We start from the raw sequence: 72,089 nt of genomic DNA, 5'->3' as shown, positions 1-72,089 counted from the left end.
GTGATCTGTTAATTTCTAAAGTAAATGGAGACTTTGGGAGGCTTATCTTACCTGATGTCTTGGCATCATCTGATGGTCCTGTGGGCAAATCTTTCCTTCTTGAACTCTCTCCTCCCTTGGCTTCTTTGACACCATGCTCTGCTTTTGTCCTTTATTTTCCCTTCCGTTCGTGGAGTTCTCTTCTACCTATCCCATAAATGTTGGTGTACTCAATGTTTCTTTCCTCATCTAATCTTTACTCTTCCACGTAGTGAGTTTTTCCTTCTCACTCACATAGCTTCTTCTAGTACCAATGTGCGTTTGACACAAATCTGCATCTTTAGCCCAGGTTTTTCCCCTGTACCACCACGTCCACACATTCAAGTGCTTCCTGGGCATCTCTAGTTGGAAGTCTCACAAGCACCTCACATTCAAACTATTTAAATATGAACTACTCTTCTCTTTTCCCACATCTTCTTTCCTACCTCACACTCTAAGTTGGGAATTAGGAATTACTATAAATGAGCTAAAGTATAAAGTATAAAGTTTTTTATAACTAATATGAAAATTTTTGTCTTGAGCGTGCAGTTTGTACAATTAACAAACCAAAAATGTCCTTAATAAACTCATATTTCTCAGCTATGAATTTCATATGCAGATAAAATAAGACCTTCAAATTTCATTTGACATTCTGCCTGCAAGCTCCAGATTAGGATAATTGATTTATATGTTTTTCTAAGCACTAAGCATTTTGCATTTCAATGAGACTATGATAGGAAATAATTCAATAAATATGGTCTATGCATGAGCTTTGTCTATCTGTGTGTTGACAATAAACTGAAGTCATGGTTGGGTGCTGACACATAGACATTGGTAGAAATTTTAGATATAAATCAGTCCCAGGAAAAGATTTTTATGCCTGAATTTTAAGTAGCAGAGCTTTATGTTTGGGAAGTATTTTGCTGAACAGGAATAGTACCAAAGACAGCCAGGAGAAATGGTGATTGTTGACTACTGATGTGACAGTGTTGAACATTTGTCATGACTATTTTGTGTTTTGTATGTTTTTTTTCCATATATTAGGCAATGTTTTCCAGGAAGTGAACAGCATAGCAGTAGATGTTTTGACCTGTGGAAAGCATCACTTAATTCTGTAAAGTGTTAAGTGAAAGTTTTAAACCATGAGTTGACCTTTGGCCTGTGAAGCTGAATAAATTGTTCAAATCTTACCCCTAAATGTCTCATTACACAGCCTGAGCTGGCACTGGAAAGGTAAGATCAGATTTATAAACAACTCAAGACAGATCACTGGCAAATTAATGTGAAAATCTCACATCGTTATATTTTCATTTTATTTTGCATTTGTGTTTTGAAAGCTGTCTTTAGGTTCTGAACTTCTGTGGTCTGGTTATAAACAGTGGATATGTTCAGCATGGAATGTTGGAAAAATTCTCACCAAACAAGTGTAGCAGTTTTATTCAGAATTAGCTAAAGGGCATAACACTGTAAAAGAGAAAATGAACCACTATTGCTGTCATCAAAAATGAGGAAATGGCTCTAGGCAGTAGCTGAAGAGTCCTTTTGAACTTGAGAAATTCACTGATTTGGCAGTGAGGAGAATCTTGTTTGTCCTGCTGGTTCTAAAGAACTATTTATCCTCAAATAATTCCAGTAAGTAAGGCGCAAGGAAAAAATCATCGATCTCATTTTTTCTAAATCTCTCTCCTCACATTATTATATTTTACATCACATCCAAAATATGGCCTTAGTTTTTTATATGGATCTTGATACGTGCTATATCTTTCCATTTTAGAGTACTTCTTTAACAATACTGCAAATGGAACAAGTACATACTATAAAGTTAAAGTTGTTTTGAAAAATAATATATTTTCATTGTCATAAGAAATTAAGCCATGGAAATTTTATCATAGTCTCAATGCTCTTATTTTAATGTGTTCCCATCTGCAGTGTATGGGCTGTTGCACATCCTCACCAGCATGCAATATTGTCAGTAATTTTTAATTTAGCCCTGTTAACAGTGTGTAGTGATAACTCATCGTGCTTTTGATTTGCATTTCCCCAATGGCTAATGATGTTGAACATCTTTTCATGTGTTTGTTTTCTGAATGTCCTCTTTGCTAAAGGGTCTGATAGTTTTTTAATTTTTTTACCTTGTTTTAGTTGAGTTGTTGTCTTTTTGTGGTATTTTGAGAGTTCCTTTTTTATTCCAGTGCAAGTTCCTTGTCAAATATGTGATTTCCAAAACAGTTTCTTTCAGTTGGTAGCTTGTCTTTTCATTCTCTGAGAAAACTGATTTTTGCAAAAGATTCAAAGGCAATGTAGTGGAGAAAGGATAATCTTTTCAAAAAATAGTCTTGGAATAAATGGATATCCACATGCAAAAAAATGAACTTTAATTCACATTTTACCCCCCACACAAAAGTTAACTCAAAATATATCATAGACCTAAATGCTAAATTGAAAACTATAAAATGTCTTGAAGACAACATTGGACAAAGTCTGTGTCATTTTGCATTAGGCAAGGATTTCTTAGATGAAACACCAAAAGCATACTCCATAAAAGAAAAAGATTGGTAAACTGGACTTTATCAAAATTTTAAAAGCCTGCTCTTCTGAAGACAGACACTATTTAAAAAATGGAAATACAAGAAGTTGAAAAGAAGAAGACAAACCATCAAATGAGTCTATAAACAGTGGCTAATGCAATAAGAGAACCCGGGAGAGTGTGGTGTCCTGGAAGCCAAGTAAAGAAATCGAGTCAAGGGGGAAGGAGAGATCCACTGGGTCAAAGGTGCTGATGGGGAGTGATTATTTTATTTTGAATCAAGGAGTTAAGAGGGACAAATGTCCCCAGACTCTACAAGCTCTGGTCACAGTTGTCTTGCTAGTCATGACTCAGCCATTCCACCAAGGTAGGAGTTACAGTAGCAGCATTGGCTCATAATCTGGTGAGATTGTCTTAAACTGGTGCCATATGCTTCATATTTGGCATACAAGGGATTGAATTCAGGCTACGTGCACTTAAACTTCAGCCACTGTTATATCTGCATTCATTCATTCACTCCTTCAATATTTATTGAGATCCTTTTCTGTGCTCCACACTGAGCACATACTGACACTGGGTATACTAGCGATTTAAAACAGCCCTAGTATCTGATAATATGGAACTTATAGAATGGAGGAGATGACAAGCATAAATCAAATAGTCACACTGGGTGAAACTATGATGTTTCTCTCCAGTGCATAATAACAACGACAAGTTCATTATTGATCCCAGTATTATGAAGCATTATTAATCATAGTATTATGCAGACTATGTTTGGAATCACTCTGTTGCCATCAATGGCATGTTTGCTATCAATTAGCACCTCATACTGTGAATCCAACCCTGGGTGTGGATGGTCCCTGGGTGTTTTAACTCATCTTTATGTTTCTAACTGAGGTTTCTTTATCCTTCTCCAAATTGAAGTTGCCATCTATCTTAACTCCTTTCTTAGTCTCCAAATAGCTCTTCTCTTTTTATTTGATTGCTGTTTGGAATAAACAAGCCAAACGTAAATGTGAGGACTAGAAAAACATTAATGATGATTAACAAGAATGAACCTGAAACATATGTGGAATTCATGCAATACAAATGTTCGCAGGTTTTGCCACTTCTGGGAAATTGCCAATTAAAAAGACTGGCAGCAGAGGTGGAAAATAAAGAAACATTTGAACAAAAATAACATTCTATTTCTGCAAGTATATCTTCATCTAGATAGATTTTTTATTACTAGAAATGGCATATTTTTACTATGAGCAACTTTTACAGATGAAAGAGAATATAACATAGCGGTTAAGAGCACAGATTCTGGAACTAAACTACTTGGGTTCCCAGTTTGTCTACCTACCACTTGTGCTAACACGAGCAAGTTCACCTCTCTATGCCTGTTTTCTTATCTACACAGAACACATATTTGTGCGTTAAAGGTTATTATGAATATTAAGTGAATTAATACATATGGAGCATTAGAAGAGTTGCTGGCACATAGTAAGTTGATTAGAGACAGAGAAAGAAAGAGAGAAAGAGACAAAGAGAGAGCAAGGCTCTGGAGTTAGTTTGGAGTTAGACTAAGCGTGGTTTCACTGTTTAGTACTCATACTACCTTGGGTAGTTCAAGTAACCTCTCCATGCCTATTTGCAAAAGAGGAGTCTTAATAATAGTATTTATTCCTCACAGAGTTGCCAGGAAATAGCGCATGTGAAGCAGTTAGTATGTGGAATTAATATTAGCTCCTCTTTTATGACTGGTGGTGGTGTGTTTCTAAAAACATAGATGTAAACCCTTTAAATGGAACACAATCAGGAGGCCAACCCCATGGCCGAGTGGTTAAGTTTGTGTGCTCAGCTTTGGCAGCCCAGGGTTTCGCTAGTTAAGATCCAGGGTGCAGACCTAGCACTGCTTATCAAGCCATGCTGGGGCAGTGTCCCACACAGCAGAACTAGAAGGATCTACAACCAGAATATACAACTATATACTGGCGGGCTTTGGGAAGAAGCAAAAAAAAAAGATTGGCAACAGATGTTATCTCAGGGCAAATCTTTAAAAGAAAAATAAAATGGAAGACAAATTATTTACAATATACTCAAAAACTAAAATAAGAAAAAAAAAATGAGGGAAGAAAAATACAACATAAATTTGCCTGGATTCTAGCAATTCTAAGCGAGTTTGATAACTCAGAGAATTTCCCACAGATAGTACCTTAAATCCAATAAGAGCACAGAACATAAATGTTAACCAAATGATATTAATGTTACCAGAGTATGTGAATGGCTTGTCATTAACTGATGGTCTATCCCTTGATTTGCTTGCTATAAATAAGACAGATTTGTCACTGAAAGGATGCTCAAGATTTCACCACTTTTGATGGAGTGGCTATATGCACTAAATGCATACCAACAGGATATCCAGATGGTTGTTTAGTGACCCAAAGAGGAATAGCCATAAGTATGCAGGTAGAAAAAAGATACAGTCTTTTTTGATGCTCTGGGGTGAGCTTGTAAGAGAAATGTCGATAGCTGAGAAACCACTGCAAGCTACAAACCAGCTGGCGGACGTCCACAGGAAAAGAGAAAAGACTGAGGCCACTGAGCATTTACAGGACTGGGTTACAAGTAGCTACAGGCCCCATGAACAACAGCCACAACAACAATCAAAGGACAATCTACATGCATAAAGCGTTCAGAAAGGACTGTTATGACCATGTTAGTCTTTCCTGCGACATCTATGCATATAGATGAAAGCCATCATCCACAGTACCACGTTCTCAACTGACACAGCACTACCTTCATGGAGAGACCTAAACATTTTTTAACCAAAATAATTGAACTGCTTCACCTATGTAAACCCAATTTCATTACGTCAGGGGAAGGAATATAGGCTTTTTCACATTTTATTTTTTGTGGTGGGTTTTTAAAATATACTATGAAACTATCAAATTGGGGGGAAGAGTAGATAGGCCAAGATTTTATTTTAATTATAAAGTTGTTTTTTTGAAAAGAAAAACTCTATTGGTAAGTTGACAATAGAAAAATATGAGGAAGTGTTAAAATAAGGAAGTTGAGACTTTTTAATCCACACTTACAAGTTTCCTGAGATACCACAGCAACCTTTCTCCTCAAAACAAGGTTAATTTAACCATGATAAGAGGAGGTGATTGTGCCTAAGATAATTTGCTTTCACACTGAAAATTCCCCCGAAGATAGAGAAGATCATATTCTCTGACTTGGACCAAGTGAGACCAGAAACTGTACTTGGAATGTTTTGTTGTTGGTTTTTTTTGGTGAGGGAGATTGTCTCCAAGCTAACGTCTGTGCCTATTTTCCTCTATTTTGTACCTGGGATGCCGCCACAGCAGGGCTGGACGAGTGGTGTGTAGGTCCACGCCTGGGATCTGAACCCGCAAACCCCATGTCGGGCCACCAAAGCGGAGCATGTGAACTCAACCACTATGCCACTCAGCCGGCCCCTGGATTTTGATCTTCAGTCATCGTCTTGACTAAAGTTTAAGTGAGCAAAGAATAAAAATAGATATAAGTATACAATTTTTAATAACAATTCTTACAGATCTCTTTGGATTTCATTGTTAGAGCTTTATTATTTGCCAGCTGATAGCTATTACCTCTCATCCAAAATTTACTCTTACAATGAAGAGTAAATTTGTCTTTTGTTTTGTTTTTGTTTTTAATGACCATTAAAGGTTACAAATGAAACCAGATACTTGTGCATAATTCTTACAAGATAGCCCAAAACCATACAGGAAAGGGTTAAGTAGAGAGTTGAGCAATTGTCTCGTTAAAATCAGTAAATATAGTCGCAATCTACTTATTTTGGGGTCACTCAGGACCCCAAAAATTCTTTACAGGCATGGTGAATTACTTGCAAAAATATTCTCTTTCTTCATTTAGGGACAGTGTCACATCAACAATGCCTGTGTTGCATTTACTTTATAAATTTTTTAATGATGTACAATGATTAGTGAGTTCTAAGTGGGAAATAACCAGACCAATGTGGCTTTATAGCTAAGGTTAAAAAAGTGAGTATCTAATTCAAATAAAATATGAAAGTTTCTGGACTTTCACAAACTTTTGAACTCCCTGCAGCTTGCAAAGTTTAGTTAAATTTTAATTGAAGTGTAAATATTATTTATCTTAGAATGAAAAGGAGAATTAATCGAAGTCTTTTAAAGCAGGCAGAAAGAATTTTATGTAATGTTTTGTTAGATATATATCAATAGGGAACAAATACTGTTCTGCCTGATAACTTCATATATCCCAAGCTTTCTACTTCCTAATAATGGCATTATTCAGTGGTCTAACAGGTAGTTCTTAAAACTCAGTGGTGAAAAGGTCATGGTGCTAACAAGATTAGATTCATAGCTAATCATCTTCAAAAATGTGTATGAAAAGTAAGAGAAACAGAAAGTCTGTGCACTGCAAAAATAGAGTTTTAGCTCTCTAAAACCCTGGGGGCTGAAAGGTAATAATTGAAACATCAAAAAATAAACTGTCTGCAAAATTGGGTTTTGTGTGAAACACTTACCTTATACATTAGCAGAATTCTGTGTTAAGGTGGTATAAGAGAGGATATGAGTGTGCACAAATATTTTTGTTAGAAACAGCATAACCTCCCAGAGATATGAGTCCCACGGTTGAATTTCACACCATCTAACCAATTTTTCCTTTCCCAGGCACTCAGAAATAGTTCCTATCAGTCCAACAGACGTCTTTACCAATTTAGGGCTGTGTATTTGACCAGGACTACGGGAAGGAAACGTTAATCCTAAAAGAAAAAAAATCACTGAAATGATACTGGACTGTGAAATGGTACTGGACTTTGAGAATAATTAGAAACAGCCTTTTTATTAAGCCTAGACATAAAAATAATAACGACGTGAGCCTGCTTAGTGGCACACATTTGAATTCAATTCTGATCTTGAGTGACTTTTGTACTTCTCTTTCTCAAAGGAGTGTCAAGTCTTTTTGGAAGAATAGAGACCATTAAATGTATAATGCTCGCTTTAGATAGCAGGTTAAGGATCCACATTCATAGGAATGAAATATCAAGCACTATTTAATCTGTAGTCATCTCGTGTGATTGTTCTAGTCTACAAGGTTTTCTATTTCCAGGGAATAAATATTCTCTCTCCCCTGAGTATCCAGGGAATAAAAGGGTAACTAATCTGTGGCTTGTTATATAATTAAAGAAAATGAAAGTTGTAACATTAGCAAAGACTGAAAAAGTACGTTTAGAATTGATTCAAAATAAGAAGATTATATATCAAAACCTGTGCTGTGTAATGAAAGCTCTACTCAAAGGAAAATTTGTCATCTTAAATGTATCTGTTAGAAAACTAGAAAGATTTAAAATAAAAGTAAGCAATCAATCCAACCATGTAATAGGAGAACAAAAATAAATCCAAAAAAGGAATTAAGACAAATTGTTATAATTAATGAATAAAGCAAATTGAAATAGTTGATGAATTGATGATTCAAAAAATAAAAACTAATTCAGTGAAAGAGCATGAAATGGGTCAACCTCTGAAAATTATGATTTAGAAAAAATAAGGCACAGATTAAAAAATAAGGCTATATCTGCAGAAGATTAAAAAATTACTAAAATTGGCAAAAGAAGACCTGGAAAATCTAAAAAACACAAAAACTAGTAACAGACTTTGAAATGGTAATGAAATAATGACTTGCCCTCCAGCCCTCACCAAAGACTCCAAGTCCAGATGATATTCTGAGTAAGGATTAACAAACCCTTGAAACAGGAAATGTCTGTCTTAAACAGACTGATTATGGATACAAAGTAATAAATGGTAACACACTGAATCCAGTAATTTACTGTAAAAATAATACAGCGTGACCAAGTAGGGATTTATCTTGGGAATGTAAAAATGGTGCAACATTAGACATCTTTCAGTGGAATGCACTATATTCATATATTAAAGAAGGAAAAAATATTTGATCATCTCACTTGACTTTGAAAAAGTATTCTAAAAGGGTTCCAAATGTTTATAACAATTTTTAAAAAGTTTTTTGTAAAATAAAAAAATATAAAATAATTTCCTTGACTTTATAAAAGAATTTACCAAGGCATTGTCCTTAATGATGAGATATTAGAAGCAGGCCCACATCGACAAGAAGACAATTGTCCAACCTTTGCCTTAAGGTCCCAGCCATGGTCATAAAACAAGGGAAACTGCTCAAATATTAGAAAGGAAGTTACAAAACTGTTACAGTTTTCAGATAACAAAAGGATTTATCTGAAAACCACAATGGAACAAATTTTAAAACCAGTAAGGGAATTTAATCAAGATGGCCAAATATAAGCTCACCAGATAATAATCTATACCTTTTAGTCTCATCAGGAAGCTAATTAGAAAATAAAAATAGAACAAGAGGTCTATTTGTAACAGAAATAATCACATCAAATACTTAGGATTAATCCTAACAAGACTTCACTGGAGGGCCTAAAAGAAAACCTAAATAATAGGAAAAAAATACTTTGTTCATCAATGAGAAGGTTCAGTATTTTAAAGATGTCTGTTCTCTCCAAAATAGTCTGTACATGAAATTTAGTATAATACTAATAAAAAAATAAAACAATGTTTTATGGAAATTTAAAGCCTGTCCTAAAATCCATAAAGAAGAGAGAATCTGTAAAAATAACGAAGATAAATCTATAAAAGAAAACCAAGAAAGAATAGCCTTGCCTACTACATATCAAACATATTATAGATTCATAGTAGTAAAAATAGTGTAGAAGTTAGACAGGAATCGAAACTAGATCAATGGAATAGGAGTGTAAAAATAGATGAAAGCATATATACTTATTTAATATGATAAAAGTGGCATTTTAAACAAAGGGGTAAGGTGTACTTTTTTTTTTAATATCTACTTTTCTTTTAGGAAGACTGGCCCTGAGCTATCATCTGTTGCCAATCTTCCTCCTTTTTTTTCTCCCCAAAGCCCCAGTGCAGGGTTATGTACCCTAATTGTAGGTCATTCTAGTTCTTGTATGTGGGACGCCACCACAGCATGGCCTGATGAGTGGTGTGTAGGTCCATGCCCAGGATCCAAACCGACGACCCTTGGGCCACCAAAGCAGAGCACGTGAACTTAACCACTCAGTCATGGGGCCAGCTCCTGCATACATTTTTTAATACAAGTTCTTAGGAGAATCATTTACTTATTTAAAAAGATATAGTTTGTTCATATCTCATATTCATCGAGACAAATTTCAGTTGGTTATAATCTAAGCATAAATAGAATACTATAAAAGTATTACACTAAATTATAGTATAATTTCTTTTTGATAATGGGATCAAGAATGTGTTCTTAATAAAAAATTTCCCACAGCAAAGAAGTGAACTCAATGTCTATGTATACAAGGACTCATAATCTGTGGTATAGAATATAATGCAACAGTTTAAAGGAAAGAGGCATTGATAAGGAAAACATCAGGTTTTTGGTATCATGATAGTTATATTATGATATAATTTCTATAAAAGAGAAAGATGAAAACAACACTATATGTTTTCTCTGTAATTATTGATTTTTACAAATGCATAGAAAACAATCTAAAGTACCCAAATTAACCTGATATCTAATGGCAATGGTTGGCTGTGTAGAGGGGGACTAGAATTTAGGGTTATTGTCAAAGGTACATTGGCCTTGTATATAATATTTAAATTTTAAATAAGAAGAATATATAAAAATATATGGGTCTTCCTCACCAAAAAAAAGGAGAAGAAAAAAAAAGTATCAGTACCTATAGTTGTGAAAAAAAGTTTAAAAAACTGGATAAATTATAGGTAGGTAGATAGTGAGGTAAATAAACATTGTGGGGAAAACCTGATTAATGTATTTTACAATTGCCACAAAGGAAATGACAAACATGAAAAAGATAAAATGTTATTAGAAATAAAACAGCTGTGTGGTTTGACAACTATGGGAAAGAATGAGCTTGTTTTACCAATTCAATTAAATCCCACAGAATCAAGCAGTTTTAATCTATTCTATGTTTTAGTAAAATGAAATACTATCAAAATATTTCAAAGGATAAGTTATTTCATTTAGAAATAGTTAAATGAAATAAGCATAATTTATCCTTCAAATCAAAATATTTAAACCATGCTATTTCTGTGATATCGCCCAAGGCAAACTTTATCCAAATGTTCTTCTTTGAAGCTTAAATGCATAATATTAATCCATGGTTCATTTTAAGTATTTTAGTGCCTAAATAAGTTCTAGGAATTTCTCTGCTCAAAAATAGCCAGTGTTGACCATACAGGATTCAAAAGCAGTATGAACCCAAGGTCACTGAAATGGCCCTAAGAAAATAATCTTCCTGAAAATAAACACATAGACCAATCTTGTGCACATTTTTAGAACTACATGCTCTTTCTCCTTTTCTAACTGGCGGATCATTGGAAGCATATTTTAGCTCTACCAGGAAGCCTATTTTGACCTCTCCACTCCCTAAAAAGATAGAAATAAGGAAAAATAAGTGACTCTGACTCAGACCTTAAATTTTATTAAAATGAATGCCAGTAAAGACTTTTTAAAAGATAGGTAATACTTCTGGGTTTAGTGAGAAGAGTCTTCTTAAACATTGCTATTGGGAGAGCAATTTAACAATGTGGGCCAAGAACCTTGATAAATATTCAAATGATTGATCTTAGTGGATATATGTCTGGGGATTTATCCTAAAAAAATAGCAACTGGAAAAAGATGAAAATATCCTAGGATGTTCATTACAGCATCATTTATCAGAGGCAAACTAAAAGTCCAGCAATAGAGACTGCTGGTTAAATAAACTATAATACATCTGTATGACACACTATTATTCATTCAAGAAGATATTTTTGAAGGTGAATTCATTTACATGGGATGATGCTTACGTTTAGTGAAAAAGACAAGATACAGAATTGTAATTACGATAATGAATGCACACACAAGCATATATACATACATATGTATAAATATCTCTGTGTGTCTACTTACCTACTTACTATCTACCTATACTTGAAAGGGAAGAAACAATTGCCAAGGGACTCCTGAGACAAAATAATATACTTTAATTTTTGCTACGTCAATGCCTCAGCCTAATTTGGTTCTTTGACCCTAAGCACGGCAAAAGCAAAAGTCTCTTTATTGTGTAAAGTGAAAAATAAGAGAACAATTAACAATAGCCCAATTGCCTCTCCCTCTAATTTCCCATCTTCAGCTCCCAGGGGGAGATTCTTTAAATCAGTATACTCTTCTTGGAGTAGATATGGATGGGCTGCTCTTGTTCAAAGACTTGGCTGCTACTGGGCCTTTATTTTCCATGTCTTTTCTTATTCTTAGGATTGAAGTGAGGAAGATGTGCGCGCTCTGAACCCCTGAAGCATGAGCCTCACTCCGTCCAACAGAAGGTGGTGCTGAGGTCTGTGAGTTCAGTATTGCCTCAAAAGGCAGGTTGTAACCTGTAAGCTCCTCAGTCTGAGAGTTGGAGAGGGAGGAGAAGGATCAGGAAGAGGAGGAAATTACGATGCTGACAGTTAACGAAAAAGCTGAATCTCAAATGATGAGAATGAGCAAGGTATTCACTGCTGTAGCCTTGTCATCCACTGGGGCTCAGCTGGGGCCAGGGCCAGAAGCATTACCACCAACTCCATTGCCACCACTGTCACCATCCACCCCAGCTTCTGTCCATCAAAACAAGGCTAATTTCTTGATAGTCACTCTCCCTCAAGGTTATTACTTTCAAAGTGGAATAGGACTGTATCTCTTGTGGGCACAATTGATTAGGGAGATAAGATTTGGCAATATTTGAAATCAAACATTTCTCTGGCTGTATTGTTGTAACTACTACAACGTTTGCTTCTAATCAATTGTAACTTTTAATCCAAAACATGGTTATTACTGTGTAAACTCTGAATATTGGCATGACCTCTGCTTCTGCTTCTCTTTTTTCTAAGCTGGGTTGGCTACTTACTTTGTTTAACCTCATTTCATAAAGGTTAGATAACCACAAACAGAACTTTAAAAACAAAATCTGCTTTAGGCCTTGACCAACATATTAGGAACATTTACATTTAAGTTTTTGGATTGTGAGTAAATTTTATTTCATTTAAAATTTGTATTTTCCAAATTTTTTTGTAATGAGTATTACTTTTATACTGAAAAGAAAGAAAGAGACATGAATCTTGGATAATGTTTGACCTTTGTCCAAGCTATTTTAATGACATTTGAATCAAATCAACTTTACCGATAGGAACAAAAAATATATGTAAGATGAGCAAAGAAAAAAAAAAGGACTTTGGTAATTTACCTCTCTATGCTTAATGTTTCTGTATTCTGTTTTTCATAATATAGTGTCATCAAATTCTGTGTCTTCTTCTGGTCTTTCAGGTTTCTACTTAAACCTTCCCACATGATCCTATCTAATATCATTCCTCCACCTTTCCACGTATCTAGTAGGTCATATCATCCTGTACATTTCTTCCATAACTCTCACCATAAAATCTATAAAAATTTTATTTGTTTTATTGTTTATTTTCCGTCTCCTTACACCTGTAGGTAAGCTCCATGGGGAGGACATGAGCTGTGTGTCCTTTTTCTAGAATATTGCCTGGCATAGGGGAGTACTCAACTGAGATTTATAGACTCACTGATTAAATAAATAATATATCATTTTTACAGCTTTGCTAGGTTTTTTTTTTTTCACAACCAGCCATCGGAATAGCTCACTGTATGTTGCCCTGTTTTGGGGGTGATTGATTCATACTCCAGTGATATCAAATAACTATTAGCTTTGCTTTTATTCCACACGTGAACCAACAATACTTTTCCTGAAAATGAATAAAAAATAAGCTTGGATCATGTTGTTTTCACATAATTTTAAAATCCGCATGCAACAGTATTTTAGACTCCAGCTAGAATGGAACTGAAAGTACTGAAATTCCATGAGAAAAGCTATTCCTGTAAAATGTCCAATCTGATTTTACAAACTAAGTATGTTCAGAAAGGTTGTGGAGAATGTAAAAGAGATTTTAGATGCTAAGGCCATGAATATCTCAGAACTAGTCTCAAAAATTGATCCCAAAATTCACTATTTCTGCCTTTCTTACTATACAAAATGTATTGCACATTTTATTTTAAAATAAATGATCAAAGTAGTGATGAAAACAAACCATTATACATTGCGCTTACGATGCGCCAGGCACTGTTTAAATGCTTTCTGTATATTAACTCATCTAATCTTCTGCACAACCCTATGAGATAGGGATTATTATCATCTTAATTTACAGATGCAGAAACTGAGGCACCGCGTGAGCACATTAGATAGCAAAAAGCCTCCACAGCAGCTTCTCTGCTTCCTTCATTAAGTGCGCTGCTTCAGTTTACAAAGTAATTGTTTCTCCTCTCCAAAGCGATTGTTGACTGGTCCAGGGTCATGCAGCTTGGCAGAGCCAGGATCTGAGCACAATCTGTCAGCAGAGGTTTTCTTCTAACTCTGTCTGCTCTAATGCTTCTCCAAAATATCTGTAACAGATGAGAAGTCTTAGATGAGCTAAGTCTGTTATTTACACGCGGCACCTGTGGTGTAGGTGTGAAGGACATTGGAATTGGATTCAGCAGTCTTAGGATAAAAATCTTAGCTCTGTTCCTGAACCTGCTACAAACAGTAGGTTCAGTTTCCTGTAGCTTGTTTCCTTAGCTTTAAAATGGAGATACAAATCCTCCATTGTTGTGTTTTTGTGAGCATTCACTGATTAAATGGGTAACATGTGCTGCATAATTCTGGAAACCTTAAAAAATTTTGTGAGTACTTTCTCCATGCATTGTGGCTGCCTGTTTACAGACCTGTTTATTCCCTCTATAAATAATGAAGCTCATGAAATTATTTAAGGAAATAATGGACATCAAATATTCGGTATTGCTGATCTAAAGCAGGAAATCAAGATTCTTCCCAAGTCTTTTACATTCAAATATTCAATTCAACAAATTTTTCAAGTGTGGTCGGGAACCAAACACTGAACAGCTCCACAGAGAGTAATGGGAGGAAAAGCTATGGTCATTGTTCTCACAAATCTTGGACCACAAAGGAGATAGGACACCAAAACCAAAGCGGGTCATGATATGCTCTGTGAGAGGAAAAAAAAAAGCTCTGTGAATTCAGAGGAGGAGGAAGCACTTTTGGGTGGGGGAGATTAGGAAAGAAGACTTTCAATACATGGATGTTAGCAGAAAACAGGAGCAACGTATGCAAAGAAATTAGGTTCTATCTGATTCAGTTGCAGACATTCATTGAACATCTACTCTTTTCAAGTCATTGTGCTAACTGGGGAATCAAGGAGAGGAAGACAGTTCCCGAACTCAGAGCTTAGAGTTTGGGGAAGACGGTGTAAGTTAATTCTCTCTCCACAGTAGCACAATGCCAGAAGAACACACACAAACTAATAACTATACTCCACAGAGATGTAGTAAAAAAGGAAGTAGGTATAATGTCCTACATGAATATTGATGAGGAAGCATTTAATTCTATGAGAGACAGAGAAGGTCCAGGCAGTGCTACAAAATGAAAGGAATAGTTGAGCACAGCCTCAAATGAAGCTGAAATAGACAGTTTCTAAGTGGATAAGAGGAAAAGAAACAGATAGTTCAAGCAAAACACACATGACCATGGATTTTGGATGTTTCTCTTGTCACGTTTTTAGAAAATCACAAAACTGAGGACGTGGTGGGGTGGAGGGGTAACTCTTAATTCTCCCATTTTTCTTTCAGAATATAGCTCGTCTCTCCTTTTGCTTTCAAAAACATTTTGTAATTACTTGGCTTGACATCAGGATCTTCTACTTGGGCACAGATCTCAGAAAACTAAACTGTCTCAGTTTCACGTGTCAATCTCTGCTCCCTGCTAGAGAATGTCCCAGAAGGTTGTGATGGGGGTGGGTTGGGAGAATGATGTATTTGAGTGAAGTAGGAGCAGGTTTGAAGTGGTTGTAGGTGATAATAGGGGAAAATGATGAATTAAAGTTTTAAAAAGTTTATATTGTGAAAAATTTTAAACCCATAGTGCATAGAACAGCATAACTCCTTCCTTTTGTCCCGCTAAATATTATTTTAAAATAAATTTGAGACTGCATGTCATTCATCCATAAGTATTTTAACATATATCTCTAAAGGCAAAAGGACTCATTATAAAAAAAAATGCAGTTAACATACCTACAAAATTTAGCAATATTAACTAACTTTTGAACATTTTTGAGCCTGAGGAGCTTATAAAACATCAAAACATCTAGTTTTGATGCTCTGAGGAGACCTTAGGGCTAGAGATGAAGGAACTTGGTGTCATCAACACGTGGGAAATGTCAAGGATTAGGAAATAGGTGACATCACCCAGGAGTCAAAAAAGAAGGGAAAAAATAGAAGAAGGTGTTAGGAACAAAATTTGAATAAAGGCTATAGACACTATGAATTTGAAGAACTTGAAGATCTGTGAGGGCTGCAGGAATGAAGAAGTCTCTCCTTTTGTGAATAGAATGAGACTTAAGCTAAGCCTTGAAGGAGGACAGTTCTTAAGTGGATGGTGGAAATGGTGGTGGTAATTCATCTGAGGGAAACGGTGTGATTACATGAAGCTTGACTGGTACAGAGGCTCACCTCACAGGAAGGAAGGAAGCGGTAGGAAATGAGGTCGTCTAGGTAGGGGAGACTACAATAAACATGTGCAAGTCCAGAATTTGCATTTCATTCACTGTTTCAATAAGTATTTGTTGAACATGTACAATATACCAGAGACCATATTAGGAGCCAGGACTACAAAGACTTATGAGATTAGACTTCTGCTCACAAGTAGATTTAGGTGTAGTGCGGGAGGCAGATAAGCAAAAATATCACACTTATTATAAATCATCCAATAAGCATTTATTGAACATATTCTATGGGTCAGTCACCATGATGTGTGCTGCAAACACAATAAGTAAGTCATGGTCCTCAAGAAACCATTGAACCATTAATGAGTTTTGACTGGGAAGCTGACAAAAGAAAAAGCATTTTTAGGGGAGGTTATTTTTCTCTCTGCACCAACAATGGAGTAAAGGATAATCTGAGTCAAGAAGACAGAGTGGTGAATCTTAAAAGAAGGTAGCAGCAAGAAGAATGGAGATAAAGGTATTATACAAGAGATGTATTAGTGGAAAAAAATAGTAGGAGAAACTGAGTAACTGATGTCCAGAAGTCTCAGATGAGGTGGTGGAGGCAGTATATGTGTGTGTTTCAGGTGTGAGCCATATCAGTTCTCTTTTTAGTTGTCTGAAAATTTTCTCTGTGACTAACATTAAACTGTACACAGATGAGCTTTCCCTGAGGCTAAGAAAATTTTAGTTTAAATGTGGTAATGTCCTGAAACATCTTGCTGGGGACATCAAGTTCCTTAGAAGGAGAACTTCCCAGTTCTTTGCTTTGATGTGCCGATCTGGATCTGTTCCCCTCAAATGTGAGTGTTGTCTTAATAAAGAAAACACAGTGCCTTTTGGATATCAATATTAAGGTTCACTTGGAGCATTCAGAATGTTTCTTAAATGATTGACCAAAGTAAACTCTTATGCTCTCTGTGTGTTCACTTGGAGTCAGAAAACATTGCACAGATGAAAAACAATCAGTAAATTATTTCCAAGGATTGGAAACAGAAATCCTCAGATGATTCACTGATGATTCAGATTTCTGTGTATCGCTTCTACTCTACTTGTTGCCAAGGGAACTTGGGGCCTACTTCCTACCACACTATGGCTATAAAAAGTACCAGCAAAAGCCACAGGAGAGTAACTTCTGTACTCTTATTAAAAATGTCTAACAGACTAAATGTCAGTTACACTAAAGAGATTTAAATTTTATCTGTGAAGGTCATATCCATGAGACACTGAGATGCCACGTTGTTATTCTATTTATCTATCAACTGCTTTTGTTCCGCTGCTTTCCTCATACAGAGCATTTTCTACAAAGAACATAAGATGCAAACAGAAGCTGTATTTTTCTCCATAAAATCCACACCATTGGACCAATGCGCTTTTGCAGTAATAGCCATGGCCTGTGAAATCTGTGTTAACTTCAGCCAGGGTTAGAACCCACAGTCATGCTGCCAGCTTCTCTGGGTCATTAAGAAAAGGACATGAGACAAGAAGAGGGAGGTAGGTTGACCACCATGAGTGGTTCCCGCACATCTTCACTCTTGTAGCCACAGTGTGTTGATCTTTCCCTGGCAATCATCTTTATCAAACAACATAAAAATATAACAGAGTCAAATATTCATAAAAGAAAACCAGTCATGGATATATGCTTCCATTACATATATAATCTAAATTTTGTCCTTTAATATGTGCTTTGAGTTAAATTCTTATCTGGAAATAGGGAATGAAGGCTGCCTTTATGGATAGGAAGACATATATAGGACATAAGTTAACAGCACAGAAAGCACACTCTGTGCTTACAGAGGGTGGGATCTCCCATCCACTCAGAAGGCCTGGTAGGACAAGACAATTGAAAGCATTCCAGGACTAATATTTTTTTCATTTGGCTTTGATTCTTTGGGAAAATTTGTAAAGAAAGGAAGTTTCCTCTTTTAAGATGGACACATTTTCTCTTTACGTTTCCATAAGACAAGAGAGAAGCTACCAGCTATTCTTACATGAGCCCTGTCTAAGAAGTATGAGATGCCTAATAAGTTTTTATGCTTAAAGTTATATAACATTAGAGCCCTTCTGCTCTTTGAAGGGGTATCATGATCGAATGAGGTTATAAATTTAAATTTATTAAGTGAATGTTAAGTATTACTTGTAATAAACAGTGATTCCTATAATAAACAGGAATAAACAGTGAAAATGCAAACCTGATCATATCATCCCTTCCCACCTTAAAATCTATCATGTTTCCTATTCTTACAGAATAAAATCCAACCTCCTTTTCATAGGATTCAAAGTCCTTTAAGGCCTCATCTCACACCCCTTTGTACTTAGGCAATCCAGAGCTCCTTATAGCTCCCAACTCCTATTATTGCTCCACACCTCTGGGACTTGGCACATGGACCTCGCTAGGCCTGGAATGTCTTCATTCTCTTCCTATGTAGTTGATTCCTATTTATTCTCAATACTTACTTCGAATATCACCTACTCTGCTGAGCCTTTCCTGATTCAACTGCCTGTCAAAAGCAATTCTTATGCGGGACCTCTGACTTTGTTTATATTTATAATATTACATTTGCAATACGATATGTTAACTATTTGTTCATGTGTGTGTGTAATTTTTCTTCTATTATACTGCATAATTCTTGGGAGCCAGATCTATATAATTATTTTTTTAATCTTTGTCTTTCCAGCACTTTGCACAGTATCTAGTATACATTAAGCTGTTTGTAACTTTTTGTTGAAATCTTTTCCATTTTGCAAACCTTATGATTACAGTTAGAGGAAAATTTGTTTAAAATAAATGCATCACTAGAAAATGTTAGTGATACATTAAATAGACATTGCATATCTGTGCCTTAGTTCTCTTCTACAAGGCATTCTGTGTCCAAAATTCCTTCTTGGATAAATAAGGGAAGGGTCAAAATGTCACAAGTCAGATGGATGTTAATGAAAGGAGTATTTGTTCAACGAAGAAGAATGACAATAAGGTCTTCCCAATCTCTGATGTTGCTACTAGCTGGTGGAAAAATTACGACATGGTTTTTCTGATTGTCCCAAGGACTCTCAATGGGACCAACATAAAAGTCTGCTTTAATATCTGATTCAAAGCTATGGAAGCTTTGCAACAGGCCTGTCAACCAAGAAGTGTGAGAGATGAGCTCATTCCATCAAATTCACTGTTTTTTTTTTTTCTCAGGGTCCTCACATGTCATGGGCCCAAGTATATCAGAAGCCCCCATCCCTGGGAATGAAGGATGAAGGCGAACTGACAGGAGTAGATGTAGGAGAGGAGTTTTATTTTTAAACAAGATTTAACATACTCTACTTCTTCTGTAAGATCCTAGGTATCAGTAGTGCATGGCTTGCTGTAAAGGAAACTAGAACCAATGCTGGGCACTGAGACTTTTCATCAGCAACTGGGACCTTGCCCGGCAAAAGCTGTTGTAGCACTGTGTTGAGGTTAGTGGAGCTAAACCTGGAGTCACATCCACTAAAATGAGAGATGCCAGGACATGCTGAGAAAGCTACTACAGAAATAGCGTAATTGAGCCACATGTTAGAGTAGGGTTAGGAAATGAAGAGAAACCAGGCTGAGATGTAATTAAGGAGTAGAGGAGACCTTTGAACAAGCATCTGGAATATCAACTAGGCTTTGAGTCAAGTATGGACAGGTAATCTTAGTATAAAGTGCTTTTTAAACAGTGGGAAAATACTATCCATTGCCCCTATGGGGGTGAAAATATTCTTCAGAAAGAGGAAAGAGTAGAGAACTTATTTGTTCCAGGGTATCTAAAACCTCAGGGGAGTTACAATTTGGAATTACTGCCCACTTCCCTCATGGTGGCACTCCTGGTCCAACTCCATGGAGCCTGTGTTTTCCCAAGATAGAGGCTTACAGAAAGTACAAAGTGAGTGTGAGAAATGCAGGGCAGATTTCAAGAAATGTGTCAGGCAATCTGAGTACATGAAAATGTCCACTGACCTGTGCGGTGTTTCCCTTGTCTTTGATAAATGGACTTTTGTTTTTCACCAGAGTATATTTCTCTGTTGGATGTTGTCATCTGGATGTTTGTGCATTTGGCAGTCAGGACTCTCAAGAATTCTTACAAGGGATAGTCAAAGACCTTGGCTGACATCCAATTCTGGAACAAGATGGCATACACTCACTTTTCCCTGCTTCTCAGTGGTGTCTTCCTCCAGAAGAACATCCCAAGTAGGTAGCCCAAGGAAGTACCTTCCTCCAGAAGAACATACCAAGTAGGTAGCCCAAGGAAGTACCTTCCACCCCAAAGAGGGCACCAGAAGGGACTGAGCAATAACCCTACCAGAATCAGAAGAATGAAGCCAACCAGAATCACATTGCAAGGGATCAGAAAACTAAACTGTCATTGGAACTAAAGCCAACAAAAGTAGGCCAGAACCTATCAGCTCAACCTAAACATGGCAACTCTGTGAAAACAGAAAATATAAATAGGATCAGGGGTCTCTTGATAACCAAAATGCCCAGGATACAATAGAAAATCATTCATCATACCAAGAACTAGGAAAATCATAACCTGAGTGGGAAAAGACAATCAACTGATGCCAATAATAAGATAAATTAGATGTTGGTGTGTCTGACAGTGATTTTAAAGCAACTGTCATAAAGTGCTTCAAAAATCAATTACAAATCCTCTTGAAACAAATGAAAAAATAGAATACCTAGCAAAAAAGTAGAAATTATGATAAGCTATGACAAGCTATGGATTGCGAAAAAGCCATGGATTTTATGGATTTGCAAACCATCTGTCTGATAAGGTGTTAATATCCAAAATACATAAAGAACTCATGCAACTCAATAGCAAAAAAAACCCCAAATAATCAATTAAAAAATGGGCAAAGGACCTGAATAGACGTTTTTCCAAAGAAAATATATGAATGGCCAACAGTTACATGAAAAGGTGCTCAACATAACTAATCATAAGGGAAATGGAAATAAAAACCACAATGAGATATCACCTCACACCTTTTAGAATGTTTGTTATCAAACAGACAAGAGATAACAAATGCGGGCAAGGATGTGGCAAAAAGAGTACACTTGTGCACTGTTGGTGGGATTATAAATTGGTACAGCCACTGTGGAAAAGAGTATGGAGGGTCTTCAAAAAGTTAAAAATAGAACTATCATATGATCCAGTGATCCCACTCTTGTAATATATCTGAAGGAAGTGAAAACACTATGTCGAACAGATATCCACACCCCCAAATTCATAGCAGCGTTATTTACAATAGCCAAGAGGTGGAAACAACCTAAGTGTCCATGGACAGATGAACGGACAAAGAAGTTGTGGTGTATATATATATATATATACACACACACACACACACACACACGCATACATACAGTGGAATATTATTCAACCATAAAAAAGAAGAAGACCCTGCCATTTGTGACAACATGGATGGACTTTGAGGGCATCATGCTAAGTAATATGTCAGACAGAGAAAGACAAATATCATATGATCTCACTTGTATGTGGAATCTAAAAAAGAGAGAGAAAAGAAAAAAACAAACTCAAAGAAAAAGAGATTAGATTTGTGGCTCCCAGAGGTGTGGGGAGGGAGGCATGCAAATTGGATGAAGATGGTCAAAAGTTACAAACCTCGGAAAAAAAGAAAAGTTATGGAAAAGACTTGTGCAAGCTTGTGTAGCACCATTTCCAGGCCAACTTCCATGACTCTTGTGTTTCAACTCATCATAATTATTACACATGGGATTAATAGTTGTGGATTGGAATAGACCCTGGGACAAATAAGGATATGTAGTGGCTCTTAAATTTCTTTAGCTACAGTTAGTGTTTCACACCCCTCTCTATTTTCCCAATTTGCTTCAGTAAATTAAACTCTTTAGGAAAGATAAGATTGTAGTATTCTAAGAAATAAAAATAACATTTATTCATGCCCTGTTCTGCGATTATCCAACTGAATTTGACTTATTGTCAAAATTGTTTCATAAGAAGGTCCTGGTTGAAGTATCTTCGAGCCTATATCTAGTTTCAAGATAGATGGTCTTACTGAGGCCACCTATACTGAATAGAAACTGAAGTCACAGCTAGTGATCAAAATCACCTTTAGAATTCAGAAACCCTACGTTGAATAGCCCTGCCCTCAGCTCCCAATTCAGCGTGCACTAAGTGAAGTGAATTTTATTCTTAGAACATTTTAAAATTCACATCTGTTGTACAGCAAGCAGTCAAAACTGTCAGGCAGACACCCAAGAATGGTAGCAGGGTCTCCAAGCACTGGCAAAGGCATCTCGCCGGGAAAGATCCTGGGAATAAGGCATTCAACCAAATGTAGTTGTAACTGACCACGGTGAAAAGGGGAAATAATACTACCTGTATGTTGGTTTGTCAAGTCAAGAAAGCTCAACCAGAGGGCTAAAGCAGCTTGAGACCCAACGGAGTGGTGGGGGAGGGGTCCCAAACAATGGCCATAAACGTTGCTGCTCTCTGAAGCTGATTTGTGGCCTGACTTAAAGGGCCAAAGTGGGAAGACAACTAAGAGGGTAAGACAACAAACAATTATCCCAAACAGGTCTTTGAATCGTAGCCTTGGTAGTGAAGAGCTGAAACGTTCATCTATGGATAACTGAGTTGTAACGATTTTATGTCGTTTCCCATCAGTGGAAGAAATACTTCCATTGCGTTTTCAGGTTGTTGCTGAAATGATGTGTTATGACATAAGATTCAAACTCAAGTGTACCAAAGGTCAAACCTGTTCAATCTGCCCAAAGGAAACATCATAATGAAATTCCTAGAGAGGTTTAATATGTCAAATATAATTATCTCAGTCAGTCGTTCAACATTTTTGAGCACATTTCTTTGTACAAAGTTCAGCATAAGTCCTTTAAATCTGTATTTTCCATCAGACTATTTTATTGGTATAAGTTTTATCTTTGAATAAAAGCAGGAGTACAATTCTCAAAGATCACAATAGTTCTCGTACAAATCATTTTGGTTCATAGATTTCTATGTCAAGTCATAAAATGTCCCTTCATTCTAATCTTATAAACATTTTCTATCTCTTGTCAGAAATATTTTGACATATGACCAAAGATAAATAACCCTGCATCAAGGATAAATATGATTGACCATATAATCAAGGATAAACAAACATAAACTATTTTGTATTATAATTAAATGATTTTCAAATGGAAACATAAATCTAAAGATAAATGAATAAATCTCCAAATTAGTAAAGATAATATGGCATATAGCTATCAAACTTAATTCTTTTTTCACACGTTATGAGGAAAATAAAATCTCCAATGATAAACACTGTCTTATATTATTCCAAGATCAACTGCTTTAAAAATATTTAATGTCTGCAGTAGTTAGATGAGTTAACATACTGTCTAATGTTGTTATTTAGACCAAAGACTTAAGCAAATGTCCAGTATGTGAAATGAATAAGGAAATACTTGCTTTAATTTACACATGATATTTTTGAGTGAGACATTTCTTTTTCTTTGAAACAGTGTATGTTTAAAATGGCCAGAGATTGCATTTGAATTCATGTTCCTAATGAAGCTCTTTAAGCTTTTATTTCCTTCGGAATGCTCTACATTAAGCTACTTTGTTTTAAGTTCAATGTGAGGAAACCTCTTATTTGTTCTTTTACCGTAAAAGGACTTTGGTAAACAATTTTGTTTCTTATCCTGGCCTACAATCATACGTGTTCACCGGGCAAGATAAAGTCTCTGAGGTTTTCATCTAAAGATGACTTTCAAAGACTGCAAACTGTACTGTGCCTAGTGCGTCACATAACATTGGTAAATGGTAGATGAGCAATTTACTTTGATAGTTTCATTTATAAGCCTTTTTTCCGCTTTTATTCTTTCATGTTTTTACTGTCTTCATTACCCTACTATGCAGCCTATTGGTAGCTGAAGAATACCAATAGCAAATGTTATTTCATTTAGTGGATTTTCCAGTTTCAAAGGAAACTTACATTTTAGCATAATTTGAAAATGACTCAGAGGAGATTCATTTCTGATATTTGAAGACAGCTGTTTGTGAAATTTGAAAACTCAAATATTACTACTTTTTTCTTTTGGTGAGGAAGATTTGCCCTGAGCTAACATCTGTTGCCAATCTTCCTCCACTTTGTATGTGGGATGCCACCACAGCATGGCTTGATAAGCGGTGTGTAGGTCTGTGCCTGGGATCCAAACCTGTGCCGCAAACCCCAGGCTGCCAACATGGAGTGCATGAATCTAACCACTATGCCACCAGGCCAGCCCAGAAATCTTAATTTTTCAATCAGTAAATATTCTTTCAGTGATGTCTTACAAGTGGTAAACATTCAATAAAAAACGGTTTAATGAATAAATGAATGGTATAGTCCTAAATACACAAGAATACTAAAGTTCTTAAAATTATTTTTAGTCATACATGCATAATTCTTTACAAATCCATTTCTAGACAATATTATCTTCCTCTTGGATCATTAGTACTGTCTTTAGTGGAAAGAGAGTGAGCCTTGTGATCTTGCAGGACTGAGTTCATATGCCTCTACTGGCTGTGTGACATTGAGCAAGTTGCTTAGCCTCTCTGAATCTGTTTTTTTTTTTAAAGAATTGGACACAAAATATATAAATTATATATAAAATATATAAAGAACACATTCAACGTAACTGTTTAATAAACTCTAGCCATTATTGTTATTATTATTATTGTTATTATTAAATTGTTAAAGCTACTTTTTGAAGCTATTTGAAAGAGGGTTTCTTGAGCCACTTTATTTTCATGTATATTTGTATATTCTCATACAATATTATCCAAGTACCATAGAGATATGAAAATGAATGGATGGATGTGAATAACTCATATTGAATAAAAATAACTATGCTAGACAGAGGAAAGTTTATTAGTTTTAAGACCAAAGTGTTCTAATTTTTTCTACTATTTGTTATTGATTTCTAATTTTACTCCATTATAGTCAGAAAATATAGACAAGGTGATATTGTGCTTTTTGGAATGTATTAAAGCTTTCTTTGTAGCTTATTCCAGTTTTTGTGAATGTCTCATGCATGCTACTCTGTGCTACTAGAAAAATATGTCCTTCAGGAACTGTCGTTAAATTCTTTGGAAATTAAAAAATAATATTGAGAGGTGGTGACCTCTTTGGGTTGTAACCTACTAGTTCCTGGAGAAATGGCCCACAGGAAAGAAGGAGAAGTAGAGATATGTGTTAGGCTTCCTCTGTCTGCCTTTCTTGTTTCCGTCAGCTCCTGACTCTCTCTGGCCACAGTACTGATGCTATCTCTTGGACAATAGGTGGCTTTGGAGCATGCTGCTATTTTCTCTCATAGTAAGAGAATATAAAGAATTCAAAATCTCCTCTGCCAGCCCATTTCCCACAGTGGTAGCTGGCTCGCTTGTACTCCAGGCTGCCTGTCACAAAGCCACTTCTGCCCTTTATCCACCCAGAGTTTCTCAGTTTTTGTGTGAGTTCACTGGACCGTCTCTTCTTCCTCTCACTCTTACGCAGCGTCTACAGTGCTGAGTTTGGGGAGGAAACCAGCATCTTCTGTAATTCAGCTATCTTGTCAGGAATGGGAAGTCTCAAAATTCACATGGGGTAATTTTATCCCAGGGCTGTGCTCGTGCATGCAAGGGTCCTATGTGAAAATTGCTCTGGAGAGTTTTGATTTATACATCCTGTCTGATATTGGGGGGATCATTCATCTTTCTGTTAAAATAAAACAACTATTGACTCTCAGGACGCAGAACGTGAATTTTAAAGATGTTTCAAATAATCACTGAAAATTCTTGGAAAAGAAAACACCTATTCTATTGCTGGATACAAGTCTCTTCCTAGGGTGAGGAAAGATTTTTTAAAAAATCAAGAAACATTCAGTTGAATAATTTGCTGGCACAGTGTCTGTGCCGTATGTATATGGCATATATATATAGTTATTTTTTAAGTGCATGTTAAAACACTTTCTGTGTTAAAACAGGTTTCTGGGGTTAACTTTGACCTGGGAGTGGGGAAGTGGCAGGCAGGGTTAGGGTAATATGCAGAGGACTAGCTACTTGATGGTAGAACGCATGCCATTAGTTCAATGGATGTGCATCTTTGACCACTCCAACTGTTTTGATGATGCAAGAACATGGTAGCATAAAGTACCTCACCCTCATGCTGAAGAGATCTGCCAGAGGGATAAAAGAAGCACTGACCAAATCTTAATTGTTTTATCTTCTCTGTTTCTTATGTAATCACTTTCCACATTTTCTATGTTATATGTTCACATATGAGTTCAGCCTTCCTTTTTGGAGAAAGAACAGAGCTGGCTAATTGGTTAGATACAAAGGGGTAAATTTCCTTCTTGTCTTTACCAATGTGAAATAGGCATTCCTAGTAGCATAGGCAACTTCACTCAAAATAAAACCATAAAAGAGATAAAAGGCTTAGAAAATGACCATCCTCTGTCATCCAGTACATATTTTGTCTGATACATGTCCTATAAATCTACATGACATAAAAAAATTACAAGTCTGCAAAACCACAAAGCCTACAGAGGATGACAAGTTAGCAGAGTTACTAGGAAAACAGACTTGATGACATCTGGATCTCTTTCACATACACTGCAACACATCGGGAGCACAGCAGGCAGACGAAAATTTCCTCTCTGTCTACTTTATTTTAAAATCATTATATTTTATGAGGATTAAAATAAATATAATAAAAAATAATGAACACAATAATAGGTCACATTGAAAATACTCAAAAACTTTTATGTAAACACTCTGATGGCATCTACATTTTCAGAGTCCAAAGACTGAGAGGGAATTTAATACAACTCAGTAGTAATACTAATAGACCATAAAATAACTGCACTAAAGCATTCCCATTTGTCTTCACGGTTTGTGTTCTGATAGCAGTGGTTTCTGAAAAAGGCATTCAGCTGAGAAGTCCACAGATTTGCAAAGCTCATGAGTCTGGAGGAATTATTGGCATTAAATAAGTACAAAAATGATGCTTTGCAAATCAAGTACAAATGTTAAAGCTTAATGCATATATGTACATACATAGATACAGAATCATTTTTATAGTTTTGTAACCCTATCGAGCACAGTATCTTGACACACATTATTTTCACATAAGACATTATGAATAGTCATCCTTTTAAATCATGAATTTTAAAAACGCAAATCATGGATATGCTTACTTTTATTTATCCAAGCCATCATTATTGGACATTTAAATTGTTTTTTTAAATTTTATGATTATATACAGTCTTTGGTCAATTTTTGATAAACAAAGACTTGGGCATATGTCTCATGATTCCTATTGGTCACATTCCTGGCAGTGGAAATGCTGGGTCAAAGACTGAAGGCTTTTGAAGCATTTTGCCAAAATCTCCTCCAGAATGGTCATATCAACAAATGCTCTCATCAGCAGTGCATAAGTGTGCACTTATAAAGTGTCCCTGATAAATGCCTACATGTTTTGTATTATCATCTAGATAATCTCATATATATCTTTATAGAAAGAACTTCTTTGGCTGCTAATCAAAATGCTACTATAATGACATCTGCAGAGGTCAATAATCAAATTAATCATGTAACCTCAAAAACACATGTACTAACTGTGCAGAATGCTATCAAAACTCTAAGAAAGTCTGCAGTTATTATTCTCTTTCTCTCGGAGGATAAACTCTGGATAAAGATTGAAAGCTAGCTGCTTTGTAAAGTTGTTTTCACATCTGATTATCTAAAATATGCAGACGTAACAAGTCATCGTATCAGATTAACACATGCAATAAATTGAATGTCAAGCGAAAGTGAGAATTCAGAGGAAAACAAAAAGTCCCCAGGGCCAAGATATAAGTACTGTCTTGGCAAAACCATATGTCTAGATGTGACAGATGTGATACAGACCTTTTTAAAATCTTAAGTGCAGGTTCCTTCTGGCTCTATGCTGTCAAAATCATAGGAAATCAATTTTTCTCAAGTGATTTGGCTTCAGAGATATTCAGATTCTTTCCTGGTAGAATAATCTAGTACCTTTCAATCTTTGGTATAATAGAAGGAGCCCAAGAAGAGAGGTCAGATAACCTGACTTTTTTATATTTTTTATATCCCAGCTCTACTACACAGACTATATGACTTGGGGGAGTGGGGACATTTTTATAACAATAGCTAACTTTCTTTGAGCACTCTCTATTTCAGCCTTGTGCTAGCATGTGTCTGTGTGTGTGTGTGTGTGTATGTGTTCTCATTTAATCATATAATAACTGTACTGTGGATCATATTCTGTATCCCACTCTTTTAGAAGTTGATAACACTGAGGCTGAGAGTTCATAGGCTTTGCCCAGCATGACTGAGCGAGTGATAGAGACCCACTGTCTGTTTGCCTCTAGAGCCCAAGGGCTTAACTGCCACTCTGTAAGTCGCTCATGTGAAAAACATAGTATTTAGGTAATTAATTTTCTAAATTCCCCTCTAAACTAAAATTCTCTTTTCTATTACTTCCTACTTTAAATAAAATAAAATAAAATGGCATTATTCCTGTGTTCACAAAATCGATAAGGGCTGAAGGTGTCATTTGAACCCCCCCAATCACAGTCATACTACTTTTAAAAGTTAACAGCATTATTGAGATACATATTATTATATATTCATATAAAGTATACAATGAAGTAGTTTTTAGTATATTCACAGAGTTGTGCAACCAGCACCACAATAGATTTAGAACATTTTTATCACCCCAAGAAACCCATTAGTGGTAACTACCCAATTCCCCTCAAGTCCCCATTTGAAACCCAGCCCTAGGCAACCACTATTTATTTTTTGTCTCCATGGATTTGCCCATTTTGGAAATTTCATATAAGTGGAATCATGCAATGTACGGCCTTTGGTGATTGCCTTCTTTCACTTAGCATAATGTTTTCAAGTTTCATCCATGTTGTAGACTATATCAGTACTCTTTCCTTTTATGGTTGAATAATATTTCATAGTATGGATATACCACATTTTGTTTATCCATTCAGCAGTTGATGGATAATTGGCTTGTTCCTATTTTTTGGCTTTTTTGAATACTGCTAAGAGTATTTGTGTACATGTTTTTATGTGAACATATGTTTTCATTTCTCTTGGCCATATATCTAGAAGTCCTGAGTTTTGGCAGTCTTGTTGTCTTCCTTGATCTTCAATTTTTTCATGTCCACTTATTCACTTTGTTTCCCATAGCACTTATAATCTAATTGTAATTTCTTTGAGTTTAAGGACCATGTGTTATATATATATATATATATGTATATACATGCCCCATCCTCAATATCTGGCAGACTACTGAGCCTGTAGTAGGTACTTAATAAATACTTCATTGATTGGTGGTTGATCAACAGAATTGAAGGCATCAAAGGGGTAAAGGAAATAAGACAGGAGTAATTATAGAGATAAAAGTTGTAAATTTCATCTTACATTGATGTATCTTAACCAATAGTTTTGAAAATGCCTAAGCAATTAATTAATATTTGGAAAACAATTCAAATTGATATTCTATTGTCATTTCTAAATCACTATATTCAAATATATTCCTATGTTTGTAACATTTGCTGTTGTGGGAATTCCTTTATAAAACCTTTAATGTCTAAAATCCTTTCAAGATATAGAGTCAACTTCCTTCATACACACTCTTGTTTTAGCATAGTGTATACAATTAATTACAATTTTTTCCAATTCTATCCTCTCTTGTGAGTTGGTAATTACATAACCAATGGAATATATTTACTAATTATTCAATATAACAGTAGACCAAACAAACTATCTATATGCATCTGTCCAAATTAAAAGGAACTAATTGTAAAACATTGTGCCTCTTTATTCATTGCAAACACATTGCTCTTCTAGATACTATATTCATGTTCTAATTCAGAGAATTTGAGAAGTAGAAAAAAGAAAAAGCAGGCTTCCGCCTGACCTACAAACAAGAAACCTTAAAAAAAAACTTCTGGTTTTCCTCCATTAAATGAATATTAAGTTAATCTAATCTAAGACTCATTTTTTAGTTAAGGTTTGCAAGCAAGTCTCTAAAAATGCAAATTATATAATAGACTCTTGGAGTTTTCCTGTTCTTTTCCTTCATCTTATTAATCATGCAAGAAACATCATATACGTCTTTCAGAACATTGAATTTTAGTGGACATGTTCCTGAGTAAAGAAAACAAAGCTCCACATAAGCATGAACAAGATCATTATGAAAATAACTTGGAAAGGAGTGTGAGGAATTAAGTCTCCTCTTTTCTTCTTTGAACTGGATGGCTGTCAAATTGAAACATTGACTTTCATTTTTATGTAGTTTTTTAAAAATGTGAAAGTATGCAAAAGTGCAGTTCTGTAAAATTCTCTATCTAAAAGCATACTACAGAAAAATAACACATATATAAATACGTGTACCTATATAGAATGAAGACCTGAAGCCTCAGTCTACTTATTCAGTCACTTCCTTTTTGTACTTATATTTTGCTTTTTAACAGTATTCTAGATCTGCAGAAGCCAAATGAGGAAATTATGATGAAATATTTGACCTACATCGGGAAATGTCAATTAAAATAAGGTCAGTGATCTAAATATTTGTTAGGAAACTATTTTTAAGACTTGAATTTGCATGTATCTCACATTTCTTTGGCTATTAATTTAATTACCCTTTCTACTAGCTTAACTGTATCAAGTAACATTGCCATCAGTGCATGGCAAGTAGCTGATGAAGATCTTGTCCAGGGTAACTGAACCTTTAGACAGTAGACATTATAGTGGAATTTAGGGAAGATTAAACTCTTTGTACCCCACCAAAAGCAATAATTAAAATGAGTGGAATCTGCTTATATAAACAGCTATCATTTCTTCTGCAAGAAGGAATTTTGCCCTTTACCAGTATCAAAAAGGCTAAACTAAGAAAGAAGTGAGTTTTTACCACTTCTCTCATATTTTTTCCAGGAAGAACTCCTGAAAGAACAATTCAAAGGAAGTTGTTTTCTGAGAAAGTGTCTAGCAATCACAATACACTCTAGCCATTGCCAAAACCCTGGCAACTTCAGGAAGAACCAGTTCAATACTTTTTCTGGTTTTTGTCTGTTTAAGTATCTAGTCAAGGTTAGGATTCTTATTTATCATCTTCCTTTAGCATTTCTACCCCAAACTTCAGATTTCAGAAGACTAGTAAATCTACTCCAATTTATAAAGGCAAACCTCAATTTTTATCCAAAAACTAAAGAGGCATAGCATTAAAAAGTAAAAGGAACTTTTGGTTGCTGTGTTTTGAAGTAGAAGACTCCCTTACAACTTAAATGATCATCAGTAGAAACTAGTTGTCTGAAAACGTGAACATGTGAAAATCATGAACTATTTCATTCCAGATTTTATGAGGACTATAAGTTGTGGGACATCGACTCTAAATGCTATGAGAGAGAAGAGGAAAGAATATCAAATCAAATCTGAAGTATAGATTATTCAGTGATGAGAAAGAGTACACAATGGGTTATAGATCCCCTGAATTCTGTTCATCAACTGTATTTATTTCATCCTCAGAAACACTTTGGGTGGTAGAAACCAAGGCTCAGAGAAGTTTTATGGTTTCCTTGAGAACCAAGACTGGTTCATTGAAAAGTCATGGTAGTGCCTGAGTCCCCAACTTTTAGGTCAGTGTTTTTTCCTCTTATTTTTCCAAGAATGTATTAAAACATATTAACAGATAAGTCATAGAAAATTATACAAATGGCTCTCAGGCATATGAAGAGACGTTTGATTTCGAACACAGCAAAAGAAATGCGCTGAGTTATCATTTCTCAACCATCAGACTGGCAAAACCAAAAATATAACAACAGACTCTGTGGGTGAGATTGTAGGGAAATAGGTACTCTCTCTCACACATTGTTGCTAGGATTCGAATATGGCACAAATCCTGTGGAGGAGACTTGGGCAAATCTAACCAAAGTACACATCCATTTACACTTTGAACCAGCAATCCCACTTCCAGGAATCTAGCTTATAAACACACCCACACAAGTCCCAATAACATACAAACAAAGTTTTTCATTTTGGTATTATTAGTATAGAAAAATTAGAAATAACTCAAGTATTAACAACATGGAGTTGCCTGGATTAATTATGGTGCTTCATACAAGAGAGTAATATGCAGCAGTAAAAGACAGTGAGGACTATGTTTATGTACTGACGTGGAGAGATCCTTGGGATATAATCTTTAATTAAAAAAAAACCAAGATACAGAATAGTATATATAATATACTATCTTTTATTCAAGAAATGGGGAAATATTTATTTTGTAAAAAAACCATATTGGAAGCATGAACAAAAAGCTAATAGAAATGGTTAATTTGAGAGAGCAGGGATGGGGAGAGAAAAAGGTCAGGAGAGGTATCTAGGTATACATTTTTAAAATATAGTTTTGACTTTCATACCATATAAATGCATTGCCCTTATTTTTTTAAAGGAAGAAAAAAAATAAATCCTTAAAACTGGAAACATACTTAGCAAATATGTATATAACTCTATATAAACTGGTAATAATCACAAAGAAAGGTTTTTTAAAGTAAGTTTAGAACATAGATCTTTGCACATCTTTAGGGATTCATTCTATGGGGAAAAAAAGAATCACAAAGACATTTTAAACTTTCTTTAGTAATTTTATCATTAATAGTGTTTTTTAACTACTTTATTTATACAGTATTATAAAGCTTTATCATCAATGTCCAACCAAGGCAATAGAAATAATCTTTTGTAAATGAAATGTAAGTTAGGGAATAAATTACATAGGTAATGGAAGAATTGAGAAGCCAAGAGGAGGTGATAAAGCAACTCAGATTTTACAGACAGCAGGAAGCCACTCCAACTTTAGACTAGAGGGACAAAAAAGAAGAGATGAAGTTCTAGAGTCCAGAGGACCAGATCACCTGTTGGTAGCTAGAACCAAAGTGGGCCTGTCCTGGGGACCTCAAGCCACAGAGGAGAAGCAGCCACATCCAGAGACATCTCCCAAGATGAGGAGAAAAGGGTAGAAGTACTCAGGCTTGTCCCTTCCCCCCACCCCCAGTCTCCCACCAGTGACTACTACTGTCCAGCATGGGAGCCTACAAAGGTGACGGAGTAGGAGAAACGTATGGAACAGATCTGAGGGCAAACAGGCTCAGGACCAGCACAGGAGCTAATATATGTTATTAACTTCATTAGAAATCAAGATTTTCAGTGTTAGGAAAAAAGAAGTACCATTATAAAATCAAAGAAGTTATGTAAAATGGCTCCTTTATTAATATTGAATACAAAATCTGAATATAAACATGATTTTTAAAACACATTTATTTTCTTGCTCTGTCCAATGGCCTACATATAATTTCACTCCAATGTCAATGAACACACTTAGACTAACATTTTGGTTTCTAATATCCTCCCTCAGTAAAAGAAATCAGAGCGCTGAGGAGAAATGGTTGATTCTTGATCTTGGACACAAAAGGTACTGACTGAGCCTGGGATATTTTGAGCTCAAGATATGGAGAAAAAACAGAAACCCTTGTGCACCGTTGGTGGGAATGTAAACTGGTGTAGTCACTATGGGAAACAGCATAGAGAGTCCTCAAAAAATTAAAAATAGAACTATCATATGACCCGGTAAGCTCACTTACGGGTATATATCTGAAGGATATAAAGTCAGTATCTCGAAGAGTTATCTACATCTCCATGCTCATTGCAGCATTATTCACAATAGTCAAGACATGAAAACAACCTAAATGTCCATAGATGGATGAGTGGATAAAGAAAATGTGGTTATAATATAATACTATTTAGACATAAAAAGGAAGAAAATCCTGCCATTTGTGATAACATTGATGGACCTTGAGGGCATTATGACAAGTGAGATAAGTTAGACAGAGAAATATAAATACTGTATGATCTCTTTTATATGTGGAACCTGAAAATGTTGAACTCACAGAAATGGAGAGTAGACTGATGGTTACCAGAGGCTGGGGGGTGAGGAAAATGAGTAGATATTGGTCAAAGGGGACAAAATTTCAGTCATAACATGAATAAGTTCTGGGGATCTACGTACAGCATGGTGACTATAGTTAACAATACTGTATTGTATACTTGAAATTGAGTAGATCTTATGTGTTCTCACCATGTACACACAAAAGGTAACTATGTGAGGGGGTGGATGTGTTAACTAACCTTACTGTGGTAATCATCTCAAAGTATATACATATATCAAATCATCACATCGTATACCTTAAACTTACAGAATGTTATTTGTCAATTATGTCTCAATAAAATTGGAAAAAATAAAGTTAAATATTTAACAAAAAAAGATAGCTTTCAAAATTGAATGCAGTCATCTTAAAAGCAGACAACAGCTTGAAAGGTTTCCCATTAGCAACGTTTCAACATATTGAACATCAAAAAGAATAATTTTTGTAGTTGATTTAAAAGTGATTTTATAAAAATCCTCCAATGCACAACTAAACTAAAAAAAGGGGGGGGAATCCAGAAGAATGCGTTTGTTATCATTTGTGTTAGATATTAAACCAAATATTAGGAGATAGACTGTCTCCTACTGGGGTGTAATTCGACACACAGGCACAATGCACTCTAGTCCAAAATGGCTAATTTACATCTTATCAATCTTTGATTGAAATTCCAATTCATAAGAAATTTCAGGATTAGAATTAAAATGCTAAGAAGATACCATGAGATAAATCCAGAGATTTGTTCTCTTCAATGAGTGACATAAAAGCACTCTAGATTGTTCTAGACTACATGAGGTTTAAGGGGCATGACAGTCAGATGCAATGCATAGTCCTAGATTGGATTCTGGTTTTGGACAAAGCAGGGAAAAATTGGAGATATTTGATTATGGCTGGGTGTAAAATGAAATTAAGAAATTATTATTAGTTTTGTTATGTATAAAAATGGTTCTTTTGGCTATGTAGAAAAATTTTTGTTTTTAAGAGCTGAATACTGAAGTAATGAGGGGTTTATTATGGTGTCTGCATCCTTTTAAAATACATATGTGTAAAAAATATATTTTTAAAGAATGACTTAGCATGATCCTTCATGATCTGGCTCCACCTTACTTCTCTAATTTCACTCAGCCATATGGTGAAATAATAACGATCACCTATATCTTTACTATTTTAAAAATAGCTCCCTTTGACTCTTTCAGGATAAGTTAACTTATTTTAACATATGACAAAAGTATTGCTTCAGAGAAGAATTTTTTTAACCTGAAATTCTTGAACGGACCTTAGGATGTTTAAGAAGCATGTGTGTGTGTGTGTGTGTGTGCCTAGGAATATGTATTTATCTAGCATGAGTTTTATGGCTTTCATCACGTTGTCAAACGGGCATGTGACTCAAAAATATTAAGAATGTCAAGAGATTTGCCAGTTTTACTTGTATAACTCACTATACTGTAGCCTTTAAAAGAACAATGCTTAACTACTCTAAAGATCTTTAAGATAATTGAATCAAATTAAAATATCGTATGTGAAGCTCGTGGTTTCCTTATTGAACTTTTGGCCTCTGGACAGATATTTCCATTTAAATTTTTCCATTGCATGCTGAAGTAAGTAACTCCTGAGGGTGATTCTTTGATGTACATTCACATGTGTTATAAACTGTGTCAAGGTTTTAGACAATGAAGGATGACAGTTGACTAAAGGTCTTGTCTTTGAGGTTTAAGAAAAGAAGGATTATTTAATCCTAAACCATTATCTGCATCATTTATCTGGCATTAAAGCCTGACATTTACTTGGTTTGGGATTAAGGTAAACTTCCACGAACATGCTAAAGGCTGGACCAGCAGAGGTGGCTCCTGTATGGATAGGACTATGTTGAGGGGAAGAAAGAACATATGTGCAGGGCTGGCCCCATAGGCACACAACCTGAGCAGTTGCTCAGGGTTCCATACTTAAAAGGGACTGGTGCTTGGGTTAATGCTTGGCTGTCACTGCCTTGAAATTCTTAACCATTTTTGAACAAGGGGCCCCACATTTTTATTTTACGCTGGGCCCCACATATTATGTAGCCAATCTTGCACATGTGGCTTGGCCCTGGGCTTATCTGTGGAACTGGCTATAGCTCTGTTCGACTTGTTTCTTGCTCAGCTATTGCTACCCCCAGTTTCCTTCCTGCAGATAAGGCGTAGGGTAGGGCTGTTCCACTTACTGCCACAGTACTACGAAAGCCATGAGCAAACATCTATCAGGATTGGAGAATGTGAGGCAGGGTAGGGAGGAAGACCTCAATTGGGCAGAAAAAGTCCATCTAAATGCTAAATCATTATTGTCATGGTAATTTTATTCAATTTCTATAACTTCCATTGACAATGCTCCTTCTTTAAATTTTTAGCAATTCCATCCTTCTATTGACTCTGACATCTCTATGTTAGAAGGCACTTCATCTGTTGATGGAAATAATCTCAGGGCTCCTCTATACCCTAAAACTAAAAATGATGCTAAATGGTGCTGAATCCAGCAATTCTTATATTTTTTCTCTAAAAATTTAAAAGCACTGTTTTTCAAAATTCAGTTGAAGACCAATAGGGGTAACATTTTGATAAGGCAACATTTAAATGCTTGTTTGTACCAACAACGTTATGCATTTTTTGGTCACAAATTTGCAGTTTACCCAACCTGCTTTGTAGAGTCGTGCTGTGCACAGCCTGCTCAAGGGAGCTCAGAGGCACCCAAAGACTCTAGCATGTCTATGGACATTCACTAGCCTCTTATCTGATCCTAGTCTTGTGATAGATTCTAGAGTTTTTAGGAGGGGAAGTGCTCATGTAAGTGGGGTAGACTTTGTTTTTTATTTTTTTTCAAGGTGAACAAACAGTAGCAATAGCAATAATAACAATGATAACATAATTATATATGGCAATAATTATGATATTATTATGACACCCATAATGATTAACTATAATATAGGAGGTACTGTGTTAAACACTTGGTGTGCTCCATTTCATTCAACGCCTCCAGCAACCTGAGAAATAAGTAGTGAATTATCCACTATTTATAAAAGAGAAAACAGAAACTTAGCAAAGTAAAGCGAATTGCCCAAGGTTATGGACATAGTAAATGATAGAGCAGAAATTTGAACTCGGGCCAGAGGAATCCAGAGGCCATGCTCTGACGCGCTGTGGCGCCCTTATTCAACAGAGAAACTGTCATTAAGAATAGGGAAGTTCTGGCTATTTCATCTCTGTCTGCTAAGTGGATGACACAAACAAAAACAATCATTCATTGAAAGTGAGTCTACTCTTTTTATGTTCTAACTCTCATTCCTAAACTCAACTATTGCTTTTTATACACAATTTTAGCTTCGGGAATTTCATGGTCAGCAGACAGTCACTCCCCAGGTAGGAATTCAGAGGCTCATAAATTGTGGACCCTTGTTATTGGCTGTCGTGAAAGGGAGAAGAACTGAGGAAGTAGGCAGCAGATAAGGCTAGGAAATCTAGTCTCTTTCTGAGAAAATGATGTGCTGTTTCTTATTTACCTTAAAGCATCATCACGCTGTCCTCCACTGTTCGACTATGCATGGAGTTTTAAATGATATTTAAGAACAGTCCAAATACCTATCTTACTATCTTTGTGTTTAATTATCTGGTTGTTTCACTTTTTACAGCTGATTTAAGAAAGCACTAAACACGCCAGAATAGAAAACCACACAAGCACCATCTTCTGTATAAGCAATGAAAGATATTAAAGTACTACACAATGAAAAAAAGTTCAATCATTTATTCAGCTGCCATCTGAAATTCTCTAATACAGGATTCTCTTTCTAAGATTTCGGTTCATCCAGATGACAGCAGTAAGAGTAATTTTAAGGAAATTTCCTAGGAAGAAATTCTGATTTTAAAATTTTGCTGTATAATTTCCAGGTACACTTGCCTGATGCATATGGAGACTGAAGTAGCAGTAATTTTCCAGCTTCTCGTTCTACTAGTTACCAACCAGCTCTACGAGCAAAAACATCTGGGAAGCCAGATACCATTGGTAGAACAGGTTTTGTTTCTTTTTATTTCCAGAAGTGCTCTAAAATTCATGCTCCGAAAATCGCCAGAGGAAAAGAATACGGGTTTGTAGGTACGTATTAGCAGAGCGAGCAAACTTTATACCTTTTCATGCTAGCAAGACGCAGATAATTCTCAGACAGCAGAATTAGCTTCTGAAAAGCCAATGAGAAAAAGAAAAATGATGTCAGTTGAATCTCATTTCCCCATAGAAAATATTAACAAAGGCTTTTGTTACTGACAAAATTTTCAAAAATTAATAGCAAACAATATCTCTATACTAATATATTCTTAAAAATTATGTCTACCAAAGGCAGAACAATATAGTAACCAGTGAATATATCTTATTTATGTTTATGGCGTATTAGCAATGCATTGGTGATTAGAGTTTCATGACAGGCTTCTTGAGACTCCTTTTTGCACACATTTAGAAACATTTCATAATTTTTGAGAAAATTTCTGACGTTTGTCTTGCTGCTTGTTTTCAGTGAAAATCTCTCTTTCACAAGAAAAGGCATTAGAGATAAATTTCTTGATTTTCCCCTGTGTTTGATCTCCATACAACTGACATCCTTGTTTACGTGATGGCTTCAGCAAGGGTAAGTGGCTGCACATATAAGCAGAACTGCTGTAAATAAAAAACCATATGCATAATACCAGGTTGACATTACCAATTTTGATGCTGAAATACTTTTAAATTAGTTACTGCTTAAACGACATTGGATTCAAATTTAGTAACTTTAGGAGAACTTGAAATATTGGTATGATTAGATCCTATAATTGCTATATTCTTCACGCTCTAAATTTGTTAGGACCTGTGATGCACACTGATTCTGTGAGAGCCCTGGAAGTTTATGAGAAGGAGGGGGATGGATGGGGAGTCCCAAGAAGGGAGTCTCCAAAGGCAGCAGGATTATGTATTCCCTCTTGATCCTTATTAATCCTCCCAGTTTAGGAACACCCTTTTTACTGCTCAAGCCGGGAACCCTTTCCTTCACCTTACCTACCACAAACCAATCAATCATAGGGTCCTGGACACAGTTGATTCCTCGATATTTCTCTATCAGCCCTTTCATCTTCATCCAATGACTAACACTCTCTGTTTCTAAGCCTTATGATTTCTTGCCTGAATTATTTCAAACACCCCCCTAACTCTTTCCTGACCTCGAGCTTTTCACTTTATAGTTTATTCTCTATTTCCTTACCAAGATGAACTTTTTAAAGTATACCTTTTATCATACCTCTTTAATAATTCTTCTTTGCTTTCAAATTCCTTAGTAAGGAATCCCTATAAATGTGTTGCACCACAAACAGCCGTAAGAAATCCATGCTCTCAATGTAACGTTTACAGTTTTCTTAGCATGCCAGATTCCCTCTCATGTCATGCCAAGAAATAGAATGTCCTTGTATCCCACTGTCATCTTATCATTTCTTGTCTCCACACTTCCACTCTCCTCAGGCTCAGCTCAGGCATCACCTCCTCTATAATATCTGTCCCTGAGTTAGGTGTTCCTTCATGTCTGTCCTCATGTTGCTTCCTGCTCTATTATCGCTTATTTTCCTATCTGTACAGACTTCTAGAAGTGAAGAAACTAGAATTTTCTTGACTATGTCTTGTTTACTTTGTTGTATACCAGAACCTAGCACAAATACCTGGAGCATACAAAAAGTCCAACACATATTTGCTGAATAACGACATGAATTCATGACTTCAGCTGTTGGTCCCTACTTCTGGTTCCTAAGCTCTATGGAAAGGAGGAGGTACAGCAGGAGCGGTGGGGGCAAAGAGAAGGAATCCATTGTGTGGTAGGCACTTGTAGGTGCTATTCATATATTCTCCCTAGGCCTCACAACACTATGTGAGGTAGGTATTATGATTCTGAGTACAGGAGGAAGAAACTCAAGTCCAGAGACATTAAGCTACCTGACCAAGGTCACAGAGCTGGGATTCAAATTTGATTTGTATGTCTCAAAAGCCCACATCCTTTCCACAACTTATGCTGCCTTAACAATTTGTTTTCCCCAATAGACAGAAAAATATGTTTCACAATTAAAGCTGAAACTATCCTGAACCAGCATTTTTTCCCTAAGTAGTGTGTAACAAAGCTTTGCCAGATTGTTTGAATGATGGTTGCCATGAGAGAGCCAGAGAAGCATAGGAAATAATGTAATCAATCTGACATTTGTAGTTAGACTGAGTTAGATTAGATCAGCCAGTAAGTGCCTTTGAAATGCTGTTTTATAGTTTTTAATGACTTATTACATGTAATTAACAGGTAAGAGATAGTTTACAGAGTTTTTTTCTAATTTGTTAGATATAAAGGTAATTTGCATTTTCCATCAATGGTCAGTTTTTCCTTTGTTAGTTATCATATAGCATTGATGTAAGAACTTGGTCATTTCAAAGGAAGCTGTGTATTTGGATAAGACCTTAAGAACATAGATCAAGTTGAATAAAGAAAGGAAATTTTGTCTTACCTTTTATTACTGTATGTTTATATTGTAGTAAGTAGATAAAAAGAGTAGAGTATTTCGCTATTGCATTAGACCAATGATTGATTCAGACCAGAATTCTGATGCCAAGAGAATTTCTACTTGATGGGCTGTGGCACATAGAGAGAGGGGCATTACTGCCCACCCTGAAAAATATTTTAATGATTACCTGGACCTCAGAGCTACTCAGGCTCTAGCCATTGGTAAATTGCCAAAATCCTTTAAAATATAACATACATCATTCAATTTTTTGTGTTAGTCATAAAAAGATGGAAAACAGAAAAGCACAAATAAGAACATCAAAGTTACGTAATTGCATCACTTAGAGCAAACATCTTTTATGATTTGTGTTCCTCCGGGTTTTTTCTTTCCATATACTTTTCCAAAATATGTCTTTTCTAAAAAAACCATAATGCCCTATCTAGGTCAGTTAATTTTCATTTGGCAATAGACCATGGTTATTACCATAGCTTTCAATATCCTCCTACAACACTATTTTAACGAATAGTATTTCATCATATGAATTTGTCATTATTTACTTAACCAGTTCAGAATTATTGAGCATTTGGATTCTTTCAATTATTTTGTATTTTTTAATGCTAAAAAAATTCCCTAGGATGCATCTTTGAGCATATCTGTCAACATTTTCTTAGCTTACTATCTAGAACTTTTGTGGACTGTTCATTATTTCTGGCTTACAATGAATCTTGTGCTAAGCTTCCTAAGTACACACTATCAGAGTTACACATTATTTGATGTGTGTATTTAATAGCATGTCTTTTCTTCTTAGTATTTTAGAGATCTAGTCCCTAGAATAGTTAGTTATGAGTTAGAGATTTCAGCCACATGTACTTTTGCTTTGATAGTTTCAAGTTCTAAGGTAGCATAATTAGAACAATACCTGGACATGGTAGACCCCCAATAAATATTTGTTGATGTATTAATTAGAGTAAAAGAAAGTGGCAACTAACAATAAAATAAACTCTTTCAAGGATGTCATGGTCATCACAGGTCCATTCATTAATTCTTTTGTTTACCACATATTTTGTGAGAATCTGTACTGTCACCAATTCTTTGATTAAAATTATGTAGTTTAGTGGGGGGCAAATAAGCTGGTACGGTATGATATGATAATTTTTACAATTGGAGTATAAAAGATGCTATCAGAGAAATTTGCCATCAGGGAAACACAAATTCAAACAATAATGAGATATCACTACACACGGAAAAGAATATCTAAAATAAAAGGAGGGACTATATTGGAGAGGATTATAACAAATGGAGCTCTTCTACACCATTGGTGGGAATGTAAACTGGTTTTTAAACATTTGAAAATTTGTTTGCCAGTATCTACTAAAGCTGAATGTTTGCATAACCTTTGAACTGGCAGTTCTCCTGGAAATACAGCCAATAGAAATTTATACACGTGACCAAACAACATGCACAAGAATGTTCTCATGAGCACTAGTCATGACAGCTAAAAGTGGAAACAATGCTAATGTCCTTCAAGAGCACAAAGAAACATAAAATGTGTATATTTCACAATGGAATATCAGATGACAATAAAAAGGAATAAACTACTGCTATGTGCAAAACTATGGATGGCTCTTAAAAATAGAGTTGCTAGATAAAATACAGTCAAATATTGCTTAACTATAGAAACATTGCTAAATGAAAAATACGATTAGATAGACCAGTTAAATATTCCTTGGGACACACTTATACAAAAGAATTATCAGTAATGTGAACTTAACTGGGTGTCATGTATTTTTATTTCCTATATCTGGCAACTCTACCTCTAAAAAGCACTGAATAAAAGGAGGAAGACACAAAAGAGCACATACCAAATAATAACACTTACAGACAATTCAAAACCAGGCAAAAACAGTTTCGTGATGCTGTGAGTCTGGTTAGTGGTAATTTTTGGAGAGAGGGAGTGATTGGGAAGGGGCGTTGGGTGATATGGGAATGGGTAATGTTCTATTTCTTGATCTGGATGGTGAGTACTTGTATTTACTTTGTAAAAAATTGAGCTTCACTTTTGGGTTTGTTTATTTTGTTTGCTTTTTGGAATGTATATTATACTCAACTTCGTTTGTTTTTAAGTGTCATGATGATATTTGTGTGCCACATGATATTACTCTGGAGGCTAAGTTGAGAGTGAATTAGAAAGGAGCCAGGCTTCTGTTAAGAGGCTGATGTACTGATCTAGGATAAGGCTTTGAAATGGGGCCATGGTTCTGATCACGCAGAAGAAGGGGCATAGTGTACGTTTGTTTAGATGGTAATATGGGAAGACATTCTTACTGACTGCATATTTAGAAGTCACGAAGAAGTCTAGGAATACTCCCAGGTATCTGGTATAGAATACCAGGTGAGTGGTGGCCAGGTCACCATTTAAGCTGAAGAGTTCGGCACTGCTCAACCCTAAAGAGCTACATTCAAATTTCAGGCATCACAGATTTGTACATTTACTAAGAAAAATTTCTGGTAAATAATAGTAAAGTGTCTTATTTTAACAAAATCTGACTATTAAGTCATCTTTTTTCTGAGAGATAAAAGTAAAGTAGAAGGGCCATATTCTTCTATTTCCCACAAATGTTCCATCTGGGCTGATGGTAGCCCTGATGAGGTACTTAGCACCCAGAATGAGAAGAGAAGAAGAATGCACTTACTTAGGGAGGGACGGAGGAAAAAAGAACAAGGAGTTCACTTTTCAGCTATATACCTGAAGTTCATGGAATATTCAGTTAGAAACGTGCAACAGGAAGCTGAATATATGAGTATGAGTTGCACAAATCTTGTCTGGGCTAGCAATATAAATTTGGAAGTCATCAGTGCATAGGAGTTAATTGACACTGAACAAAGATCACCTTGCAAGAATTGGGAGTAAGAAGCAAATGGGACCAAGGGCTAAACACTGAACATCTCTGTCATTTAAAGAGTGAGAAGAAGTGTGAAGGAGTCTAAAGATGATGCAACCAGACAAGTATGGGATGAAATCTATGAAGGAACGGTGAATGAAAACAGTAGACTATGGATTGAAAAATGCCATTTGGCCTTGGCAAACAGGAACAACTTGTCAAGGACAACCTCAGCGACACGATGTGGGTAGGAGTCCATTGAGCAGGTTGAAAATGGCTACAAGTTGGGAAAGTGAAATATCAGTTTTATTTTTTAGAAGTTTGATTATGATTGGAAAGAGAAAAATTCAGTGATAGCTGGAAGGCTCAGAACAAATGGAATGGTGCTTTCTGTTTGTTGAGTTTGTTTTACGATGAGAGAAACTTAAGCATGCGTAGGTATTGCAGAGAACCAGTCAATGAAGAGCTTGAAAAAAAAGAGTTTGAGGGCTGGATCAAGATCTTGGAAAAAATGGGAACATTTTAGACCCAAAATATAAGTGAAAAAATGGTTTTAATTATGAAATGAGACACTTCATATTCTGAAACTGGATCTAATGCAGACTCATTTGATAATATATGTGGTATCAAAGGGTAAAATCAAGAGAATTCATTTGTAAAGCTTCTATTTTGTCTATAAAATTGTGTGGAAGGTCATGTGCTAAAAGTGAGAATGAGAACATAAAATGCCTAGGTAGTAAGTTTAAAAAGAGTGGTGAAAGTTCAGAATAGCTATGGAAGTGAGTGGGAGACTGAACTAATCATGGCAAAATAATAGAATTCCTGAGGGTTATTACCAAACATCTGAGCTTGGAGGCCACCCACTTTCATTAACACCAAACTCCACAGTGGTGTAGCTGTTTCCAGAAATGCTTAGCAACTCTGAAGATGAGATAGTATACTGGGATCCTTAGTGGAGGATTCAGTGTATGGAGGACAAAAGAACTTTGGAGGGAAGGCATTTTCAAGAAAGTGGTTGAAATGATGCCCCTGGGGTGCAGACGGAAATGAAATCAATAAGAATCTCTTGGGCTTGTAGGAAGGGAGGTTGTAGAAAGGGACTGGAGATCAAGATGTGATCAGACAGAAGAAGCATCATGAGAGTAAGCTGTGTGAAAGCACAAGAAGCAAAGAATGCTGTGGTTAAATTGTCAGTTCTTGTAGTCAGAGATTTTGGAGATGGAGCTGTTCCAGTTAATTATATGTTTCAACAAGTGGCCCTGAGAGTTACTGCTGAGGTGGAGGAAATTCTCTGTGCAACAGATCACACCAAGAAACTATGAGGTTACAGAGAGAAAATGTCCTAAGGGATGTTTAGGCCTCCCCACAATGATGGCTGCAGCTATGGTAGAGGGGAGGATTGTGATCCAGGTGTCAGAATCCGTGATAAATGTTCAGAATGATGAGGAGGTCAGCAGGGGCCGGTGAAGACTCTGATTCACAATAGTTGAATAGTGTATCAAGCAGGTGGGCGATTGAAAGGGCAGAGGCTGGAGTCAGTGCTTTCAAGCTAGAGGAATGTGGTTCTTGGGGCATTTTAGAAGAGTAGCTGCATCTCAAGAGAGCTACAAAGAAAGCATACCCTCTGGAAAGAATCAGACTTCAGAGAAGGCAATTAGCTGGTTGGAACACTCTGCAGAGAGATGCAGAGTACAGAGAAGTTGATTTCCAATGGAAGAAGGGCCTAAAATAGCACAGAATGGAAGGATGTGGGCAAGGTGAAAATAAGTCTGGGGGGGAGTGTGGAACAGTATGACAGAGCCTAAGAGAAGAGAGATTGCAGAAGGCACCTTCTTCCAAGAGCCTGGCAGCTTTTGATCATCATATGCAACTGAGTCCCGGTGTCATTGTAGGGGTGAGGAGATATGGGCAGTATTGAAGCAGGTCCCTAGGATCTGGAGTACCCTAATGGACAGCTGTGGTTGGTAACCCACGTTAGAAGGATCAGAAATGAAGCAGTATGTTCTCAGTGGTTCTCTAATACCTTCTACCTTCTATACCTATAACTGTGAAAAATTAGGATGAATATTTGAATGATTACTCTAAATCTAGAGAAAATTCTCAGTGGTCAAAGAGAGATTCAATAACATGCTTCTAACAACCAGCATTAATAGATCAAGAGTTGTTCCTTATACTGTATTTGCTAAACTAGGAAAGTAGACAAATACTGTGTTTAAAATTAGTTTCAAAACTAAGGCTCAAAATAAAATATCTGGGACTTACCCATTTGAAACCCAGAAAATTCAGTTATTAAAAAGACCATTTAAGAAATTTCAAATATGGATGATATTTCATCTTGGTAAACTAAAAATAGGTGAAAGCCTGAATGAAACTTTTTTTGGATATGCCAACAAAGTGAATCACCTCTGTTACAATTGCTATTGAACAGTTATGACAGACAGAATTTGTTGTGACACCACCACGAAGGGCTGATGAATATTTACATGAGCACATGAGAATCAGAGGTTGGAAGACAGGTCCCTGCTAGTTTAGAAGACTAGGGAAATTTCTTATAGCTACTCTCATACTCTTAGGAAAGAGCGCTTTGAAAATCTTCCATCTGCATGGTAGGATATACCTGCCACAGAGTGAAACTGGAGCCCACGGGTACCTCCACAAAGGGAGTAATGCCTTCCCCTTGTACAAACACACATACTCACACATATTCAGACTGAAAAATTACTTCTTTAATCATCCTTGATTAGTAACAACTAAACCATATGATACATAATTGGGAAGCTTGTTTGGGAAAATAGTTGTATAAAGGCCAACGTTATAGCTACAAATCAACATTGACATGAGTAGCTGGAAGTCCAGGAGGGGAGTTGTGATGGAATTTACCAACTTGGTTTAAGTTCATTTAAGGTCAACATAATGTTTGCCTTTAATTCTGAAGAGAATTGTTCCCACTGGTGCATACCTCCAAATTCAGCTTGCTTAGCTTTTGTATGCATTTGTACAACCAATGCATAAAACAATCTTAAAATATTAGTGTTAGGAGGAAATTTGGAAACATCCATTCCCTTTTGCTTCCTCCTCCCCCCACAACAGATCAAGGTAGTGAAGGTTAGGAAAGTTAAATAGCTTGCTAAGGTCATGACATGAGTTGTCATTGCCTTGGTATAGGGGAAAATTTTAATGGAAAAATATGTATTACTTTGGCGCTAATCAACATAAAAGTCATTACTTATGGCACCTTGAAAAGGAGAGGATAAAAGAAAACTGGCTATTTGGACTTGAAATGTCTTATGTATTTTATTTATGCCACAAACTATCAATTGGAATACTTTGACATTAGAGTGTTTTTGTTAATTGTTTCACCAAAAACACCTTTTGCATCAATCTTCATGATGAAAAGATTTTCTTCCAGAGGCTAGGTTACTTTCTGGCCTTCAAAAGATGACTATGTTGTATCTAAACAAATCATTTCCTTATGTCTGAAGCTGGAAACTTTTTTTTTTTGTGCCCTGCCATATCCTTTTAATGTTCTTCCTCATTTTGTTTAATGTGACTTCTCGTCTCAGGACCTCAACACACAGATGATACCCAGGATTCCCTATCCAGATGTAACTTTGCCACGTGAGCCCCTGCTCCATCAATGGTTCCCAAATCTAGCTGCTGCCCATTAAAATCAAGTGGGAGCTTACTAAAAACTCAACATCTAGGCATGGGAATCCATGTGTAAAATACAAGCCCATGCACGTTTTGTGCAGTCAAGTCTTGTACTCAGCATTTAGAACACAACTTTAGATCAATCTCTCCCTCTTTACTCCAGTGAAAATACAATATTTTCATTGGGTGGTTTTTTAATTAATTTAATTTTGTTTTATTTTATTTTCAAAGTATCAAGTGGAGAGAAACTCAATAAAACTAATCAATGCTAAGGTTCTAATAGTAATTAAATTCTTCACTATTTACCCATTCCAGGATAACGTGTAACTTAGCAGTTAATCTGTGAAAGGCAAACTTTTAATTCTAAGAAATAAATCTCACAATTAGAACTTGAGGCACGAAAGCAGCCAGAAGGGGTGATACTTGGAAAAAGGAAGAACTGTAAACCACAGCCTATGCTTTAGGCCGGTTCTGGTTTCAGGGATCCTCGGAATGATCATTCTGAGTGGTTGTTAATATTCATAACAGTTTTATGAACTAATTTATTCCCATCCTTATCACAGAAGGGATTTAAGTCCACTTTTAAGAATACATAAAATATATTTCAGAATATTTAATTTAGAAGTGAGGAAGAAAAAGGACATAAACTGGAGCCAAGAGTAAGAATGAAACAAAAGGCAAAACTGCCAAGTGCTATGATTTAATATCATTCATTCATTCACAAATAGCAAGTATCCACCAGTGCTCTGGCACCCAGCTGGGTGGCTATACAGTGACAGATTCCTACTGGTTGTTTACTTCAGATATCTATTCTGATTGGTGAGTGTCTATGCCTTCTGTTAATATTTTGAATATTACTCCCTAGTGCTGGGACTGTGACAGAGAGAAAAAACAATATGGACTCTCCCCTCACAAGCTTCTAGCCTTTCAGACAGACATGTATACAAGCAACTACAACAGAGTGTGGCAAAATCAAAGAAACAGAGAATAAAAACACAAAAATAAGGGGCCAGCCTAGTGGTGTAATGGTTAAGTTCACACACTCTGCTTTGGCTGCACGGGGTTCACAGGTTCGGGTCCCTAGTGTGGACCTACGCACCGTTCATCAAGCCATGCTGTGGTGGAATGCCACATACAAAATAGGGGAAGATTGGCACAGATGTTAGCTCAGGGACAATCTTCCTCACACACACATACAAAAACACAAAAATAAAACAATAGCAAAGGATACAAAGCAACAGCATGAGTTAGAGAGAGAGGCAGAGCCCACACCAGAAAGGGATTTAGTGCATTCACAAGGAAGTTTGGACTTGACTCTTACTGCGTTTTATGCAGGAAAAGAAGATAAGTAGAGCTGCATGTTAGAAAGAGCACTCATTGGACATCTCCTGCTGCCCCCACCTGGTCAAATCCCACCAGTCAAGACCTTGCTCGGGATTCCTCTGTACACTGAGACCAGTTCTGAAAACCAGTGATCAATACCATGATCTCTGGAGCTAGAATGCCTGGGTTCAAATCCTGACTTAGAATGAGCAGCTATCTTACTGTGGGGAAGAATCTTAAACTTCCCTTTGCGTCAACTTTTTTATCTGTAAAATGGGCTTGAGTCTCTAACATCTAGGTGGCTGTGAGGAATAAAAGATAGTAGAAGTAAATAACACAACTACAATCCTTAGCATCTTGTCTAGCATATATTAACACTCACTGGGTGTGTTACATACAACTTTTCTCACCCTTATGACTACGCTTTAAGGGGCAGATCATTATTGCCATTTTGCCATATGCATAATCTCTCATTATGCCTTTCACAAAACCAGCTTTTAGATTTAGTTAATTTTTTTGCAATTCCTCTCTATTCCTTCCTGTTCTCATTGTATTTGGTAATGAACAATAATTCTGACTTTCGTCTTCCCTTTTTTTCCATCAGCATGAATTGCAGAGTTTCAGTCACTCATGTGTGGTTTATGTTAACTTCCTAGACTGAGTCTCAATATGTCATCTCCGAAGAGACGGGGCCTCTCCCTTTAGGTAGAAAATTTAAGTGATATCAGCCCCTCCTACGTGTCTAAGGCAAAGGGGAGAAGAAGAGCTCTGTGCAGTCTGCCACGGAGCATTTCAGGTCACAAAAGTAGAAGGAAGTGCTGCCGAGATCCCCCAGCACGTTGGCCTTCTCTGACGTGACGTTTTATGCAAGTTTTGCAGAAGGGAAGGAAAAGCATGACCTGGTTGAGCTGAGACCTGCCAAACTCAGAGTGACATTGAAATAAATATTTCAGCAGACAAAATATGGAGGTCATTTATCTATGAAACTTGGAAAATATCCATGGGAAAGGGACTAGTGGAGCTCCCATATTTTCCTGTGTTTGTTCAGCGTGAAAACAGAGCTGTGCGTAGGTGTCAGATACTTTGTAAAAGGATTCATTGGAACCAGTGTGCTTTATGTCACTGTGGCCGCACATAAAGAATTTGTAAAGACATCTTATTCGGAATTTTAGGAAACCAAAAATGTAATTTCCATGACCTACTTTTTCTCCGCAAGAAAGCAGCACATACACAGTCCTTCAATACTTAGCGGAAGGGCACCTCATATGAGGTGTCGCCTTGGAGTAGCCCAAACCCACTGCTGCCCGACGGTTTGCTGCCCACTAAGGATAAAATCATAGCACCTGAGAAATCTCTCCAAACTTTGCCTCCAATGAAACACCAAAGCCTTCTCATGCTGTTTGTGTTCTGTGGTTTCAGGTCTACTGTGCCCTATAAGTCTTCACTTCTCTGACCAGCCCTTTGAAGATTCTCTTACCTATTTTTTTCTACTCCACCTTCGTCTTAGATTTTGTTCACTTTTTCTTTTTCTTCTTTTTCTGGGAGGAGGGCTGGAGGAGGGGACCTTAACTCAGAACTAAAGATTCAAAGCCTCATTTCTACTCTATTGTCCAGCGCAGCGTCACAGAATTATAGTCCAATTTAGCACATGAGACCCAGATTTAGGATAGGAGAAAACCTGAACTCAATTTTGGGTGCCAAGTCATTACTCTTTAACAGCCTTTGAAGCCCCTGGAAACCAAGTCTTGGTTCCTGCTGCAGCAACTGTGGAGGCCATCTCAGTTTCTACATCCTCTTTTCCCAAATCCACAATAAATGTTCCCCTGCAGTGACTGTTTGCCTAACTGTTCCACTGTATCAGGGATGAGTGCCTTTCCCTGATATGATTCACACAGCAAAACCCCAGTTATGCAGGGGATTCAGTCCCGTGCTCTTTACCTTCTCCAGTGTCCCCTGAGGCTCCCAAATGGAAGGCAGTGTGTTCAGTTGTTTGGGTTCTGGAGATAGAAAGATCTGCATTCTATTTTGGCTCTTCCACTGAGACCTTGAACTAGTTATTTTTAAGATTATCAGTAGAGTTTGTCAAAATTAAACATTCACTGAAGAGTAATATACCTAGAAGGCATACAAAGCTTGACGAAATTTCACAGAGTGAACACCTCTGTGTAACCAACACCCAGATCAAAATAGAAGACACAACCAGCCCCCAGCAGGTCTCCATGCACCTCTCCCTCCAGTCACTGCTCTGAACGGTAACCACTATCCCAGTATCAAACCCTGGAGATTCCTCGACCCTGTACTTAACCATCCTAAGCTTCAGTTTATTGATTTGTAAAATGGGGAAAATGTGAGTGCCAATTTCAAAGAAAGTAAGGATTAAATGAGGTAATATGAAGCACTCTGCACAGGACTGGATATTTACTAGGCTCTTAGTTGCTCTTACAATTTATTTCGATTATTATTTTCCTATTTGTTTTAGATTGGTCTCTCACCTCTCTGTCTGATGCGTGGAGCACACTCCATTTCTTTCCAAGGATCAAAGCTCTGTTTTGCAACCTTGCGGATTTTGTATCTGCCCAGGGGAGTTATAGTTGCGGCAACTCATGGAGAAGAGAAAAAAGGAAGTGAACACAAACACACACGTGAACAAACTAGGGGGCCGTCTTGCAGAAACATTGGAAACTGGCAAAACAAAGTTGATTGGCAAAACAAAGAAGAGGAATGGAGTGGGAATGAAGGGGGTTTTCGAGTAGGAGGTGAGGAGAGATGGTCAGATATCACGTTTCCCAAACCAGAGACATTAAATTCAAGTTGATCAGCCATGAGAACCATAGCCACAAAAAGTTCTGACACTGCTGGAGCACTGATGGAAGTCAAAGCTCAGAAACTCTGATGGGACCTTGGTATATCAGTTGATGTTTTAGAAACAAGTATTTTCAGCATAGAACTTCTATTGAGGGCTTAGCTCTATGCTTCCTTGAAAATAATATCAATTTAGAGTCATGGATTAGAATCTAATAAGACTCTGCCTTGACCTCTGATCTTCCAGAAATTTCTTCACTTTATCTCTTTATCTTCTGGACGTTGCCTTGTTTCACTTTATTCCAGTTTACATGCCTCCCTCCCCCTCCTCAGTTGTTCATCATTCGTGGCCTCATGGAACAGAGGGAGAAGTTTTCTGGCCTAAAAGAAGTTTGCTGTGCAAAGATCCTGAGCCCCAGACTTTCATAAAGTCATCCAACAATGAACTACAAGTATCATATCAACTTTTGCGCAAACGTCAATTATTTCTTTGGGGAACCTAGGGCTATTTTAGGGAAACCACACATGGTAGACCCTTTTCTCCTAAGTCCTTTCTCAGGTTAGAAAATTAGTTTGATTAAAAATTGAGAAGCACCACAAATTAAGGGAAAGCATACAATCCTGCAATTAACATGTTCTCAATAAAGGTTCATTTCCTCAACTTTCCCTTCTGTCCGACTCTAAATTGCAGCATAGAAAAGTATGCAAAAAGTTCTGATGTAGGAGTCCAACGTACCTGTGTTCCAAATCTGGCTGTGCAATGACTAGCTGTGTGATCTTGAGAAGTTTTACAATGTCCCTGGGTCTTAATCGCCTCTTTTATAAAATAGGATTAATAGTACTCATACACAGTATCACTGTGAAGGTAAATGAAAATGCTCACCTAGAGCATCTTGCTCAGTATCTAGCACAGAGTAGAAAATAAATAACAGTTCTTCTTAATAATAATAATTGTAACAAATTTGGTCTGTATTCTGACCTGATTGTATTGTTCTTAAAGTTCCATTAAGTAGAATTAATAATAATAACAACAGCAAATATTTATTGAGCCCTTACAACATGTTGGACACTGTTCAAAGCCTTATCTTATTTAAAGTTCACAATTAATTCTCTGAGTTTGGTATTACTATTTTCTCTAGTTTCACGGGTGATAAAACAGATGAAGTAACTTGCCCAAAGTCCTACAGGAATAAGGGGTGGAACGAGCTTTGAACTCAAAGTTTGACTCCAGAGCCCATGATCTTAAGCACACATCTACCCACCATGTTGCTCTCCACTTGTTCTGTTTACAGAATCAATTTTAGAGCTTGTCCAGTACATCGGTAGCTGTTTTTTAATAAACCATATACATATGCTTTTGCAATGTGCTTGAGTTCAAGGTTTTGAGTCCAGCACATTTGCCAAACATGTGAATTGGATGTGTGAGGAGGGTACTTCGGGTTAAATGGCTCACATTTAATTTCATTTATATTTTCCTAAAACTTCATGCTCATTCTTTTGAATTATAGATAGCAACTGACATTTTAAACGTCTGCCTAATGCCATTCTTTCATGACATAAGCATCGCTTTTCAATAAGTTCAGTTTTAAGGATTGTCTTCCATAATAGCCATGCTATAGGATCCAATTCACAATATTAGAGAAAATGATTCAATTTCATGGCAGTCAGTTCAGGTCAATCAAAACTGTGACTCACAATCTTCACATGTCAATATTCAAAACAATGCTAACGGGTGTTTTCACATAAGGGTTAGAGCCCAGAGAGAGAAAATGTCATCATACAACATACATTTGTTATTAGATATTCAGATATTAGACTTGTTACTAATAATAAAGCAATTCTTACTATGGTGCAGATGTTCTATGATTAACCAAAATGACTGTTATGTCTTCCACTTGCTTCTCATATATGTAGTCTCTTCTCTCTTAATTCCCCTACATCTGAGGTTAGCAGTATTTTTTTCCACGTAATACAACTCTCCACATGATTTCCTATGTCTCTAGATTATTCCTTCATATCTTGCACTACACACCAGCATCTCCTTAATCCTCACCTCTGTTGGCTTCTATAACATTCAACTTCTGATTCAACTCCTGCTTGTTGAAATACTAATGAGTGCCAGGTACTCTGTGAGCTCTATGAAACAAAGAATACTAAGGCTTGGATCCTTCCCTCAAGGTTCACACAGTCTAATCAGGATGTATATATAAAAATGTGTGGTACAGTGAAATCAAAGGAGCATGCATAAAGTCAAAGTATAGCTCAGAGGAGGGATGGGTAGCTCTGTGGAAGGGAATTGCAGCCAGGGCTTCACAGAAGAGTTGGCCTTGGAGCTGTTCACTAATGGATGCACAGGACCTTGCCACATGTACCTAATGGAGAAGAACACCTGAGGCAGAAGGAATAGCATGAACACATTCATAGATGCATGAAACAATGTACTGTATTTAGGGACATAGAAGTAATTTCCCATTTCTAAGGGATAAAGCAAGATGGAGAGAGCTCCAGAAGCTCAGGCTACAGAGGTACTTACAATTTAGATCAAGAATGAACTTTGGAGACTGCCCTGATGGCTTAGTGGTTAGAGTTTGGTGCACTCCACTTCAGCGGCCTGGGTTCAGTTGCTGGGTGCAGACCCACACCACTTGTCTGTCAGTAGCCATGCTATGGCAATAGCTCACATAGAAGAACCAGAAGGACTTACAGCTAGAATATACAACAATGTACTGGGGCTTTGGGGAGAAGAAAAAGAGAGAGAGGAAGATTGACAGCAGCTGTTAGCTCAGGGCAAATCTTTACCAGCAAAAAATAAAACAAAAAACCTCAACTGTTAAAAATTAAAAAAAGAGTGAACCTTGATGCCTATGAAAAATTGTCAAATTATTCACTCATTTGTTCATGCATGCATTCATTCACACAAAAGGTATTCTCAAACACTTAGTACGTGTCAGTCTCTGTGGTTGGTCCTATGGAAATAATCTAAGTGAGATAGTGTACAATCTAATAGAGGAGACAGATTATTAAGCAACAAGTTATAATAATATGATGAAACAAGAGCCCCAACCTAGGCTAAGGAGTCAAGGTAGGCTGCCTGGAGTAATGATGTTCAATATGAGGGGGGTGAGTAGGAGTCGGACAAGTGGAGACTACAGGAGATGAGGAGAGAGAGAATATTGAAGTCAGAGGAAACTACCTTCAAAGGCATAGAGGGAACATGGAGCTTGGCACATCTGAATAACAGAAAAAATCTCGGTATGACTGCAATCAGGGCATAAGGATAAGAATAAGGCTTAGGGTTTAGCGGCAGGAGGGTGGGAGCTGCCTGAAATGAAAGGCCTACTAAGCATGTTTAGGAGTTTACACTTTGAGGGCAAAGGGGAGCCTTTAGAAGGTTTGAGGCAGGGCATTTTAGAAAGATTACTCTGGCAGCATTATAGAAGGTGGATTAGAAGGGAGCAAACCTAGGGGCTGTTAGACTAGTTGGAAGGCTAATGGGTTATAGTAGTAGTAGTAGTAATAATAATGATCACAATAAACATCCTTACTGGTGCTTAATGTAGATTTACTATGAGCCAGTCACTGTTCCAAGGGCTTTGCATTTATTAACACATTTAACCCTCAGAAGAAAACTATGAGGTAGGTACTAGCCCCCCTTCATAGATGAGTAAACTGAGGTGTGGTGATACATTCAAGGTCAGATAGCTAGTAGGTGATCAAGCCAGAATTAAAATCCAAGCCATCTGGCTTTGACACGGTCTCTGTTGTCCTGCTTAGATGTGATATTGGCATGAACTAGAGTAGAGCAATGAGAATTGAGAAAAGTGAATAGAATTGAGAGGAATTCTGGAGGGAGAATCAATAGAATTAAATAAGGCAGTAAGAAATAGAGATGAAAATTACTTTAGCTGTTGCCCTAGGAAGCAGCTTTAAGTAGGAAGCAATTTTCTTTAAATACTGTGTTTATATTACAATTCACCAGATAAAATGGTTCCCTATTGCTCAAAATATCATATTTAAAGTCATGCTGGCATTTAAAATCCTCTGCTAAATAAAACTTTCCCTCACTGCTCATTAATTAAACGAACAAATATTTAATGACCTGCTCTACCCCAAGTTCTGTGCAAAGTCACAGAAATTACACAATATACATAGTGCTTGAGTTGGATCTCTCAGAGGATGTGTTCAAGGTTTGGTTGTGGGTTTTCTACGTTAGTGTTAAATACTTAAGGGCAAGGACTGAATCATATTTTCTGAATCTAATGCACATATTACAGTGCTTTCTTTAGATATTAATTTTAAAATATACACTGATGAAGAAAGGTATTTAAATCAAATATTCCAAATTTCAGCAATTTAAAATAATCCTTTTAAAACATATATTCAGATCTATAGATTGTTGATGTTGTATATATCTGAAAATGGAAAGAAAAATTGTATATAATGTACCTATCCTCCTGCCTTTTTTTTTTTTTTTTTTTTGCTAAGGAAGATTGGCCCTGAACAAATATCTGTGCCAATCTTCCTCTATTTTGTATGTGGGATGCCACCACAGCATGGCTGCTGACAAGTGGTGTAGGTCCACACCCAGGAACCGCACCCAGGAACCAAACCCAGGCTGCCAAAGCAGAGTGTGGCAAACTTAACCACTAGGCCACAGCCAGCCCCATACCTATCCTTTTTAATGTCCATATAATGAAAGTGCAATTCAAGATTTAAAATGTCTTCTATATTATGTCTTATTATCATTTACATTATCTATCAAATTCTAATTGGATTGAGTTTAAATTAACTCTTGGGGATTGTTGCCTAAATGACAAGATGTTGACAATCACTGAGTGATAAATTTTGCATCTAGATTACCCTACTGACCATAGAACAGTAGTAATTCAGTCAGAGCTTTAGAATTCATCTACCTAATTAGAAAAGTAATTTCTTAAATTTTTAGAACTTTAAAATAAAGATGACACTGATCACATACATTGGTTAAAATGTTATAGTGTCTTAAGGAATTAGAAAATTTCAACTGTATATTGACATTCTACTTTGAAATAAAGGTTTTTCTTTAAAAAAACTGTAAAGGCTAGAACACTTATTAAGTTTCCAAGGGATTTCAATTTGGGAAGACAGACCTAATTTCAAATTTGACATGGACTAATTGTAGGAAAAAGTATGTAGGAAAAGCATGTCCTGTGTTTGCCCTTTTCATCTCCTAGTGAAGATAAAGAGTATCAATTGCTAAATTATTTTATCCAGTAGTGTTTGCACAAGTACTGGTTACCTTCACAATCAGTTTCTTTGCATCAATTTGAGATTCACCAGTTTATCAAGAACCAATGCTTCATTAAAACAGATTTTATTTTCCCAATAAGGAATATAATCTCCCATCAAAAAAAACGAGGACTTTTCTCATGAAAAAGTTTGATGAAACTTATTTATTATAGACATTGAACTAGAAACAAGAAATTTGGATACAGTCGTTCCCAAAATTCCATTCTATTATTTTCCTGTTCCTTCTTGCCCTAAATATTAAAGATTAGTACTAAAAAAGACAATTTTTTTAATGATGAAATTTGGAAACATAAATTCAGATAGAAATCAGCTGGATTACAAATCAACGAAATTGTTGCTTTTTTTTTAACTTTTTCAATGGAATTTTTTACTTAACATTTTAATTTGTATCCTAGCCTCTCTGTATTAACAAACCTAAGTTTTCTTGGATAACTGATCAGTAGTAACTTAGCTAATAAAAAAGAGACCCCAATATAATGTAGTTCCTCATTCTATGACTAAAGTTATTTTACTGGAAGAGCCTAATCATTGGTCTTCATATTTGAAATTTTTTAAACATATAAATATGCATTCAAGTTACCAAACCTTAGGGTTTTGTTTATCAGACATTCACTTACACAGGGAAATTGATGTGAATATCTTCCAAGTTTTGATTCATTGTAATTTTGACATATTGTAATCAAGAATCTATATCTGTAATCTGAGTTTATTTAACTTTGGGAGTTTGTTGTGAAGATGTGAAAATCCCCAGCTTTGTTTCATGCTAAGATGAATTAATATTCTCATTCAGATGACTCTCCAATCCAAACTCATACTTGTAGAAGAATGTATGAGCCATTGAGAGCCATAATTTATTTTCTGACAAATAATCATTGACAAATTCCCTTAGTATCATGAATTAACTTTTCCTAACAATTGTTTAAAAATATGCCCCCTACACGCATACAAAACACCCTTTTTGCAGTCCATGGATTTTTGCTTCTCTTTCTTTTTCCGCTGACTCTGCGCCTAGATCTTCACCGAGACAAGTGTTTACAACTTGTGCAGTATTTGGCTCCGCTCCCCTCTCCCTCTTCACATCATTGCAAGCAGGCTGCTCCTAATAAGACCTTATGATTTATCTAGTAAGAGCCAATCAGACAGCTTTTATTTGCTGACAATGTGAGTAAATGCTGTAATAAATGATAGTTTCCTTTTCTCCTGACAGAAAACATGGCTGAAGCCAATGACCTAGCGCTAAACTGAAAGCATATTAAACATATATAAACCTGTTGCACCCAAGCTCTGCAAAATGACACTATCGAATCATTTAAGACTTGACTTTTCTATCATCTTTGTCAAAGACTTTTGATTTACTGACTTAGGGCCGACTATAGTATGTGTATAAAATAGTAGAAGTTTAACAATCAACTATAAGCAAACCCATTGGCTTACATTTTTCCCTGAATAAGACAGGGTGTCAAAATTTCCCAAATGATAACAGTGTGGTCCTGGCCAGACCCCTGAATCTGATGGAAATTAGAAGACGGAGGAAGAAAGAAGCAGCTAAGTAGAGGGATCCATGGAGCCAGAGTCCAGAAAGCAAATACAAGATTGGGAGATTCTTGCAATGAGAGCTGAGTCTCAGAATATCAAGTCATTCGTGGTTGGAACATGAGATAAAAGAGAGTCTAAATGAGTAGGCACCAGTGTCAGGAGACAAGCCAGCAGTTTTCAGGGAACTGCTGCGGAACTGTGAAAGTCAGGGGACAGGTACATGGGTAAGAACTAGACAATGACAAAAGCTAGACTCAAAAGAGGGTTCTAGGCCTGGGACTTCAGAGTCAACAGGACCAGAGCTAGACTCACAGGAAGAAGGCTGGAAGGCCATGTGTGAGAACCATTGAATGCACTCCCACTATTCCCTCCAGCCCCCAGTAACCAGGTCCACCGGAGGCAGAACACGTAGGCGAGGGCTGAGCAGACACACGAGGGCTTAGTAGGGATGACTTGTGAATTTCGAAGATTAGGATGTAAAGATACAGGCAGGCCAAGTATAGACTGACAACCTTGACTATCACATCGGACAAATGGGGTCCCTTTGTTCAGATCCTACCTTCCTCTAAAAGTATAAATCCTTTGAAAAGAGTATTTTTTGTCAGATTTTGCAGCTTCAAGGCAGAAGTGTACCATTAACCTTTTCTATTTTTCTCCCTGGGATTAGAAGCCCAGCAGAGCCAATTCAGGGTGGAGTTGTGAAGTCTAGAAAGTTTGTCTTCTGTCTTGGTCTCCCATTTATGCAGTGGTTTCTCCTCTCTGGTCCAGTTATTTAAAATTTCCTTTTTGCCTCATTCTCCCCTAAAAGAGGGTGAGATTTGAAGGCCTGCTATTCATACTTTTCATTGAAGAACTGATTACAATCTAACGTTTAGTTTTAATGTTACCTCAAACGAGCAGCTTCATTTTAAATAGGACATTTGTTTCTAATTGCTCAGTGATATGAATTTCACCCTTGAGAAGGGGAAGTGGGAAGCCCCACGTGAGTGAGCAGCAGTGGAAGATGGTTTGAGGTGGGGGAGGGGGCAGCGGCTTTAAATTGGTACATTAAAATTCCAGTAGCTTTGCTCTGAATGTGAATCTGGTGGTTGTCTTTTTAAGGAGGCCGGGAAGTTATGTGAGAGAATGTCGGAAGATATTCTTTTTCAAAGATAGCCCACAAGAGTCCAGGGAGACTGCATAAGGTACCAGACATACACTCCTGAAAACTGAAGGCATGGAGAAAGCCATGATCTACGGAAGTTGAAAGCTTTTTTTTTTTTTTTTTAAATCAAAGTACTAAAGAACTCCAAAAAAATATGGTAATGTTCAAATTATCATATATCTATACTCAGGAAGCATGAACATAATACAAATAATCTAGTCCAGAGGACATCATTACTCTAAGTGGTGTATTCTTTTTATAAATAAATGGTCAGTTCCTGCAACATTAGACAACTGTAGTTTAAAAGTGAGTAATCTAATTTATTGGTCATGGCAGAGAATCAGTTCTTTGAAAAGTATAGTCATTTTTAACCTTCTCATTGTTTATTGTTACACATCTGACAATGGGATTGAATTTTTAGATATTTAGGCCTTTTCCTCATGTGTTAGTACCCTAAAGGTAGTCATTTCCGATGGTATTTGGAATTCTGAATCTGAATGCTTTTTCCAGCACAATGGAAATAAACAATCCATTTTAGACCTTTCCCTGTTTCCTTCCTAAATAAAGCCTTTTCACTTATGCAAGCTCATGCTTTCCCTGTGAGTTCAGGTTTCATTCCCACTAGCTGTCTTTCTCATTTTAAACATGCCTGAAAGTGGCACAAAGGAAGTTTTCAATGATTGATAGCTGTATTACTCTAGAAAGGAAAGAAGGTTTAATTTGTTGCTTTAAATTCACTCCCCCTCATACACATGCATACACACACAATTCTGATTGGGTAGCTTGAGGCTTTGAAGATCTTAAACTAAAAATTAGTTTCAAAATGAGCATTATTTTAAAAAAAAATATTTGTTGCTTTGTTTTGGTGAGGAAGAGTGGCCCTGAGCTAACATCTGTTGCCAATCTCCCTCTTTTTTTGTCTTTTTTCTGTTTTTTCCTCCCCAAAGTCCCAGTACGTAGTTGTGTGTCCTAGTTGTAGGTCATTCTACTTCTTCTATGTGGGATGCCACCACAGCATGGCTGGATGAGTGGTGTGTAGGTCTGCACCCAGGATCCGAACCAGCGAACCCCAGGCCACCAAAGTGGAGTGCACGAACTTAACCATTCAGCCACAGGGCCAGCCCCAAAATAAGCATTATTTTACTACTCAGAATATTTGAAAATAAGCTGCCACTATGAGACTTCCAAATGTCACCTTCTATTTGAGTCAATGTCTACATAAAAGTATTTACCAAACCATTGAGTCCGTATCTCCATGAGGACAACATGCCATTTCTGATGTGAGCTCGAGAGCCTTAAACAGAGAAACTTAGTTCCAAGCTCCCTATAGGGCACCAACCAAGTACAGCTGTTTATTACTTCTGTCTATGGAGACATCTTAAATGATTTCAGACTGTTAGAAATCTCTATCATTTAGAAAAATAGATTTCAGGTGTCTCTTTTTGTCTTGTATGATTTTTATTCCCCAAATAATTGTCAAATATATATTAGAACTTGTGTAAAATGCACGAAATTATATCTTTAAACTGGCTTTAGGTTAACTTTTAAACTGAATCTAGGAAGGAATAAATTTTCAAAAGTAATTTTAATGTTTCATATGAAAATTTAACTTCTGAGTTCACTTTTTAAAAGTCACTAGTGTTTGCTTGATATTCTGTCTTCAGAGGCTTTTTAATGACAAATTACATTAAATCAATAAGAGTATATTCTTTTTTTAGTATCAGGGATTTCCTCTTTAACACTTTTTTATTAACTTATAATTGATCCTGTCATCAAGACATTTATTAAACAAAACTGCAAGAACTCACGGCTTCAATTTCTTTCTGAGTGGGACATGTCTATCCATGCCATTTTGACCTGCTTTCTTGTTCTCAAGAATTATTTTTTGCCCGGCTTTGCTTAGAGTATTGTATTTTATCACTAGCCAACTTAGATTGTCATACTGAAGGAATATTTTAAACGCTACATTTAAACTGACGAAGTTGGCAAGTCCAGAAAGAAACGACAGCGCTAAGAGCAAACAGATGTCTGCTCTGGGTGAGAGCTTTTCCCTCTAGAGACAAATAAAATAGATAACGACCCCGAGCTGCCAGAGTTTGACATGGTGGGCCAAGACCTATCAGGAGAGAATGAAGTAAATTTATAGAAGTCAGAAAGTGAACTTCCAACGTGTGACGTACACTTTGGTTCTAACTTGAAGTGTTCCTTTTAAATGCCTGTCCGATTGTGTTCAGATCATGTCTGGCACTTTCTCTAGGTAGAAAGTTGTTCCAACTTATCAGACTGTTAGCAATTAGGTTAATTCACTCATTTTTGGTGAGCTGCTTGTGTTCATCTAGTTTGTCACATGCAGTTTGTTTGTGATTTACTGAGCTTTTTTCTAAGAACTTTATAGCTTTTAAGAGGCAATGTGTCATCTCAAAAGAATCATACTTCACGCACACTAGCGCAAGCTCCCCGGGTTATGAGCTTTTGGTCTATCACCAAACTGGACCGTGGCTGTATTTTCTCACTAGCAAAACTAAATACCTCATTTCTCCATGAAGCTTCCTTTTCTGAGCTTTCCTAACATCTACAGTCATTCCCTCCTATGGGATATATATGGGAGATGCATACATATGGCAGATAGAGAAGCATTACTTAAGGCAGTTAAATATTGTAAATATGGTTCCTACTCTTTAGTAGCAGGTATCCTGAAACAGAAAAGAAACATATAACTTCACAGACATAGAAAGGCAGTGCTAAAGGATACACATTAGTAAGTAAGGTACATATAGCATTCTATGTGATTGTATATTTGAGATATTTTGTCTAAAAATTTTTTTCTCAATGAAAGCTAGTCAAATAAGGAATAACCAAACTTACACTTAGGAAAATCTTACAAGAATTCCCTTATTCACTTTCTTGTTTCAGAGGATGCTATGCATTCCACCCCTCCTCTGGTCCAAATGACTTTTGGAATTTGCAGGAAGTGATCTATTATGCTAGCCCTGTTTCAGTTAATTAAATCTTCAGATGACTCATCTCTGTCTACTTGATCATTATACATAGATATTTTATCTTCGTTCTCCCCGTCATAAAAATTTTTCACCTTTGAATTCGTTCATTCATTTTTTTCATTTATGCGCATACTCTTGTAAATGATACAAAGAAATACTAGAGTGGTATGGATCATGAAAAGATCAAGTTGGACAGAAAAGATATAAATGCACAAAAAATTAAAGGTAAAATAATAACTAAGGAAAGCCAATAAATGACACAGACAAAAACCACCTTGAGAAGAGAGAGGAGGGAGACCTATTCAAGAAGTACATGAATGCCCCGGGAGCCAGAGAGCCAACTGGGTGGATCGTCAAAGACAAAAGTATGAGCAGGCAGGAAAAGGAAAACGCTCCGGGAGGGACCATCTGAGGTCGGTGGAGGAAAAGAGTATGCACACATCTACCGTGGTATATCGATCACACTTGGCACTCGGGTTATCTTTCATCCACTGGTTATGTTAACAGAACATGTAATTCTATTACAGTACTGTGTCAGACATTGCGATATAAAGCTGAAGAGATGTGATCTATGCCATCATAGAACTGTCTAGTGGTGGATATAGGTTTGCTGAGTTCGGGACATGTCCTTAAATCAAATTTCCAACAGAAAGTTCTATCCATTCCTTTTGTTCATCTATTCAACAAATATTTCCTAAATGTCTACTTCGTGTCTGACATTCACATGGACAGTAGAGTGAAAAACAGACAATCTGCTACTCTTAAGGACCTTATATTCTGATGAGACTCAGGGGAGACAGTAAACAAACTGAATAAATACCTTGTCAGGTTAGATGAATCCTACAGAGAAAACTAAAGGAGGATAAAGGTGTGAGGAGAGTGGGGAAACTGTTTTACGTGGGAAAGTGCCTCATTAATGAGATGCCTGAGCAGGTCCCTGAGGAAAGTGAGGGAAAAGCCATGTGGCTCTCTGAGGGAACGGCATCTTAGGCAGAAGGAATAAGATCGAGTTGGGAAAAGCCAAGTTGGGAAAATGCTTGTTCAGAAACAGCAATGAGGCCGGCCTAGTTAGAGAAGAGCTACCTAGGAGGAAAGTGGTAGGGGACGGCTCAGAGAGATGGGGTGAGAAGGAGCCAAGACACCAAATCCCATTAGCCAGCATAGCATGGGGGAGCCAGACAGCCTGGGTGAAATCCTGGTGCCTTGCTTCCCAGTTGGGTATCTTGGACAAGTTGCTTAAATTCTTTGAACCTCTGTTCCCTTACCTGCATACAGTAGGGGTAATAATAAGAGCTTCCTAATGGTTATTGTAAGAATTAAATGAAATAATACATCTTGCTCTGAAACATTTAAAATTGCTCTCAGAGTAAATACTGAATAAGTAAATGCTAGTAATTGTTACTATTGCAAGAACTGTTTGGTCACAAATTTCCGTCATTGTCCCCATTTATATACCCCTATCATCCCTCAGGCTGCATTACGTAAAACAGCTTTCTCCCCAGTTCATTTTCCACTGAGTCATCAGCTCTCTTTTGCTTAAACACTGCTGTCACCACCATATCATTTATGGCTTCTCGTAATTTGGTCCAAAGATACAGTGCCCAAAGCATCTCTCATGACTTTGCAGCTGGGATCATCTGCTTCAGTCTAGCTGGTCTGTCCGCTTACTCAGCCTCCAATAAGTCTGTGTTTGGACAACTCATCAGAGCCCAAGTTTTGGTCATCACACACTTGAACCTGTCCTTTACCACATCTGCTTAGATCCAACCAACGTTTCTAGGCCTGCTCCTTTCTCAGGGAACCATTCAAAATCTGCTCATCATCTCCTCTGCTTTTAAATCAATCCCCTACTGTTGGATATTCTGTCATTTGTATGTTTTGTTGTTAATTTACTTAATGCTATTGCAACAAGTGTAAATTTGAATACATTACAATGCTTAAATGGGAACTTTTCAGACTGAAAAGAAGATTTCTTTTGCCATGGAGCAGATTAGCAGTCCTGGTCAGTAAAAATATTTAGGCCTACAATATTTCACTGGTACCAAAAACTTTTGGGATGGTATGTTTTTAGTAGATTCAACATGATAATGAATCAACTGTCAAATAGGAATCAGTGAGTTAGCTTGTCCCAGGCAGAGGTCATATAATACAAAACATATCATCTTTAATTAAAAGAAAGAGCAAATATGTAACAATTATTCCCATAGCTTTTTTGTTGTTTTGTCATGTTGATATTACTCCAATGTTGTTATAGTAATAGTTTTCATTTTGGGATCCCTGGAATCTTTAAAGCAGAAATTCTTTTCAAAGTAATCCAGAAAATTAAAACAAAATTTCAAACAGAAATGTTGAATTTTTGCCTCAGTAAATGCAATTCTCAGACTTTTAGCATCTTGTGCTATTTATGGTGCATATAAGATACACACATATATACTTAAATAATTTTCAAAATATCCTTATTTCCAATTTGAAAAATGTCCTTTAAGCGTGTGTGTGGGAGTGTGCATGTGAACTTCCAGTTAACCTGCTTGCAAGCTCTCATGGAAGGACGTCATTGGCTGGGCTTAAATCTGTTGTCCTCTGTGGGAACCCTTGCCAAGGAGGTATAGTCAGGTAAAAACCCTCAACTCCTGTGGACACATGTGGTTGAAGGGAGGGAAGAGAAATTCCCAAAGAAAGATGATATTTCTAAAAGAAAAGATGGTGCTAGGAAGATAATATATGACATGCTAAATGCATTTCTGCCAAACCCTACTGCTTTTATTATTTATCTACCAAAACCAGAAGGAAAGGCATAAGCATGGCATGAACATTCTTAATACTATGACCTCATACCGTACGGGCTGGCCACAACCTTAATTTTTTTCCAATTGGCCTATTGGGAGATTTTCTCCTGAGTAACATATAATGTAAGACAAAAAGAAAATAGGGTTTATCCTAAGATAAACTTCCGAAAAAAAATATACATTTTAAAATAATTACTTATTTAACTGTAAAAAGTAATTCAAGGACATAGAGAAAGTTTCCGACAATACAAATAACAATAAATACAATAGAAAGTGTGTCATTTTGTCATTCCAGGCTTCAGTTTCTCTTCCCAGGAGAAACAGCTTAGCAGTTTCTTATGCATCCTTCCAGAAATACTTCATGGATATATTGAATAGAAAACTATATAAATGACTTCACGTGAATGCGAATGTACATATGCATGTATGTAGATGGGTGTGTATATAAATATATATCTCTGTATATATTCCTATTTCTACCCAAGTGGTAGCATGGCATTCACACTCATATAATTGTACTGCTAGGTAGATAAATCTCAGTAATTTCACTAGTCCCATATTGGTTAAATATTTAGGTCACTTTTTCTGTTACAATAATATTGCAATGAACACTCATATCTTCATGTCTTTGCAAACACACTTGTGTGATAAAATTCCGAGAAGTAGAATTGCTGGCTCAAAACTATTTTTCATAGCTTTCTTATCAAACTGTCTTCCCTAACGTGTGTCACCACTTACGTTTCCACCGACCAAGTATAAGAAGACTAATTTCCACACAGACTCATCAACACAGTGTAGTACCAAGTTTTCTTTATCTTTGGTAAGCAGTGGAATATATTTTATAATTGTATGGCTCTATTTATTCATCTTTGCAATCACCATAATCAGCGGTATCATCTCAAGGGTGCAATCACTACTTCTGCAGCACAGAGACCTGCCCTCTTACGAATATTAACTTTTCCTTACATCTGAAATTTGTCACATTCTCCTCAGTTATGACGAACAGAGGAAAAGAACTTGGCAAAGAACGTTAGATATGGCATAAATCAATAACTCCTGGTAACACTTCCCAACACCCTAATCAAAACAGGAAAATGGTTCTTAAATGAACACTTTGCCTTTTAGAATTAACTAGTCTTCCTGAGTGGGGTATGAAATTCAAAGTGGCAAGTCTGCAACGTGTCACATTAAAGAAACTTATAGTGAGCTTTGTCCTTTAAATGTGGCTTGGGAAAAAAAATTTAATTTCCTGATTTCAAATGGGAAACTCTGCTATTACATACTTTGTAATTTCAAAGAGCATCTGTCATCATACAAAGACAAATATATTTCTCAAAATAAGCCATCTGGTGTGTTTTAAACAAGCCTCTGGCCAGCTCTGCGTAATGAATGCAAAATGTGCTATAGAGAGTTATTTCATGTTGCTTTTCATTTAATCAGCGAGTGTGGAATGTTTGCATTAAATTAAGCATCTTAAAAAATCAGCTCTCTTCATGGCCTTTGAGGAGCTGAGAGTCTTTGTTTCCTTGGAGTATATATTTCTCTGTGTAGTAACAAATAACTCTGAAATAAATTTAGGTAATGTTAGTCCTTTGAGGAACAAATTATTTTTTGGGATAACATTGGTTAGGAGTGGCAGGGTTTAATGCTTGGTGACTTATATTTTCCGTCTGTGGTGGTTAGTGTTAAATGACTAAAATTTCCATGAGAAATTTCCTAATCCGACAGCTATCAGTATTGACTCAGATAAGGCTATAACAGTTTTTGTCATCTACCGCACATTTTAAAAATCAAATAACATGTGGATAATTCACAGAAATATGTTAATTTAGAAGAATATCTTTTACAACTCAAGTTACAGGTCAGGAGCCAGCATTTCTGCTGTTGTTCTCCTAAGACTCTGCAAGTCCTTTGTGGGGTGATGAGGGGTTGGATGTACAATCTTGAAGCCGTCATCACACAATCCTAGCTCACTCTGTATTGATGGATGGAAGCATATCATACTGGCTGGCATCTGAGATAAGAGACATTGCTAATCAATAGCGAAATGTATCCTATTTCAAAAATTGAAAATTGGGGTGATGCCACCACTTTATTAGATGCTTAATGTCAGTTAACCTCAGAGAAAAGAGGTTAAAGAAATAGCAGTCAGTGCCAGGCCTTGCAGTGTCAAATTCAAAGTGCAAAGTGCAAAGTTCAAACTGGTCTGTTTAGCATCATTTGTACAATGTTGTAAAGACATCCTGATAGTGAAATATGATCCTGTGTATGAAATTATTTCACACGATTTCTTTTTTATGAGACACCCTAACAGACAGCAATACATACATTGAGTAAATATATTCACTGAAGTTAGAAATCATTAGAAATAACAGTAGTGAGCCTCAATGAGAGCTAGGAAAGGGAGCTTCTAGCTTCCCCAGAAGAGTTATCAGGATTTCTTGGTGTGGAAGTCGTGAAGCTTGGTACCTGAGGGCTACTGTAGATAGTCAATAAGAACATGATTGCTTTTCAACCTTGTTCCCAACACAGACATAGATGAATCTTGTCAATTTGCTGTTTTCTTGTTTAACTTGAGGGGTGACTCAGGAGTCCTGAGGATTTTGACCCCTTTGATTCGCTGAAGCTTCTCCTGCCAAGCCCCGTAGCTCTGTAACTGCCCTCCCCTCAATGCTTTCTGCTCTTGTTAAGGCAGATTTGAGAGAACCTATGCTCCCACCGTCTTGTTTTGGCCAGTTCAAATAAAGCTTCGTCCGTCTCCAGGTACCGATGTCTCAGTGTTTGACTTACTGCGCAGTGGGCTCACAAATTTGAGATTAAGAGGTATGCTATCAGTGGCAGGTTAGACTCTAATTGTTCAAAAAGATCTCTTTATGAGACTCTGAATGCTCCCAATCACCCCATCCCTATCCCAGCTAAGATTTTCTGCACCGTGTCCTTTTCCCCTTGGAAGATATGTTTGCTGATCTGTGGCTTATGTGTTATGATGTACAAATGCTGCTTTCAAAGTCATCTAAAGCCCTTCCTAATTATTACAACACTGTATCCCTCCTTTTGTTCCTACTATTTAGTTTTGGGAACCCAGAATTTATCTGTCTATCTGATTTCCCACTTCTTATGCATGAAAGCACTGGCTGCAGCTCCTGTGTGAGCAGAGGTACTGAGCTGGGGAAGAAGAGGTTGGGTATCCAGCTCCAGCAATTCTCTGCGTGAGTCTAGAATAGGCCAGACTTGAGAAGCTTCCTTCTGGAATTCTCCTTGTGAGTAAGGTAGAAAGATTCTCTGTTGCCTTCCCTACTTTTAGGGGCTGGGAAGACAGCACTAGGAGAACCGACTTGCCCACAGAGATCCACACTGTCGCTCCTCCAGTAGGTACTGGCTTCCCTTGTGAATTGGAGCTGAACAGCTGTCTCAGTGACTTCCTCATAGGATGACACTCCCACTCAAATTTCTCCAACTTAGGAGATGTTCTCTTCACCGCTCTGCATCCATCGCCACAGTGCACTGTTCCTGTTCCAACTGTAGACGGCAATAGAAACACCTTCAAAGACATCAAATATCCTGTTTTCTCTCTAGAATTCTTCCAGAGTTAACTACATTTATTCTCTTTTGCTTTCTGACTTTATTAAAGTGTCCTAGGGTGTGCCCTAAAGTGTTGCCACTTATTTTATTTTCCCTCCTTAGTGTTTCTTCAATTTTATAGCACAGTATGCATTTGGGAAACTTCCTATGAAGGGCACTAAGGTCTCATTTTTCCACTGCTTCAGGCCCAAGCAGACACCTGTTTTGCGTTCAAAGTTACATTACACTTTAGGTCTTCAGGGCATAAGCTAGAAAGTAGCCTTAATCTTAAAAGCAACACAAATACCTTGGAACTCAATTGCTAACTAAAATTCACCTCCAGCTAAGAGCCAGCTACTTTAGTAAGGAATCATGAAGCCACTCAGTATTAAACCCTGATGACAATACAGAACTAAATTTAAAGATATAGGTGCAACTCTGGCTCAAATTATAAGATGTTGGTATTTCCGTGCAGTCTTTTTTCCACATGTAATTGTATAGAACTTAGTTTCTTTGAAGGGATTAGGAAAAAAACTTTGTTGTGCTTAAAAATGACATTATCCTTTATAATATCTAGGGTTGGCCCAAGATGTAAAGGAAAGTTGGCAGCTACCTATGTGCTATGAGCTGACAAGTGCTGAAAGATCCATCTGACCAAAATATCCTCCCTTGGGACTTCTATGCAGGGCTTGAAACACTTAGTCTTCTGTCTAAAGAATCAGCTGGGGCCCAGGCCAAACCCTGGTATTCACTGCAATTCAGTTATAGATAACAAACACTTTTAAAGCAATTACCACTTGTTGAGCACTGCCCTAAGGGGAAAGGAGCCTCAGGAGCTAAGAGGTAGCTGGAGGAAAACAGCAGAACAATTAACAGTATTTTTAAATACTTAAAATGTAAAAAGAACAATATTAGAATCATCAGAGTGTTAAGGAGCCTCTAAAGGTTGGGAGGGAGGAGAATGAAGGTCTCACCACAGAGATGATGCTTCAGTGGACCTTGAAGGGTCAGTAGAATTTCTTCTGGGAAAGGAAAAAGGAAGAGCACTTAAGGAAGAAAGTAGAGAATAATGAAAATAGACTGGAAAGATATGATAAGTTTTAGAAAAAAATTAAATATCCTTTTCCATGAAAAAATATGGAAAAACTGGACCTTTAGATACATGTGGAAGCAAAGCTAAAAATGCAGCTAGATAAGTAGGCTGCGACCAGCATATGAAGGGCCTTCCATACCATGCCAAGGAGTTTGGGCTTTCTCCTAAGGATCACGGGGGGCCTGAGAGGTATCAAGCAGTGAAGTGACATCATAAGGCCTACATTTCAGAAAGTTACTCGGAGCATGGAAGATGAGGAAGCAGAAAAAGACTAGAGTTTAGAGACAGGTAGACAGTTAATTCTGCTTTAATGAGGAGAAGTACTCTAGGTTTTCAGAGGAGAGAATAAAGGATTTGGTGTTGAGAATATGGACATAGACTACTGAGTTTTGAACTTAGAAGGAAATGGCAGCTTAAAAGAGATCTTAAGCAAAGGGTGAAGCTTGAGAGATGCCACAGTAAACTAGAAGCATCTAGTAAGTTGACTAAAAGACAACTTGGGCAGGAGAAGTCAGTAGAGTTTAAATTTTACTACTTAGATTTCTTAAGCTCAGAGAAATGAAATCTGGCCATTACATTTGAACCTAGCCCTAGTTCTAAATTAAGGAAGGAGAAGAGAGAACACTTGTCACTGAAATAGGAAATACACAAGTATTGTTTTACAACAGAAATTCTGATATGAGTGGTAATGTAGCTTGTATTAGATTAATCTTCATGCTGAGAATAATATAATAAACTGGATAAACTGCAAATACCAGCTCTTTGAAGCTATCAGAGACCAATTATGGCAGCCAGAATGTGAGAGACCAAGATCAAGGAGCAAAGAGAACCACAGAGAAGTGAACCTGCCATCTTGTGCCACTGTTTCCTTCAAAGCATTTGCTGATTCTTAAATTATAATATCACCTCATGGAATCCACAAATAAGGGGCCACATAGCTGAACACTTAGAAAAGCTGGGGGAAGAAGCTCAGGAAAGACTGACGAAATATTCTGCTTTTGAGGTCACGTAGTCTTATGAATAGAATGATCAGAAACGGTAAGTGATTATTTATAAGGTAAACCAACTTTCCAGGAAAACCAGATCATTATTGGGCCCTGAACAAACTGCAAACGTGAACTAGAATTGTCAGATAAATTCTGAGCTACTCTGTAATCCACTGTGCACCCTTAGCCTTTTAAGTCATTCCTCACTGCTAATAAATGTGAATATTTGGAAAAGAGCACTCTTTGAAGTTTAAGCCAATACATTGATCTTCTCTCAGAAATTTATCTGCTACACAAACAGCTTTCTCAACTCCAAGGAAACCCCCGATAAAGCAAACATTTTACCTGGTTAAAAGAATTTTAAAAGTACTGATAATTAACGTCTCTTCATATTTATCTGAGATACTTTTTACAGCAAATCTGTTATTTATCTTCTGTAAGTTTAAATTCAGGTTCAGATGTAGTTCAGGCAAATCAAATTATGTAAACAACTTACAAAATAATTTAATTTCCTCATGTCATCTCCATGATGTAAACTTATCAAAATGAGACTAGCCCAAGGTTGAAGAGAGTAAACTAATCAAATTAAATTAGAAAAGACTTTCTACATATATTTAAAATAAACTATGGAATAAATACTGAAACTTGATCTTTGATAAAGTAGGTGCAGAGTGGATTCAATCCCATATATGTTTATTTATATTTGTGTTGTCACAAGAAGGATTTAAGTTTCAAGAACCAAATAAAACAATATAGCACAAAATAGAAATAGGTGTAAAGGCAAACGCAAAAAGACTCAGGAAGAAAACCAAAAAAAAATCAAAACAAGGGTAGGGATGTAAATAGAGCCAGAACTAAAGATAACAGAATGATTCATTGCGCAATGCCGCCCTCTGCACTAATAAATATATAGGCCAAACATTTGCTCTTAGCTTTCCACTAACCAGTTGGAAAAGGGAAAACTGATGGATTACAGAATTCACAGTGTTTCTGAGATAGAACCAAGTCGTTTAGAATAAAACACAATATATTCCGATATAAAAACAAGAAAGACATGTTTTCCTTATTGTCTTCATGAAGTGGATACCTCGTGACACAGTAAATGACAGCGTCACTTATGTAACACCCATAATGAAGAATTTTGAGTACGCATCACAAGCTAACAGGCCAAGTAACCAACTGGACTTTACTTTTTTGCAAATTGAGCAGTCATTTTGGCATAATATATGCAAAATAGGATTGTGTGTAGTGGGAAAACAACGCTGGAGGTGGA

At 36.7% G+C, this 72,089-nt stretch overlaps 1 long non-coding RNA gene across 1 annotated transcript; it reads right to left on the bottom strand.

The window, feature by feature from the left end:
• Positions 1 to 12,286: 12,286 nt before the first annotated feature.
• On the bottom strand, positions 12,287 to 51,138 carry LOC124243506 (uncharacterized). Its single transcript, XR_006889694.1, has 3 exons — positions 51,113 to 51,138; positions 50,559 to 50,617; positions 12,287 to 14,077 (listed from the first exon to the last, which is right to left on the bottom strand). It is a non-coding gene; the product is annotated as an uncharacterized LOC124243506 (long non-coding RNA).
• Between the last annotated feature and the right edge of the window lie 20,951 nt (positions 51,139 to 72,089).

This window comes from Equus quagga, chromosome 8 (assembly GCF_021613505.1).
Source record: "Equus quagga isolate Etosha38 chromosome 8, UCLA_HA_Equagga_1.0, whole genome shotgun sequence".
In the NCBI taxonomy this organism is placed as follows: domain Eukaryota; kingdom Metazoa; phylum Chordata; class Mammalia; order Perissodactyla; family Equidae; genus Equus; species Equus quagga.
This window is presented reverse-complemented; position numbering and strand designations above follow the sequence as displayed.